Consider the following 60948-nt stretch of genomic DNA (forward strand, 5'->3'; position numbering starts at 1 on the left):
TGAGATTAGAACTTCATTAAGATTACAAATTAACAATTTGTGACTTTTCTAATCGTTATTAACCTCCTCGTGTCTGCTGACCACTTTATTTATTGTGAATGACCATGATGAAAAACCCTAAGACCTAGTGAAACTAAACTCTAAAACTGGCTTTTATAAATGAAATGAAACAGGATGACTGTGAATGACTAAAAACATGTGTAAACAGGTCAGCAAGTGAATATCATGAGGGAAATTGACTTGAAACAACCACCATCAGTTGATCCATGACCTAATGGAATGCAGCTGATTGAATGAGACACCTAACATGCGTGAAAAAGAGCAATTTGACCACTGATGGAAGTGTGAAGACACTAACACTAACAATATCTTCCATTACTCTAATTCTCTTTTTAAGTAAGACAAAAATACCTTCAGCAATTGAAAATTGAGACTTACATTTAAAAATTGAATGATAAAAAAATAATATAAGTAAAATCCTCAACAAAGCTACTTTACTGAATCTAGCAGGTCTTTCTAGATACACTGAAACTACAATTGGAACTTAGCAATCCTAATTCCCAAGATAATTTAGATTTCTACACAAAAACAAGACAAAACTAATGATAATCACAATGGGTACCTTGTGGAAGACATCATTTTTCGTATTTTCATAGAATCCAATCAACATTGCAATACATATAATTAAATTTAGAAAAACATATCTATACTTTGTTAATTTTAGTGCATTGAGGGATAAAGTCGAAAAAATCACACTGTTTTATAAAATCTTAGATGCATAAAATTAAGGTTTTGAAAGCATAAGCATAATAGGTGAAATGGGCTTGACACCTCAACATTAAGGCCTCAAGTGATCTACAAAATATAGGTCATTATTATATAGTATAATGGGAGAATTATGAGTACTCATCGATATCATTACCATAGATTTACTCCCATAAAATGCTCTTTTGGTTAATGTCAATAGTGAAAATATCATTTACAAAATACTCAACATTTTTTATATTCCCTTCTCATGGAATTTAATTTGAAGGAAATACACTTGATTCACCTTTACCTTCACTATGTTAAGCCACTTTAAATATATATAAGGTATAGCTAATGCGCTAAGTATTAATGTTGATGTGTGTTGTGACTTTTTAGGAGTTACAATGTCTTTATCATGACACTGTACTAGGGGGCATAGTTTCTAGAAATCATTGTGTTAAAGATTATAGCACAATATGGATTACCTAATTTTAGAGTTAGTATATTAGGGATTATAAAGTAATCAATATCATTTTTTGTTAATGGTAATAGTGGTTCGAGGTCGCATTGTGGAAGGGTTTGTAATTAGTACTAGTAATTATAGGAAATTAGGGGTTATATGGGTTATGGGACATCTCAGTTTTTTGGCATTCATAATGGCTTTTGGTTAAGGGAAACAATCCAGTACTAGTGGGAAATAATCAATATGTTTTGCGTCATTCTTGTCATCCCACAAGCACTGGATTGTAGCTAAACAAGCCCTCAAGGATTTAGTAACTAGAGTTTTTCAAAAGGCTAGGGTTTTGCAACTCTTAAAAATATTGAAAAAAAATAGGTTATCCAGAATTTTGAGATAAATAATTTATTTATATAATGTATCATTCAAATTTTTCTAATCTAAGAATATTTAGAGAAAAATATAAATTAATTACTTTTTAATATTTAATTAAAAAACTATTAATCCACGTGACCTTTTTATTTATTAGAAAATAAAATGATTAATCCATATAAATTTTAATAAGGAACAACCTATCTTCAAATTTTATTTTAACAATTTTACTATATAACAAAAAACACTAATTACACTTATAATTAAGCTCGTTGCTTATTCATAATTATGTGAATTCATCCTCATTATTTGAGAGGTCATTGAGAAGTTGTGTAGATAAAGTTTCAGAGAACATCCTTCACGTTTTGAATTTAGGTGTTCACTTTGTGTATATTTTGTGCACTTTCATGAAAGCAATTCAGGTTTTTCTTTTAAATTTCACCAATACCTTTTTAACTTCGTTTTTTTTAAGATTTTTGTTTTTTTTTTTTTTAATTTGATTATTTTTTAAATTTTTTGGAGCATTTGAAAATGGAAATTTCATTTTTACAGTTAGGTAATTTTGAAATAATTATATTTTTGGAATTAGGTATTTCCAAATAATTAGATTTTAAATAATTTAAAAAATTAATTTCAAATAATCAGTTTGTATATAATTTTTAGATATTGAAATATTATTTAAAAATTTGAATTTTTTTAAAAGGTAATATAGAAAATATACTTGTGGGAAAGATTGGATCGTTTGGCAGGGCCAGGAAGGATTGAATTTTAACCATTAACCGGTGATTACTCGAAAAAGTGACTTGAATTACGTAACCCGTAAATCAGATACCCAGTATGAACAATATTTATTGCTCGAAAACGATAACAATGGATGGGCAGAATGCAAGACCTATTTTCATACTTTAATATAATAAAAAATTATAATTTGAATGTAATACAAATTTATAATCAACCAAGGTTGTGACTTGTTTTATTAATTGATTTCATTGATTACAAATGCTGCGGAGTGAAATAACCTGATTACAGTCTCTCTAGATTCTTATCATCACATAGTGGTCATATAATCAAAGTATGATACGTCGATGTGAAAAGCAATACAATTCCTTAATTGTGACTATGAAATTGGTTTTTCATAATCATTGTCAAAATGGTATTTTGTCTCAACAAGCAAACGGCTTTGAACAGTAAAGTGGTCACACCGGGAGAGTCTGCTACATGCTTTAGTAGGTTTGGAAAACGAAATTGCAAGATAATTGTACTTCGCGACATGGAAACGTTACGATAAGCATTATATTGTCCGTGATTTCATCTATTAATTGACTTTAAATATCGTGTATAAGGTACTAGCAGTAGCCAGTTCTTCGGGACATGTTTGAGACTCTTAGTCAGTTAAGAAAGACCAGTCACATGTCAAATCATGTCAGAATTTGATGTGCACATGGCTTACAAGTATTTAACAGCTAGTTAAAGGATTTATATCAGCAACCCCAGTAAGAGGAAGCGGCTAACCAGCCTGTCATAGGACATTAAATGCTCGGGGAGATGCAGACTGGATAACCCGATAACATGCGAGCGGGGAGACTGGGCATTAAATAAAAAATAAGCTCGAGTGGGGAAACTGGGCATTAAATAAAAAATAAGTGCTCGCCTATTATCGATTATCCAGCCTGCATCTCCCCAGACATTTAATGCCCTATGGCAGGCTGGTTAGCCTCTGCCGCAGTAAGAAGCTATGTCAAGAATCATAGTAGAAACTTGGGAGTTAGAAACGAAATTAAACGCACGCACATGCGTAAATAGTGGGCGTTTGGAGTAGTGTGATGGGTAGAAAATGACAATGGAAATGAGAGAATGGAAAGAGCGAAACTCTAACAAACCAATAGCACTGTCAACTTGTAACATACAAGCACACCAGCGGATTCTAAGATTTTCGAGCGAAAATCGAATCAGATTTTTTCCTTTAAATGTCTCATGCAATTAGAAAGTGGGAATATGTTTGGATATTATGACAGTGCTTCTACTGGGTTTATCATTTTAAATTTCAGAACTTGTTGCTCCAGTGATAAAAGGTTGGCTGAATTGTTGATTAAGGAAAGTAAAAAGCAGCAGACGTGAACCATGTAGAAAAGAGAGAAAAAATACGAAAAGCAAATGCACGTAAGTCCATATGCAAACGATACACTGGAAAATCCCTATTCACACAAATTGCAGGTAAAAAACTATGGCATAAGATATTTCAAATCAGCCGTATTTTACGTGAGATATGCCCAAAATTTGAAAAATCCCTTTTATTGTGATTAGGGTCCATAATCCTTATATATCTTAATGGGTAAAGTATGGTTTCCATTTCCCCGAATCAAATTTTAACACTTATCAATATAAAATCAATAAAACAGAAAAGCCCAGAATGGCTGTGTTCCCATATCCATATCTCACATCTCACATCTATGTTTCTAAAAATCAATGAAGGAAACTAAAAGAAGGGTTGCCTAAGAAGGAAGCTGAGTTTGGGGATGTAAAAAAAAATTCTTGACAAACAGCAATCTAGTTGACATCAATGGTCGTCATCTAAATCATCGTAATAAATTATTGCCAATAATCCTGCCAACTTTTCACCATTCAAATTACAAACCAACCACTGTTGAATCTGAAATTCTTTAGTATATCTCTCAATTAGAAAAAACAAATAAAGCATGTGAGTAGAAAATGGGCATTTTTATCTCAAATGCTGATTCACCGAATATTTGGCAATCAGTCGTTGACCACGCCCTTTTCCCGCTGATTGCCGAATATTCAGCAAATCAGTGATTGAGATAAGCTCAGTGCAAAATTCCCCTAATGTGATCAAAACCTACAAGTAACCTTTGAAGCTATAATGCTTCTCAACTTGACAATTCAGTTGTAATGTGCATTGCCTCTGCCATATCACTTCATGCTTATCCAAGAAATTATAATGGAGCCCCAAACATAAGCAATATCATGATGACCTATTTACAGCATCATATGATCCATCATCACGAATGCTTTCAAGTCACCCTAACTGGGTGCTCCATCTCATACTGACAATCCATTATCTAGGAATCTGAGGTCAACTTTCTCTAAGGTCATAACAGGACTTTCTCACGGCTCACCCTGGACGCAAAACCGTCTCCACCGCTGCTCCCTTTGACATATGAGCTCTTCTTTCCTCAGAGACAAGTTATATCAACTAAGGCAAACATCTTGTCAATATCCTCTCCCTCTTTCTAGGAGAACCTTCTCAAATATTGCTTTCATGTTGTCATTTGTTGCATGTTAGATATTGGCTTTTCTTAGGCACAATTAATGAATACTTCAAAATGCATGCTCCCTCCAAACTTGGGTTTTATCTAGTCATTAGAGAAATTTCGAGGTAAAAAATGGGCCTCAAAACAAAAATGTACAACCAAAATCAACTTTATCAGAACCAATAAGATTCAAGATGATGATGTCAACCATGGGGGATGATTCACAATTTTTGGAGTAAAAAGGTAAAATATTTACACAAAAAATAATAATAATAATAATAATCAACTAGTATTTTCAACATATCTCCCTACTGTTTTACTCAAATTTCAAGTGGGAGCACTCCTTGGATGCGGAATTTAATTCCTTATCCAAGGAGTATCCATGTTGCATGCTTTAGATGGACCCTGTTACACGAAAAATGAGAAATAATGAAAAAATGTTATTACAATCATGTTTTTCATGTATTTCTCATTTTTCATGTAGCAAAGTCCATCTAAAGTATGCAACATGGGTACTTCTTGGATGAAGAATTAAATTATGCATCCAACGAGTGCTCTCACTCAAAATTTGAGTAAAACCGTAAGGAGATGAGTTGAAAATATGAATTGAAAAAATAGTTTTTTCTCTTTGCCCTCTAAAATTTGATGATGTAATATAATCTTATTTTATTATTTCCACTATTATTTTATAATATTCCTTAAGAGGCCCATTTTAGACCTCAAAATTTCTCTAATGGAAATATCCTTCTAGTAGCAATTTTAGAAACTCCTCATACTTTGTTTCCACTTCTTCCAACCGTTCCTGCAATTCTTACTAGGAGGTCATAGAGAATTATTACAACCAAGCAAATGATATAAAGATAAGAGACTAACTACTAGTAAATACAACAATAGTGATAATCAAGAAACATAGATATAAAATAATTATCATTTGAGAATTTGTCAGCTCCCTCTTGATCTCAGTCTTCTTGCACTGACTTAATCAGCTTCACCCACATAATCATCATGTCATTTCTTCTTTACAAGAGCCAAGGTTTCTTCTTTCAATTGAAATGTCAAATCCTAGGGTTTTTTCCATAAACCCTAGGGTTTTACTTATCCAAACCTTTTTGCTTGCTAGTGTTTACAAACCCTAAATACCCAAATGTCTAGAATCTTAGAATATTCCATAGTCACAACTTTAAGTCCTCTAAACCCTAGTGCTTTCACTTTACATCTCCTTGCAAGTCCACTAGTGTTTGACATCTTCAAGATTTTCTTTCCATATAAAAATATAGTCTTAATTCCTCACCAACAATCAAGGATGTCATATTGTGTTAATCTCAGAGATATTCTAATGAATCGCAAATCCATATCATACTACAACATTTTGTGTAGACCTTGTCTTGATTTGGGCCATAACCCAAGGTTATAATGTTGTCAATGTGATTTAAAGAATTAGAATTTGGCATATTTTTGCTCAACTCTTTATAGAGTTGTATTCATACTTGTCTTAACTCATGTGCTTTGTACGTAGATAATGCAAGAAACAAAAGTCCTTCGGATTTGTATTCTAACTGATATTAGTCATGTCATTCCTCTCCTCACTTCATGTTGGAAAATGCAATATGTTAGCTATTAATTATGATTTTCCTTATCCTTAATAATTGTTTGTGAACTTTATTTATCTTCTTATGTTTTCCTTATCAGTTCTTCTTCATCAAACAATTATCAAGAGAAATACAATAAAGAACAGAGAACACATAAATTAAGCTCCAATCCAGGGCAAATCCTCTCTAAGGGGAAAACGCAGAAAAAACTCTTCTCTTCTTATAGAATTTGCTTCAATTGAGACAACAAAGACCCAAACCCTAGACCAAGTCCTCTTCCAAGTACCAAGTCATCCCTTCTAATAGAATAAGATTACCACAGCTCAATCCTACATCAACCAGCTTCTAGTTACAACTTCGACCACAACTTCAAACCTGCAACTTCATCTTACAACATCGGCCCTGTAGCTGCTACAGAAACTCTAACTCAATTCTTCAAGAGATCCTTCTTGATCAAGATAGTTCCTTCAAAGGTCAATAAAGTTAAAACAAAATATTTCCTCTTCCAACAATTTTATACTGCAACTCGTCCTCCTGCAATTTCGATATTTCATGGAAGTTTCACAAACCCTAATTCTTCACACGTGTGAGAGAGATAGAGCCCCAAAACTAGTTTTCTTGCTTCTTCTCTCCTTCTAGACCTTCACTCATCTTTTCTTCTTACTTCCCAGCTACAAATTAAACTTCCTCTCTTGAGATCGAACTTGTGAGTGAGTGAGTAGCAAATGAGGTTGAATTTGTTCCTTTATATAGCCCTTCTAAGGAGTCAAATTCCATTTTTTTGACCGAATTAAAGCTGTCAGGGCCGACTTGTACTTTGGAGGTTTCCAAGACTTTCTAGACTCAAAATAAATTATTTTACAAGACATATTTTGCCTAATTAAAGGGTCTTATAAACATGATGTTGACTCTCTTGACTCATGACAATAAATATTATGACCTAACAAACCCTAGAAGCATGAAGAACATGCTTTTACCTAGAAGACCATCAATAAAGAGCATGAAACCCATGCTTCAAAAATAATAACTTTTAATTTTCTTCTTTTGTTTGTTACATAAGATACATATTGAAATGAGTACAACAACAATTATGAAGACCAAAACTAGTTACATTTCCAGCATGAGGTATTCATAATTGTACAATCAGTACAACATCATTCTCAAATTGAAGAGTTCTCATAAGAAGAGGCGGATTGATAAGCCAACTGCAAGCATCAACATTATGACCAACATTATCTTTTTAGGCCTAACTAGACAAGTTCATCCCCATTCAAGAGCATTACGTTGGGAGGCTTTATGTGTGATAACACACAACATCTACAAGGCACATACCCCATCTAGATGTTCATAAGGTATGTCCTTATAAGACTATTCTGATTTTGGATTCTCAATCCTCAAAGAATATCCGTCCTCTTCAACCACTCTTATCTTGGATACATGTCTCATCCTCAAAGAGTGTCAATACCTTTCCCTTCTTGGACGTTTTATCCTCGGGGAAACCACACATGTTTATCCAATCCTCTAACTTTCTCTCTTCAAGGTCTTCACTTAGACTTATAACTATTAGTCTGGGTCAAATACATGACACATGAATAAGAGAATGCACACGTGATGTCCATCCTCACTCCCTCTCAACCAAATAGAGGATATACCTATTCTCCTTTTGATTAGAGAATAGATCCTTGCTGTAGGTTTTAACCCCGTATAGAAATTACCTGCATGTGAATTCTAAAACATAGAAAATAAACAATGTGAGAGCATAACACATAAAACACATATACACATAGATTTTCCCCTAGATCCCAAAACCGGTACTACCAGCTTGATTTTTTATTATTTTCCTTTCAATGTTATAATACATATTTATACATGCCGAAGCATCCAATACCATGGAACGAAAACCATCGCGTCCAAAACCATGGAACAAAAACCATCGCATCCAAAAACATATGAAAAAATCATGCACAAAACCATAGGTGGGTCCACCAAACCTAACATAGGTTCCAAAACCAAAATTTTTGGGGGTGCTACCCTAGACTCCATAGGGAGGGGTTACCTGCACCCCTCAAACCCCCTGTCACCCCCCCACTACGTGATCAGCGCAACGAAGGGGGGGCTCTGCCCTCCCTCCCTCTAAACCCCCCATTAACTACATGGGCTAGTCATGGAAAGAATATAACACAACCCAACACTTGCTCCTATTCAAGGAGACTCCTTTGCTCCCTCTCAAACCTAGAGGAGAGCCTAGACTTCCTTTCAATTTGGGAAGTTAACACCACAAGCCTTTTAGCTTGTCTCCATAAGAGTATCAACTACATGTTCTTTATAGCTACATGGCTCCCTCTTTCCTTCACATCTCATTATATCGAGCTTTCATCCTTCTTGGGTATCATGGAGCCATCTTTCTTCTTCAATCTTGTGACATGATCTTGTCATCATCAATGAAGGCATTATATTGATCCTTTCAAATCTTCAAGTTGATCATAGCTTCCTCATGAAAGTGATCTCCTCGTTATTGTACGAACTTGACCTTCAGGTTATCTTCTCACATTTGCTACCTCTTAATACCAAGATGAAAGACATATTGACTTCATAATTGTCATATATCATATTTTGAGCTTGTCTCAACATCCTTCATATAAACCAGCAATATCTTTCCAGGTAGCAAAATAATATGTTAACCAGATAATTAATAACAAAAATATTAGGCTTACCTCATCATGATGGCCTTCACATTGAGGCACCAACATCCTCACGGTCCATCTCCACATGAGTTTTCCTTCATGCATCAGAGTGCCCAATGATCAAACTTGATTACCAAGTTAGAACTTTCTTCTAGAGAATATATTGGATGTTAATCATTATTCCACATAATCTAAAGAAAGTCTTAATTCTTTATTCATCCTTAAGTAAGCCAAATTCTTCTCTTTAAACATCACATAATCATACTAATCATATTCCAAGATTGTGTACACATGAATCTTATCCAAGATTTGCTTTCAATATGCATTCCTATGTTATTATTCCATCATCTAGCTATATGTCCTACAATGAGCCTACAACCTAACCAATTGCAAGTCTCCATCCCTTAAGAGTATTGTTTACATACTATATGTAATGTTTATTAACCTTGTCATAATGCTTCTTCCAAGAACCTTCCAAGATGTTGGTTCTAAGAGGATCATGATGATCCATTTTAGCAAAATGACTACCTCTAACATAATGTTAGATAATGCTTGGATGAATATTATGCAAAAATGGTCCCAATCTTCTCAATGGAAGATTAGATGACTCTTACAAAGCAACTCAAAGCTACTATCATATGCTTTTATCTATGATGCCATATAAAACAAAAACTCTTCTAGAGTAAGCAATAATGCATTATATCCTAAGGGAAAGACCAACTTCACAAAGAACCTATCAGAGAGGATGCCTTCCTTAATAGTAAAGATCTTTGGCACCTTCTTTCTTTGGCTTCTTCTCAAGTTTTCCCATTTCTTCGACTATGTGTGATTCGCTTCTTTCCTTTCTTTTGTTGCTTTTCTTGTTTGGACAATCCCTCTTAAAGTGTCCATATCCATTGCATCCAAAGCATTGAACCTTGGACATATCATGGTTCTTCTTAGACTTTCCAAACTTTCCCTTCTTCAGCTTCTTTATTCTAGAAATGAAGGCTTGAGATTGTTCATCTGATTCGATGTCATCATTTGCCTTGATCCTAGTATCTTCCAAAATGCATTGAGAAAGGAGTTGAGTCTTTCTTAGAGTAGATGCTCATTGCAAAACGGCTCCATTATGGTGGCAAATCATTTAGTACACATGGTCATTTCGAAGTCAGAAATTGTCTCCCCAAGCCCCTACAATTGATCTCTTATTTGAGAAATATTCATTAGAAAGAATTTCATGTCCTCATCCTTTGATTTATTAATTTTGTATAGTTTATTTCTCCAAGAGTTCTTTTTCCCCAATGTACGTATAGAGTACAAATTCACTAGCTTGTCATACATAGTCTTAGAAGTCTTCAAATTAACCACGAATGGAACAAGTTGATCCTTAATAGACTCTACAATGATCCTTTGTGCCCTTACCTACCCTTTCTTGTATTTTGCTAGTTCTTGAGTCTTGTCTTTGCTAAGTTCAATCATTTCACCAAGAACATATTTCGTTACTTCATGTTTTGTAAGTACCAGATCAATCCTTTTCTTCCATGCTAGGAAATTTGTTAAGCCAACGAGCTTATTGCTTTCCTTGCAAAGAGAACCCATACGACCTATAGATTCAGACACAAAGATACTTGTTGATCAAAAGTCTTCCCTTCTCTGATGATGTCTCAAACTATCTCAAGGTTTTCAAGATCTTTAAGAAGACTTCAATAACAACTTCTAAAAGTGATGATAACAAAATCCTTTGATGCTTCCTTCAAGGATGTCTTCAAATCAGCCTTAAAATAGATCTTTTTCCCAAGAGAGAACAACAACCTTCTTGTAGTCTACCTCTTCCTTTGATGAGAGCTTCATGTAGTCTTTTTCAACAAAGGCTTGATATAGTAACCCTTCTTCTAGATCAATGGGTCTTCTTTTTCCTTCCCTTTGATAAGCAAACCCTTCTTTGTGTCCACAAGATGATCCTTCCAATTGCCTTTCTTGTTCACCTTAGCTCTGATACCATGTTGGAAAATGCAATATGGAAGCTATTAATTCCAATTTTCCTTATCCTTAATAATTGTTTGTGAACTTTATTTATCTTCTTATGTTTCCTTTATTAGTTCTTTTTCATCAAACAATTATCGAGAGCAACACAATAAAGAGCAGAGGGCACATAAATGCTCCAAGCCAGGGAAAAACTCCTTCAAGGGGAAAACCCAAAAAAAGCTCCTCTTCTTATAGAATCTGCTTCAATTGAGACAACAAAGACCCAAACCCTCGACCAAGTCCTCTTCCAAGTACCAAGCCATCCCTTCCAATAGAATTGGATTACCACAACTCAATCCTACATCAACCAACTTCTAGCTGCAACTTCGGCCTTGTAGTTGATGCAAAAACCCTAACTCAGTTCTTCAAGAGATCCTCCTTGATCAAGACAAATACTTCCAAGGTCAACAATGTTAAAACATAATATTTCCTCTTCCAACAACTTGATACTACGACTCACCCTCCTACAACTTGGACCTGCCATTTCTACCTTTCCTAGAAGTTGCACAAACCCTAGTTCTTCAGACGTGTGAGAGAGATAGAGCCCAAAAACAAGTTTTCTTCCTTCTCTCCTTCTAGACCTTCGTTCTTCTTTTCTTCTTGCTTCCAAACTACAGATCAAACTTCCTCTCTTGAGATCGCACTTGTGAGTGAGTGAGTGCCAAATGAGGTTGAATTTGTTCCTTTATATAGCCTTTCCAAGGGGTCGAATTCCCTTCTTTAGGCCAACTTGAAGCTGCCAACACCGACTTGTACTTTGGAGGTTTCCAGAACTTTCTAAACTCAAAATAAATTGGTTTACACGATATATTTTTCCTGGAAGGGTCTTATAAACATGATGTTGACTCTCTTGACTCCTGACAATGAATCCTATGACCTTACAAACCCTAGAAGCATGAAGAACATGCTTTTACCTAGAAGACCATCAATAAAGAACATGAAACCATGCTCTTAAAAATAATAACTTTTACTTTTCTTCTTTTTTTTGTTACATAAGATACATATTGAAATGAGTACAACAACAATTATGAAGATCGAAACTAGTTACATTTCCAACACTTCAAAGATCAAAAGTAGACGAAAAGAAGACTTAGTTGGATTGTCTTTAAAGTTTAGACATATATTTTTTAGACTTCTTTAGATCTTGAATTAACTAAAGTGACTTTTGGAGAATCTACATGTACTAAGGCCATCACAGAGGCTTAGATTATACTCATGATCATGTCATGTCAAAACAAACTCATGCTTTATGACTTCCAAGTCAAGGTTGCCACTAAAATAAATTGGCTTTTCCATTGGATGATGATCTCTTGAGGTTTCTCAGACCCTTAAACTAAGGTTCGATCTATAACATTTCAATCCTAAGATTTTTGAGATTTGCAGACTTGCAATCAGCGTCTAAAATTTTCAGTCCCGAGATTGATTTAGAGGAAAAATACCTTCGTATCTTCTCACCTTATATGATTGGAACCACTCCAAGGCTTCATTCAAGGTTTCATTAGATAGTTTTTAATTCAATCCTCATGAGATTCATTCTTGAAGTCTGAGGTATTCCTCACCCTGAGACCTAATATAAATGGAGACCTTCTCAAGATAAGCTTTATGAGGTAATTTTGGATCTTCTATCACTTTATAATAATAATAATCTACTCTGTTTTGAAGAAAAAACATTCGTTGGCTTCAGGATCTTCTGAAACTTGCAACCTTCTAAACGAGACAAACTGGTCAAAATGTGACTTGAGATATAGGGCTTTGTCCTACTAGCATTTGACTTGTTTAAAAGTTTGCCTAGATTATTTGAGACATCAATCATGAGGCAAGTCTGATATTTTCATACTTCTAAGAATTTCAAATTTCAGTGTCTTCAAATTTCAAGATTAGGGCTTTCCTTTTTCCTCAAGTTCAGTGTTGCTCTCATACCTAGTTGCTCTTATACCTAGCTCTGACAGCATGTTAGAATTTGTTTGAAAACTAGATTTTCTAATCATGATAATTTGTGATTGATATATATGTTTCATTTTAGCATTTACATTATTCAGTTATGTCATCAAGCAATTTGACATTCAAAAGCATAAAGAAAGTAGAGATCATAGTGCACAAGAGACAAGAGACACCAGAGATTAGGCCAGTGGCCAAGGAAAAATCCCATCTATCCTTCCTTGTAGAATCAATTCAACAAGAAACATCAAAGTCATAGGCAAACTGACTAGTGTAACAAACCTCCAAGTGCAAGTCAACCCTCCAAGACCCAAGACAAATATACATCAATTTGGTATACAAAAGATCTGTACTGAGGTTTGTCACAAGCCACAAATCTCCTTCTACCTCAAACCATTACATCTGTCATAGGCTGGCATCACAAACAAACTTTGCATCACAGAAATCTGCCTCAGATCTCCGCCTTCCACAGAGATATATAATATATATAGCCTCAAATAGCTCACATACCATTGAAGATTGGTGCCTCAAATAGTTTGCATACCACAAAGAAGTGTGCCTCAGACATCCGAATTTCTCTTCCACAAAAGTTGCAAGTTGGTTACCAAAATGGTGGAGCGATAATGCCAATATATAGGTGTTTGTCCATGCAAAGGGACATGACCCTTGGGCAGGCCGACTTGGTCAACTTGGAGACACTAAAATATGGTTTAAAAATTCAATTTTCTTTTTCTTTTAAATGTCCAAATAGGACATGATAAAATAATTTTCTTTTGACTCAAATAAATTCTTTTTGACTCTTCTACAAAATCATAATGATAAATATTCATTATGAAGACCGAACCTAGTCACAATTTCAACACCTTGTTTGATATTATGAAGACCAAACCTAGTTACTATGCACTTTGTTTGATCCACTTATGTCAATGTCGGACTGGGCTGCAATTAAAACAGTGCCATCTAACAACCAGTTACCAACCACACTGAATTTGCTTCATCCTTCTCTAGTGACCATTGATCATCCACCCTCAAATCCTCTCTACTCTGATATTGGATATAAAACAAACCTTATATTCAAACAGCATCATCAATAGACAGAAGTAAGCAGAGAAAGACAGTCAAGACTTTTTACTCATATTCTTCTTTAATTGGGGGTGGTTTCAAACAGATAATTGAACAACATAACTAACCACCTAACCACCCATGAGACTTGGCAGATGCCAGGCTACTCCTCTCAACAAACTCTACAATTGGAATAACCTACACCCAAAATATTTTGATGTGATATAGCTGCGGAGTACTCAAGAATCTTTAAAGCAAGTTATTCTTCCAGTCAATTTTAAAGCGGAAGAACCATGCTTCCTTAGAACTATAATCCAGGTAAAGATGAGCAAGTCACCGTCAACTGATATTCACTTGGATTGAAGAAGATCAAAAAAACAGGTACATCTTCCTTACACCAAAATGGTCATTTAAACAATAGAAAATCTAACATAGCATTCCTACTGCATAGTTCTCGAAAAGCAACACAGTTAAGCTTTCTTAATTTAAACTGGAAACTCTCCAGGAACTACTGCAGAGATAATCCGGAATATTTCATTGGAAATTAGATGTCTCCCAAAAACTTTAGTCATCAGGAATTGTCATGTGATCACATTTTAGGATCCCTTCCTATCTTGCGAAAGACAATTATTGACTTGCGCCATTCACGAATATGAACCTACAACCCACCAGAATGAACAGGCTTCAGTAATCTAACAATATAAAGGCCTTTAATACAAGTCTAAGACAAGCTTCATAACACAACGGAAAAAATTGTACATAGAGTCATTAATTAGTCTTTAAAGAGAAAAAATGATGATATCAAATACTGATACAAGTCTGACAGAAGCTTTATGCATATGTAAGAGGGGAAAATCAATGTACAGATGGGAAGCCAGCATAATCACCAGGTTCATCAATATTCTTTGTCATGCAACTCTTGGCTGCCAATCGAACCTGTCACAGAAACAAAGGGCATGTCACATCACAATTTTTTTGTCAGGTCATGGGTTCTGCATTGTGAACTCAATGTCAACTTAATAATTAAATGTCCATATATTTGTAAGTTTGTATCCAAATTTCCATTGCTATAACTCTTACGTTGCATTAATCTCCCCCGGTTTCGTGAATGTTTAGATAATTCACGTATTCTCTCTTTTATCAGAAATTTACTTAAGTTTGTTTATTAGTTTCACTATCAAGAAAAATTCAATGACTTGCATGCTTAAATATTGTCAAATAAATTTTAGCTGTTTCACAGAGCTTTTATAAAAGCAAGAGAAATTTACAAGAGAACTATTGCTAAATGTGTTTAGGCCCTAGGGTAATATGGAAGTACACATAACTGTTGAAGGGGTCTTCATAATTGTAATGATGTCATGTAATCATTGGACTTGTCAAAAGATTACTAACAAAATATTTATTTTGTAAAAGGAAAATTATTTATTATAAATGGGTTTCTTGCCCATTGGTTTATTGTCCTAGGTCAAGCACCCATTGTGTGCTCTAGGGTCTTGTGGAAAGTCAAAGAGTCAAGTCATGATGTAATAGCCATTGTGTGGCAAGTATTAAAAGAAAGAAATATATTTTATGTACAAAGCTAAGTCTAGAATCCACCAAAAGATAAGTCGGCCAGCCCCTTCATGTCGGCCCAGAAGAGGCCTAATCCGCCTTCAAGAAGCTTATAAAAGAAAGAGTTTGACCTCATTAGGAACACACATAAGCAACAAGTTTTTCCGAACTGATGAAGAGCAAGAAAGAGGAGCGAAGTAGCCAGAAGGGCAGGGAAGAATAGGAGGGATAAAATTTTCTGTGTTTGACATTTCTACGGCTCAAACGTGTGAATTTCTTGGAGAACACTTGGGTTTCCTCAGTTCTGACTTTGCAGAGATTTCGTTGGGGCTTCGATGGCTTATCTTTTGGGTGGTTGGTTTTGGGTCAAGGTCCTGGAAATCTCCATTGAATTGATTCTATAAGGAAGAGCTTTTGGGTTTCCCCGTGTGGGGTTTTGCCCTAGCTTGAAGCCTATCTCTGGTGTTCTTTTTTGTGCATTATGATCTTCTTGTTGGCATTTGTCTTGATGATAATCTGAACAACATAATAATGAAAAAGCATTAATCTAATATCACAAGAAATTGTCAAGTTTAATGAGAAATCAATTAAGAAACCCTAACTGTATCTCTGCCCTAGATTCCTCAACATGGTATCAAAGCTAGGGCTTTGAAAAAAGAGCAGGAAAGGAGATCAGATTGGCACCCATTCAGCTCAAGAAGGACATCTATCTAGGACCGAGCTCCTAGAGGAGGAGGATCAAATTTCTAGGCACTCAAGCTAGCCCTAATTACAGGGACAAGGCCACAGGCATTTACAAGAAGAGTGAGGTTTGTTGAAGGGCATACAAGCCCTATTCTGGAGCACTGAAGGGATGGTCTAGTAGCCCATTCAAGGCCGAGCAGTTTGTCAAGAGGAGCAAAGTATTGTGCATAAGGAACAAGTCTGAAATTGTTACCAAGAGATTTGAAACCTCTGTGATTCCTCAGACATCCAAAATTCAGAACATAGTGCATATTGGTGGGTATCTGAATCTCATTTTTTGAGGATTAGAAGAAGCCTTGTTAAGCCAGTGAAGGGATCTATTTATTATAAGAAAAGATCAAAGTGATTGGAGGCCTAATTGACCTAGTTGGAGGGATAATAGCATAGCTACAACCTCTTTGGAAGAGGAGCTAAGTCTCCTAATAAATTATGAGCATACGTCATGAGGTAAAAATCTTTGATTTCGTTGGAGGGTATTGTTGACTTCGTTCTGAGCATAAAAAAACATTGGAAGCATAAGTATCCAAAGGAACCAAAGTTCTAAGCATAAGTATCATTGTAAACCGAGACCTATTCTTCATATATGTGCACCGAAGTTTTGAGCACATCCAAGTTGCAAGTCTAAAAGAAATTTTGAGCATCAAATTCCATATTTCAAATAGTATCAAGTAGATTCAAATTGAAGGCCTAATTGTAAGGCTAAAAGGAGTCACTTCAATAGGAGCTAAGACATCCTATTATTTTAGGACATAAGTTGGATCTTCAGTCACCAAGAAAAGGATTCGAGACTCCTATTTTGATTTTGCGCATTAGGGAGACCTAGATTGTATTATTTGAAGGCACATTAGTCCTATCATCAAGATACAGACACCTTATAATTCGCTGACCTGTGTACAAGAGAAGAGCGTGTGGTATGGGATCCACGAAGGTAGGAAGGTTCTGTGAATAACTACAGTGACGAAGATTGGCATATATATATATATATATATATATATATATATATATATATATATATATATATATATATATATATATATATATATATATATATATATATATATATATATATATATATATAGTCCGATCCTAAACAAGGAGACAGTAACCCGACCTTGTGACATCTATTCTGAGCATATAGATATGTATTATTTGAAGTCTGAACAGTATTTCTCCTCCAAGGCATACTCACTTATATTATGTTGAGGATCTATTCTCCTACAGCAAGGACTTGCAAATGACATTCAAAAAGACTGTCAAGGAAAGCTATAGATAGTGGAAGAGATCATCTTACATTGATAGTAATAAGTCCTTGTCTCAAGAAGATTAGAGAGCAAGGATAATTGTAAAGATCTCCAGACAATATCTTCTAGAAGATTCTAATGGTTGCACAACAGTAAGAGTTGCCATAAAGAAAGGGAGAAGGAGCTTCTAAAGATAAGGAGCCTAGAGACTATTGTGAAAAATCTAGAAGCTGGTAGATGCACCTTGACTTGATGTACACTTGACATCCAGAAGCAGACCTTCTATGATCATGGAGAACAGAGGTACGTAATTGTAAGGTATGTATATTCCTTTGTTAATGGTTTAACATGAAACGTTGTAGGGTTGATTGTATGGTTCCAAGGGTTTGTTGTTGAAAGTTGATATTGGTATTGATATCTAGGTTTGAAAAACCCTAGATGGTACATGTGAAACCCTAGCTATATGGAAACCCTAACCCTCATTCACTTGTTCCCTCATAGAAACCCTAACCCTTGATTTCTAGGGATTGTGAGCAATCTAGAACATGTGACAAGCAGTGATTGATAAGGATGATTAGTTGTATATGACATCTCGCCCCAAGATCTAGGGTTTGCACTTGAAAACCTTAGGATTCCATCCTCTAAGATCCCATGGAAACCCTAAATTGTCAATATTGACATCATGCTTTTGTTATCATATATTTTGCTTGGTTGTGCTTGTCAATAAGTGTTGCAGGTACAACATAAAGAAAGAAAAGGAAGATCATATGGCAAGCATGATGAGAGGAGGGAAATATGAGGACCCTATAAATGATAAACTTGGTAATCAAATTCGATCGTTGGGCACTCCCATATAAAGATTCATGTATGAGAATATGGTTGCCTAATGAAGAAGATCATCTAGAAAAATCTTTTGATAGCAGTCATCTAGAAAATGATAGTAAAGAAGCTCGTGCAACAACTAGTTAGTGAGGATCACTCGAAGATCCTCCATTGAATGACTTCATGCAAAGATTTCTTCACCTAGTGGAAAAAGGACCATGATGATATTGCAAACATTTTCTACTCTCTCAGATGTAGAGCAAGCTTCCTAGAAGTTTTCCAGTACAACTGCAACATGATGAAGCCTCATCGCCAAGATGGGGAGCATTTTGAAGAAGACAAGATGACCAACTAAAGTAAAAGGTATGTATGTGTTGAGATTCTCCCTTGATTAGTTAACTCATGTTTTCAGTTTACATGAAAAGCATGTTGTTGGTATGTCTGGTATATGTATGTGCCTTGAGAGACAATGACGATGGTGTATATAAGTCATTGTCTCCCCAACATTGTGCTCTAATCTAGAGGAGAGATATATTAGTGTTTGTAGCATCGAATGTGTTCTAGTCTCGAAACTTTGTGGAGAGGCTAGAGCACAAGAGTTCTCCACAACCCATAACTTGTTTATGGAAATTCCACATAGAAGTGTCTTAATTAGATTATTAACTTATTTTTAATGTTTCCTAAGTCTAAACTTAGTAAAACTGGTTAATTAATCAGAATTAATTAAGATAAGGTTAGAATTCTCTAGAAACTCACATGGATCGACTCTAATATGATCTTGGCCCTTGATTAAGTTTCAACCTTGGTCTTTGGTGCTCCAACGGAGGATCATAAGAAGAAGTCAATGGGTAGATGGAGAACACACTGAATACACTTGAGACACTTGGAGAGTTCGATTTTCTAGAGTAGCAGTACTTGGCTACCGAAAGAGTTCGAGCTTCAGAAGGAAGCAGAGACAGTGAGGGGCAGAGGAAGATTTCCAGATCTAGCGAGTGCATTTGTAGAGAGGTCGAGATAGCTACAGAGGAATTGCGCAGAAGCCTCTAAGAGGTAATTCAATTTGCAGATTTGGGATGTTGTTTCAGAGTTCTGATGGCAGAAGAATTTTGCAAAAGTCGGGAGAAACGTTTCCAGAATCAGTGGCAAGCTGAAGAGGCAGCTCAATGTGAGATCCAAGCCGTACGGATTTGTGCCTACACAAAGGGTGACGCAAGGCAATTCGTAGAGGGGTTTCAGAGACCAGTCTTCAGAGTCGGATTGCTTGTGGGGTGAGGAAAATTCCTCACTAGATTTTTGCCAGTATTTTTCTCTGTAGGATTGCCATTTTTCGGCATCCAAATTGTACTCAGAATTCCTCACTTCTGCATAATAATAAAAGCCTCAGTTGTTGCACCGGTTTTCCCAAGTTAGGTTTTTCCAGGGACATTTGTCCAAAAAATAACTGTGTTAATTTTAATGTGTGTGCTAGTATTTTCTCAGTTTCCAGCGCTATTTTCTTTCGCAGTTTATTTCTGAAGGTTATAGTGTGAATTATTCAATATTTGTTGTAGCAGATAAATTGTTAAATTAATTAACAATTACAAAAATAATTTCTAGTTGTTGCAACAAGATCTCATACTTGGAATTTTCACATGGTATCAGAGTGTGAGTGATCAACCGAGAAGCACAGAAGTAGAGAAGTGAATTTCGTTGCTCAGAGGGAGCAGTAGGCCAAAATTCTCAAAGGTTGTGCAGTACCTTGATAAGCAGATCGAATTGTTGGGGCAAGGATTCGATTTACAGTTGCAGGTTGGCAGAAAATTCGATTTTCCTAGAATAGTGATTCTGACAGTCAGAGGGAGGAGCAGCAGCTCAGATTTTTGCTAAGCAGATTCCTTGGTTGGATTCAGAGGGCTTTGCAGTAGCGGAAACAACGTCGGGTGGAAGAGAAAAGCACACATAGCAAAAGGAAAATTTCTCTCAGGGGACTTTGGGTTTCAGAAGTTCGTTTTTCCAGAAACAGATTGACAATAGCTAAGTGCATATTTCCTCACTCCAGAAGGGAGTGCGTGTAGTAGACCCAGCAGCCAAGCAAAGGGAAAGAGGGAGTTTTTGACATATTCAAAGATGGACACAACAAGGCTTAGAGATCAAGACAGGTTAGAGGGAGCCTCTGACTATGTCATCTGGAAGGCTAGGATGTCCTTCCTTCTAGATGAATATGGCCTGAAAGCCTATATAGATAATGTGGTAGTAGTTCCCCAAGATGCAGATCAACTGAAGGAATATAGGAAGGATATGGCGAAGCTGAAGTGTTGATCCTAGATGGAGTCTGGGACCATATAGTTTCACATATATCTAGCAAGGATACTGCCAAACAGATGTCGGATGCTCTCTCCGAGCTATATTACGGTACTTCCGAGCAACGGAAGATGTTCCCTGGAAGAAAAGTTGAGATGCACGAGGATGCAAAAGGGAGAAGGCATAGATCCCATACCTCACCAGGATTCAGGAGGTCCGAGATCAGCTTGTAGCTGTTGCGGCAGCGCCTCAACCATCATAGCAAATACAGTTGGCATTGAATTGTCTCAGAGGATTGACAAGTCTTCATCCAAAGTATATTGGGCAGAGACATGCTACCAGGATGGGACAAGATTTGGTTCGACTTGCAGTAAGAGGAGTTGAGGCGAGCTTTATTAAAGAGCTCCATCAATGGCAGTAGTAGTAGTGGATCGAAGGGTGTAAAGGAGGAGGAGAATGTGGACCTATCATCTAAGGGTCCCAGTCAGGGGCAGGAGGAGCAAAAGAAGAAGAAGAACGACCTGTTAAAGGGCAAGTGCTTCAGATGTGGTGAGCTCGGTCACTACAGTATGCAGTGTCCTCTCAAGAAGAAGGACAAGCAGGCCCAGCAGGAAACGTCAGCAAAGATAGACAAGTTTTCCTCCAGGTTGGAGGAAGACTTCACAATGATGGTAAACATACCTCCAGGAGTGAGGTGGGGAGACTTAGAGTTGCAGTCCAAAACTGCAGATGTTTGGGCAGGGTCCATTGAGGTGTCCTCCTCATGGATCATCACCTTGCTACGAGGGACCACAATATTCAGTAGCAAGATGGATCACTGTCAGTAGTTGTAGACAGATTCTCGAGTGACAGTTGCAGATACTAATAGCAGTCAGATGTTGAGGAGCGCAGTATAGAGTCAACAGCAAAGCAAGAGGCTCATTAGCAGAATTAACAACAACGTAGATTCTTCAAAGGACAGTGCAGTAGCTAGTAGTAATCAAGACTCAAGAGACAGATGCAACAGACATAGCTGATTCAATATTTTGGATGCTTCTCAGTAGCAGTAGTTGCAGTTGTAGCAGCAACAGATGAAAGGGAGTTGTAGTGCATAGGAAAAGTTGGCAGCAGTATGGCAGTGTCAGCAGCAGTATAGATGTAGCATTAGAGTTGCGCAGTGGTTGGTGCCCAGTATGGCCAAACGTCAGCAACATGACAGGAGGTGCTACAAAGACAAGGTGTTGTGCAGAGTGCAGCACTAGAACACAATCCTTGCTAAGAGGGAGTGTTAGTGTTTGTAGCATCAGATGTGTTCTAGTCTCGAAACTTTGTGGAGAGGCTAGAGCACAAGATTTCTCCATAACCCAAAAATTGTTTCTAGAAATTCCACCTAGAAGTGTCTTAATTAGATTATTAACCTATTTTTTAATGTTTCCTAAGTCTAAACTTAGGAAAATTGGTTAATTAATCATAATTAATTAAGATAAGGTGAGAATTCTCTAGAAACTCACACAGATCGACTCTGATATGATCTTGGCCCTTGATTAAGTTTTAATCTTGGTCATTGGTGCTCCAACAGAGGATTATAAGAAGAAGCCAATGGGTAAATGGAGAAGACATTGAATACACTTGAGACACTTGGAGAGTTCGATTTTCAAAAGGACTAGCAGTCAGTTGCCAGAAAAGTTCGAGCTTCAGAAGGAAGCAGAGACAGCAAGGCTGGAGGAAGATTTCCAGATCCAGCAAGTGCATTTGCAGAGAGGCAAAGATATCCACAAAGGGGTTGCGCAGAAGCCTCTAAGAGGTTGTTCGATTTGCAGATTCAGGAAGTCATTTCAAATTTCTGGTGGCAGAAGAAATTCGCAGAGGCCCAGAGAAACATTTCCAAAATCAGTGGCAAGCTGAAGAGCTAGCTCAGTCTGAGATCCAAGTCATGTATATTTGTGCCGACGTAAAGGGTGATGCAGGGAAATTCATAGAGGGGTTTCAAAGACCAGTCTTCAATGTCAAATTGCTTGTGGGGTGAAGAAAATTCCTCACTAGATTTTTGCCAGTATTTTTCTCTATAGGATTGCTAGTTTTCGGCATCCAGATTGTGCTCATAATTTCTCACTACTGCATAATAATAAAACCCTTAGTTGTTGCACCGTTTTCCCAAGTTGGGATTTTCCGAGGACATTTGTGAAAAAATAGCTATTAATTTTTATGTGTGTGTGCTAGTATTTTTTCAATTTGAGTGTTATTTTCTTTCACAATTTATTTGTGAAGGTTGCAATGTGAATTATTTGGTATTTTTTATAGCAGATCAATTGTTAAATTAATTAACAATTAGAAAAATAATTTCCAATTGCTACAATAAGATTTCAGACTTGGAATTTTCACAAGATAGAGTTGTTAGTCAAGGCCTTGCTATAAGACAATTTTGGTTAATATGATGGGATGCACTAACATAAGTTGAAAAGACAGCTTATGAGATGGCTTACCAATACAAATCTTCTTTTGAGAACTCTTCAATGGAAGCAATGTCCTTGCACCTGTGGTCAATTATGAATACCTACCTAGTTAAGAGGGAGTGTTGAAGATGTAACTAGTGTCGGTCTTCATAATTGTAATGATGTCATGTAATCATTGTACTTGTCAAAAGAAAAAGAAAAGAAAATATTTATTTTGTAAAAGAAAATTTATTTATTATAAAAAGATTTCTTGCCCATTGCTTTATAGTCCTAGGTCAAGCACCCATTGTGTGCTATAGGGTCTTGTGCAAAGTCAAAGAGTCAAGTCGTGATGTAATAGCCCTTGTGTGATCAAGTATCAAAATAAAGAAATATATTTTATGTACAAAGTTAAGACTAGAAGCCACCAAAAGATAAGTCAGCCAACCCCTTCATGTCGGCCTAGAAGAGGCCAAATCCGCCCTCAAGAAGCCTATAAAAGAAAGAGTTCGACCTCATTACGAACACACACAAGTAACAGGCCTTTTTGATCTGATGAAGAGCAAAAAAGAGGAGCGAAGTAGCCAGAAGGGTAGCGAAGAACAAGAGGGACGAAACTTTATGTGTTTGACATTTCTACAGCTCACACATGCGAATTTCTTGGGGAAGACTAGGGTTTCCTCATATCTAACTTTGCAAAGATTTCATTGGGGCTTGGCTGGCTTATCTTTTGGGTGGTGGGTCTTGGGTCAAGGCCTTGGAATTCTTCATTGAATTGATTCTATAAGGAAGAGCTTATGCATCTTCCCCATGTGGGGTGTTGGCCTGGCTTGGAGCTTATCTCTAGTGTTATTTTGTGTGCATTATGATCTTGTTGGCATTTGTCTTGATGGTAATCTAAACAAAATAATAATGAAGAAGCATTTATCTAATATCACAAGAAAGTGTCAAGTTTAATGAAAAATCAATTAAGAAACCCTAACTATTTCTCTGCCCTAGATTTCTCAACAATAACTACATCAATGATATAATTAAATTGATGAAAATTAATATGACTGCAATAATTCAAGAAGAGATTTACATATGCACAAATCTAACATAATTATGTAATTAACATGTACTTTATTATCACGGACATGAACCCAATTTACTATGTGACAATACCTAGAAATTAGCATAAATGGCAACTATAAAGGATATGTATCAGCTGCAAGCTTTGTAGTCATCCAATAATTATTAATAATTGTTGTCGTTAATTTACATTCTTAATCTAGCTCTCATTCATGGTCTGTCAATGAACTAATACTAGGTGTAAATATTGTTGAAAATGTAACTAGTATCGGTCTTCATATTTGTTGTTTGGCTCATGACATTATGTAATTCTTATGTATTTGTCAAAAGAAGAAAAATATTGTAAAGATCAAAGAAGAAAATTATTTATTAAGCATGGATTTCATGTTCAAAGATATTTGTCAATAGGTCAAAGCACCCATTGAGTGCTTCAAGGTTTTTGTCATGAGTCAAGGTCAATGTAATTGTGTAAAACACCCTTTTGGGCATTTTTATTTTGAAAAGTGAAAAATTAGTATTGTAATTATTAGTGTCTACGGGTTTCTATGACTGAGTTGGTCAACCAGCTAAAGTCAGCCTAGAGAGGGTTTGAAGAGCCACTTGGAAGGCTATATAAGGATAGACTTCGACCTCCATTGAGTGAGACACAAGCACACATATCTTCTCATTTGTTCTACAGCTAGAAGAGGGAGCAAAGGATTATAAAACCTGGTGAAGTGAAGCATACGAAGGAGGCTACCCTAGAATAAGTTCGATATATTTTTCTACCTGTGATAGCTTTGTTTTGCTAGGTACCTAGGATTACCTCATGTCCGAGTTTGTTGGAAGTATCATATTTTGCTTTTCTGAGATTCTCAAGGCTAGAAGAGCTTTCTTGTGGAAAGATCCTACATCACTACCATTGGATATCTAGCTACTTGACTTGTGTCATGATCGAAGCAACTTGTATTGGTCCTGGAAGACTCCTTTGAAGTTGATAAGAAGTGGTTTGTTCGGGTTTTCCCCAGGTTGTGGGGTTTTTCCCTAGCATGGAGCTTATATCTTGTGTTTCTCGTCTCCTGTGATATTCATGTTTATGTTGGTAATTGTTTGATGAAGAAAAATGAACAAAAAATAATTAATAAGAAGCCAACAAGTTCACAAATAATTATCAAAATAAGGAAAATCATGATATAATTGCATTGCCTTGATTTTCCAACATGGTATCAAAGCAAAGGTTAAAAAAAAGTCTAAAGATCACGTTTAGTTGGCAAAGATTCGTAATTGGGAAAGATTAGTTGACAAAATCTGGGCATATAAATGATCCCTGTAATGCACAAAGCAAACTAATGCACAGTGGCTTGTTATACTATACGCAATACCATTGAAGAATGATCAGTGGCTCATATGGTTCAATGATTTGTTCTTATGGTTCGCTTGATTGCATGTATCTGAGGCCTGTATAATTATTTTGGCTCACAATACTCAGCGGCACATAGACATGTTAGTGGCTTATAGACCTTACTTTGAAGCTCACATATTATGTTCCGTGAAACAGTGGCACAAAGGCACGTATCTATTAATCAATGGCATCATATATAAACTCGCATTGTATGGCTCATTACACAGATCTAAATGAGGTCGCTCTATCATGTGCTATATGATCACTACCTAAGACTTTTCACAAGGCTTGCTTTAAAACCTCAGGCTCATCCTCTGCGGTTTTGTGGCATTGGCTCGGAATATTTTGAGGCTCGCATACTCTGTGATGATATGGTGGCATCATATGATTCATAATGTCATATACATGGTTCGCTAGCTAATATATGACAGAACCATACATCGTATTACTTCAACGGTGATTTCATTTCTTTGTGGCACATAGAAGTCACCAGTGGTTCGGTGAAACATCGTTCATGGCTCGTTCAATTGGTATCGCATTTTTGTGGGTCATTGAATATCAAAGGCTCGCATTTCAAGCTAGCACTGAAGGATTCTCTATGGAGCACACGTTTTTCAGGAAGCTCGTAATTCCTGTGTCTCACATTCCAGAAATCCGCAAAACAAAGACACATTTTTCCGGTGATTCGATTTATATACATTTTGAATGTAGCTCGAATCATTACTTACGAATCGCAAAGCATTGTGGCTGAGATCATTATGGCTCAATCTATTTACAGGGGTTTGCAAACTTCTTTTTGGCTCGATGCTATGACTACAATCCACTGCACGTCACTATAATATTACAGTGACATCGAAATCGTCTCAAATACACTAGAAAGGTGACAAGAAAACTATCTTGTGAAAAGCACGAGTATGAGAGTTTGCAACATTATCTTCATTTCAAATACAAAAAGAAGTGACTTCTATAAACCGGACCTAAAGATAATATAAAAATGGTCAATGGACTATGAAGATCTCGACTCTAAATTGTTGAATCTCACAATGACACCGATCTGTAAAGTCGACAAAGGTTGTAGAATGGTATTATAATGTCTCAGTGAGGCCTACATCAAGTCCATGACACTATGTTCCATGTAAAAACAACGAAGACTTGAAGATATGGTGTTTCTAATGGATCTACAGGTGACAAATTGTGTAGTGTGACAAGTAGCCATGAAACTTTAGAAGGAACCGAAATACTTGAGCACATCTATGCAATAAAAAATATAATATTTGAAGGTTGGTTTAACCCTACATAAAGTCAAGGGCAGCTCAACATAGGCGAAGTTGAGGTATCAGTTTCAAAGATCAACACTGGTTGAAAAAGTGTTGAAGGACTGGATTTTTGAAGGTAACATTGCAAAGGTACGTAAAATTTGTTTTATAAGCATTTTATGTTGTAAGTAAAGATCGTGATTAAGGTTTTGTAGCATATTTTGCATAATAAAAAACTAGCGTGCGTAGATCATTAATTAATTGAAGGTTTTTAGAATCTAGGGTTCATAAACCCTAGACGGGACTTGAATTAGAAATCCCTAGTAATATGAAAACCCTAACCCTTGAAGCCCTGGCTCTTGAGCTCTAAAGTTTTTGCAGATTTAAAGTTTTGAAAGAGAATCTAGGATATGTAGGAAAACCCTTGCAAATGATTGAATGTCAAATCCCTAGGTGTAGAGGTTTCCCCTCAAAGTAAAAACCCTAATAAGTGTTCGGTCTTGGGATATCTAGGGTTTGTTACCAATGTTGAAAAGTGCAACTAGGTTCAGTCTTGATAATGACATGTGTAATTGTGATTTTATGTAATTAATGTAAAGAAGAAAAATAAAATTATTTTTGTAATGCTTGTCTCATGGGTTTCATGAGCAAGGAATTTTGTTTTTAGTTAAGGCTCCCATTGTGAGCCCTTAGGATTGGTCATAAAGTCAAATTGAGTCAATGTCATGCATGAAGTACCCTTCTTGGGCATGTTACTTTTGTATATGAGTCAATGAAAGAGTTAAATATTCTCCAAGACCAAGCTCAAGCACCTCCAACAAGTTGGCCTCAACATGGAAAGATGAACCTCCACCAAATGGCATGTCGGCCTAGGACTCCTTCAAGTCGGCCTCAAGATGGAAAGATGAACCTCCACCAAATGACATGTCGGCCTAGGACTCCTTCAAGTCGGCTTGTGTACATGGGAAAACCACTATAAATAGACAGCTCAGCCTCCATTTGAGAAAAAGGAATTCGATAAAGGTCTGAAGCAAGAAGACATGCGAAAACACATAAGAAGAGCCTCCATCCAAGCGAAGAAGAAGGGATCAAAAGCCGAGTTACTTTGGATCTGTTTTAGGGTTGTTTTTTCGTCACACGTGCAAAGGGATCTAGGGTTTTGATCTGCTACAAATATGACCAATTGCAGTCACACCAAATTATTTATGATTGGTGTCAATAAGGTCTACTTGGAAGGTAGAGCTCACTAACAAGGAAAGGAAGCTATAGCGAACGCATAGAAGGATAAATCTCTCCCTAATCTCCTCCCTCATGTAACCTAGGGTTTCTGAAGGGAAGGTCGAAAAGTTGCAGAAATTGCAGGTGAGCCGAATTGCAGTAAGGACGAGGTTGCAGTGAAAGTGTTGCTAAGGTCGAAGTTGAAGACTAGAGAGAAGCTACAAGGACAATGGTGACTTCGTCTTGGAAGAATCTTGGTCAAGGGTCTATGTCTAGGTCTTGGTATTCTGAATTCATCAATTGAAGCCTCTATAAGAATAAGAATTTGTTGTGGATTTTCCTCCCAAGTGGGAGAGGTTTTGGGCCTAGCTAATCACCTATATTATGTGTCTCGTGTCTCTTTATTGTTTATGCATTAGTAGTTGTTTGATGAAGAACATGATAATAATCTAAGTAAAAGAGAATATCCTAATCTAAAGAAGTAAAAAGCATTCATAAGCAGTTATCATTAGAAGAGAAATCACCTAAACTCGATACCCTTGGTTTCTCAACATGGTATCAGCGCTAAGGTGACAAAGTCAAGGAAGGGCATCTTATCAAGGGACACTCAAGGATCAAAATCTCGAGAAAGACATCAAATAAAATCTAAGAAGATCATCTTGGATTCGAGATCTACAAAGAAGTATCAAAACCCTAGGATCGAAGAAGAAGTCTACACCAAGAGAAGTCTTGGGATCCTCAAGTCATCAAAAGGACCACAAAGACCCTACTCAAGATGAAGGGACTTATAAATCAAGTCTTTTACTAGGGAAGCAAGATCAAGGACGTTGTCATCATCTTCAGAAGTTCTAACGCAATTTCCTCTCATTGAAGGAAGGACCTTATCATTATAGAAGGTCATCCAAGAGAAAAGTCATCATTTATAATCATCAACAAGGATATCTCCATCAAAGGATCTAAAGCAGTGTTGCACTAATCACGAAAATATCGCGATAAATTTTTTTATCGCCATTTAAAAAAAAAACGATAACATTGCGCGATAAAAATGATTTTTTTTTTTTTATCCGATTTTTTGGGAAAAAATCGCGAATATATATATATATATATATATATATATATATATATATATATATATATATATATATATATATATATATATATATATATATATATATATATATATATGAGGAGGAGGAGGTGACCCAAGCTACCCTTGTCACCAGTAGAGGACGTGGTCTACCTCCTGTAGCTCCTAGTTCTTCAGCTTCTAGAGCACAATAGAGTCTACTGCCAACTCCACCGACATCTACATCTAGAGGGGCAAAGGAAATCAGTAGTATTAGACTTTAGTTATTTGGTTCATTTCATTGTATATGACATTATGACTCATGATATGAGATACATTATTATATTTTTTGTTGATATTTTGAGGCTGAGTTGGGAGTCATGAGTCAAGACTTACTATTCAAGACATGATTCACTGTTATGTGTGATGTGGCACTAGAAATGATATTAAACATCTTATATATTAGTTCTTTTATCCTATTTATGTGTCAATGTATTTATTTTATGTTGTAGATGCTTTAGATATTAAAAAAATTGAAAAAAATGAATATTTTTGTATGTTACGTTTTTTTCCTAATTTTTTCCGATTTTTTCCCCACGCCGATTTAATCCCAATAACGATTAGTGCAACATTGATCTAAAGTGATCTCCTTCTTTGTGAAGTCAAGGATCACCCTTGAAGAGATCTATCTTCATCAAGGAGAAGTTCTCTATCATCTATATTATCATCAAATTCAAGGAGGCAGCGAAGTGGAAGGAGAATCTTCACAAGTAAGTATATTTATGTCTGAATCTGTCAAAATGTATTTTTGCAAGGAAATAAAAAAATTGGTTGGGGCTTCAAACTATCTTGCATGGAAGAAGAAGACAGATCTAAATCTCATTGAAAATAAGGTGATGGATCATGTCAAAGGATCTATCACCAAACTAGTGAAAGAAGATGCTCAAGCACTTGCAAAGTTTATGAAAGGAGAAGTGAGGTCTCAAAGGATTCTCATAGAATCCATCAAGGATCCCCTCATTCCATATGTATCTAAACTCGACACGTCAAAAATATATGACAAATTGGTAGAGTTATTTTCTATAAGCACTACATGAGAAGTTATCTATCTAAGGCAAGAACTCTACAAGCTAAGGATATCAAAAGAAGAAGGAATAGCCTCATACTTTATGAGGATATCTAAAATAAGGGATCAACTTCAAGATCTAAGAGAAATAAAGTTTGACAAGGAGATGACCATTGTAGTACTAAATATGTTACCTAAGGAGTGGGGTAACTTTACTTCAAGTATTTATGGGAAGAAAGTAGCTACTCCATTTTAGGATCTATGGTCTCTATGCAAGATTAAAGAAACCAAGCTGAAGGCTAAAACTGATGTTGGGACAAGTGAGCAAAATCAAGCATATGTTGCTATGAAAAAGAGAAGAGGAAAGCCTGGGAAATTTGGTCCTCAAAAAAGGAAGAAGAACCTAGCTAAGGTTCAATGTTATGGATGTCAAGAATATGGGCATTACAAAAGAGATTGTCCCAAGCTCAAAAAGGACAATAAAAGCGGTAGAGAAGAAGCCCATATCACCGAAGAAGTGGAGGAAGCTGAAAAGAAGTCCAAGAAAGAGGAAGTAAAATATCTCTACTACGATTGAGATAGGCTTCCTCATCTAGTTCTTTTCAAGTTCCTATTTTCAATTTCTATTGTAAGATATGGCTATCATAGGATGTAGCATGGCATCATAGAAGCATTGAAAGCAAGTGCTTGTGACATCATCATAGAGAAACATGAAAGATGGCTGAAATAGGAGTCTATGGAAGTCACCGATGGAAGGATATAGCTCTTGGTAACCTCATTACAAGCATAAGTGGCACCTATGGGAAAAAGAAGAAAAAGTCATCTAGTACCATGCTCATCCTACATCAGTCAAAAGGAAACATCTGCTGGATGAGGATACTCAAGATCCTCTATTGGAATCTTCATCGAAATGTTCACCAATCAAAAGGAACATCAAGAATTCCATCTTATGGGAATTCATGGGATGATGGTATGATTACAAACAAAGTGAAGCAAATCAAGGGATTGAAGCTCTTTCAATCAAGAAAGTCGTTGAAAGGAAGTCTAAGATGACCTGAACGAAAATGAAGTATGTATGCTTATATTCGATATTGTAGAGTCATGTCATATGGTTGTAGGTAACATGGATAGATGCTCTATCACGAGAGAATAATCAATAGAAAGGATCTCCTCCTTTGAAAGGATGCATGAAGGCGTCACACATTGTCTAGATAAAATCAACATAATATGTCATCATATGAAATATGAGGTGGTTGACAAAATTGGAGGAGCTAAGACTGGAAGTTCCAAGAAGGAAATGTGTGAAGAAAGAAAGGAAGAGATCATGAAATATGCAACTATGAAAAAGGAAATCAACATCCGAGGATTGAGAGATTTGACTAGGATATCTCCATGGAAGATATGAAGACTTTGATGAAGTCTGAAAAAGAAAGAGACCCTTGACAATATATATCTTTTGGAGATGAGTCAACATGTATGCAAGATGCTGATGAGAACTAGGAGATGTCATGATGAAAGACCATCACAAAGGTAATTTTAGTTTAATATTCTTTCCTAATTTTTGAATGATATCTAGATGGGTTGATGCAGGGCTACCAAGGGAAGAGTGATGGATATCTTCCACCACTGATGTCCATGTAGTAGGATGAAAGATCCTTAAGGAAACATGGCATGAAGAAGGCAGCATGGCATGAAGGAAGGCCAAATATTAACTGATGGATCACTTTCCGATGAAAGGAATAAAGACATAACTGACTTGTGATGAAAGTGATGGATGCTCTGTGCCCTACGAAGAAATCCCGTAAAATGTAGAATCCTTGAAAAAGAAGAAAATTCATGACATCAAAGGAAGGAGTTCTACAAGCAGCTAGTTGTCCCATGATCTACACTTAGAGAGTTGCTGGAAGCAAGTCCTTGATCAAGAGGGAGCTTGGGTACATTCCTTTATGGAATGGGTTGGTCATCCCTGGTTAAGAGGGAGTGATAGTTGTGGTTCTCTATCTCATGTGTCATGCACTAGACCAAGACTAGCAGTCGTAAGTCTTAGTGAAGGCCATGAGGAGAGAGATAGACACATCATTCGTGTCTTCACTTGGAAGACAGAATGGAGGATTGGGTAAACGTTTGGCATCCGATACTCTTTGAGGATGAGTTAGGGCATCCAAGATAAGAGTAGTTGCAGAGGACCGATATTCCTTGAGGACTAGGAATCTAAGACAAGAATAGTCCTGGTGGAACACACCCTAAGAACCCAAGTGGGTTATATTCTAAGAGAGACAATGATGAGGGTGTCTATACATCATTGGTGTTAGCATTATGATGCATGTGTTGTCCTGGATGGCAACTCACTTTCAACAGAACAAGTATATGGTAACTAGATGAATTCACAGGTCAGTTCAGAGGTGACAGAATGATGGAACAAAATACCAGAATGATGGGCAAAGGTTTACAGATCAGAATCAGAAGTTTGATATGGGGAGATTGTTGGTATTATGATTCATGTGTTGTCCTTGATGGCAACTCACCTGTAATAGAACAAGTATATGGTAACTAGCAGTGCTTTAAAAAATAGCAAAGCTAACTCCGACTCGATTGAGCTAGACCGAGCCAATGCCTGGCCAGGTCGACTCAATGGCTGAAACGAAATGGCTGCCCGAGTTGTTACCGAGCTGACCGAGCCAGTGATCGACACGACCGACTCGGTAACAACTCGGTCGAGCCAGACCGAGCCAATGTTTGGCCGGGTCGGCTCGGTGGCTGAAACAGAACAGTTGGCCAAGTTGTGACCACGCTGGCCGAGCCATTCGTCGACTCGACTGACTCGGTAACAACTCGGTCGACTCGGTAACAACTCTGTCAGCTCAATAACAACCCGGCCGACTCGGCTCTTTGAAAAAAATCTCGAAGCACATTTGTCAAAGGTTATTCGCCTCCTACATATCAATGGTTGGGTTGTTGTTTATTGCATATTTATAGCCCTAAAGTTATCTATCACTGTGAGAAAGTTTTGAAAATTACAAAGACGAAGTATGGTTATCCTAGTGGCATGAATTAGAAAATTGAAACAATGCATTGAGCCATATAATGTTTTTAAAAAGTCAAATGTTCTAGCAATGGACTAATAGATACAGATTTACCTCTGATTGTTTTGGAGCTTGACCAGAATTAAATCAAGGGTTTTGAGACTTCATAAGGGGCGGATTTCTTGAAATCATCTCTAGCAGTCTAGGTAGAAGCATGAAACAGGTCGTCCTATAACAAAGGCACAAATTTGAAGACATATGTTGATCAATTCATTGGCTTATCATTTGGGATGCTATGATTGGCTGCAAAGAATTGGTATTATTGTTGTTGTAGTCTAGTGATTGTCCTTGGGCCGAGGTAGAAAAGAATCCTAGCATTGGTGGCTAAGTATGAAGTTTGAAATTTGTATTGGACAGTGCACTAGGTGCCATTTTGATATAATGGATATATTCATGAGCCTACCATGATCATATGTTGTCCTCTCTCTATATTCTAAAGCTTTGTGTTTGGAAACATGAATGAAAATCTTTAAAATTATGTTTTTTTATAATAATAAAAATATTTAATGTATTTTTTACAACAACCGAGTCATTGAAATCAAACCAGCCAAGTCAATACCGAGTCAAAGCCGGATTCAGAGTCTACCCTCAGCAATTTCCGAACTGGAGTCGAGATTTTAAAACATTTGTAACTAGATGAATTCACAGGTCAATTCAGAGGTGACAAAATGATGGAACAGAATACCAGAATGATGGGTCAAAGGTTTACAGATCAAAATCAGAAGTTTGATACAAGGAGATTGTTGGCATTATGAATTAGGTGTTGTCCTTGATGGCAACCTACCTGATGAGTTGTCCTTGATGACAACCTATTTGATGAATGGAATCCTACTTGATAAGTTGTCTCTTGATGACAATCTACCTGTTAAAGGTATAATAGGATGATTTTACAGATGTGACAAGATACATGGCAATTCAGAGGAATCAGTGCAGAGCAATGATAAAGTTGGAAGTTTAAGAACAATACGCAGGTTCTGTTAAGCCATGTCGTGTATACACACGAGTTTAGTGACGAAAAGTAGCGTATGGATTTTGCACCATGGGGTTCTTACCATGATATTGGCGGCTGACTCATAGTAATGAGCGCGACAATGGATATTGATACCATCAAAGATTACCACCGACACTAATGTAGTTTTGACCTGTGCTATTGGATAAGGGCTAAACTATATAAAAAGGTGAAGATCAAAGTGCTAATAGTGCAAGTGCTGGAAAACTTATGAAGAGTTAGGTCAAAAGAAAATATGCATGTTATGGGTTTTTGATGCTTTGCTTGATCTAAACTAAGGATGCACTTGAGAGTTTGTTGATAGATAAGATCCAATAGATCTAAAATAATTATGCACTAATGAATACGTTAATTTTAGGCAAAAATGGTATGTTCTATGCTTTAGAGAAATTTTACTTCAATTTCTTTATTAGCCCAGTATCAATATTCAGATTAGAAATCACATCAACATGATAGTCAAATGTAGATAGAACATAAACATAAACAGTAGAAGACAAGCCAAGACAAGAGGACACAAGATGTGGCACTAGCCAGGGACAAACCCCAATGTCGGTAAATCCTTGATCAAATCTTCTTTTAGTCTTCAATAGTTCAACAGAGAGAGATAGTACAATTTACAAATCTGATAATTTATAACTGCAACAAAAGAGCCCTAACCAGAAAAGTCAACGCTGGTCAATAGGCATATTTGACCCTCAGCAAATGAAAAAGTTATTGATTTGAAAATACTGATTCACCCCCCCCCCCCCCCCCCCCCCCCCATTATCAGTATTTTTCCCAACAATTGGTCTCACCAACATTGTGCTCTAACACTGTGGAGAGATAGAGTTGTTAGTCAAGGCCTTGCTATGTGACAATGTTGGTTGATATGATGTTATACAAATAGGTTACCAATATGACTCTTCTTATGATAATTCTTCAGATTGAGAATGTCCAAGTACCTTGTATGGATTATGAATACCTCCCTAGTTAAGAGGGAGTGTTGAAAAGTGTAACTAGGTCCGGTCTCCATAATGACATTTGTAATTGTGATTTTATGTAATTAATGTAAAGAAGAAAAATAAAATTATTTCTCATGGGTTTCATGAGCAACGAATTTTATTTTTGGTTAAGGATCCCATTGTGAGCCCTTAGGATTGGTCATAAAGTCAAATTGAGTCAATGTCATGTATGAAGTACCTTTCTTGGGCATCTTACATTTGTATATGAGTCAATGAAAGAGTCAAAGATTCTCCAAGACATTTAGGGTTTCTGCATGCTCTCGAATTACATCCCAAATAGGTAACTTGGGGAAAATTGTCATAACTGTCTTTGTGAGCATCAGATTGAAATTTCGTAAGAAGTTATAGAAAGAAGATGGACTATAGTTTTCAGTGTATATTTTCAGATCCGAAGGTCAAAACCATGACACATGGAAATTCATACAATTTTGCTCTTCTAAAAAGGCATAGAATCAGGTCATCTTGGGAGATTGTGCATAACGCTTTCTTGGAGAATCCAATTTCAATCAGACTGGTGGCATTGGAAAGAGTACACAGAGGGCTACTATAGGTTGTGATTTCAGAATTGGAAGATTTGAAATTACAAATTTATAGTCGTTTCAAGATCGAGCTCCTAAAATCAAGAAAAGGCGATATGAGGAAGTTTGATGGCAAGGATCCGATAAATTGGATACTACAGATCGAGCAATATTTTGATCTACATGAGGTGAAACTATTACAAAAGGTACATATTGCATCTTCATATTTAGAACCGGATCAATTTTCATGGTATAAAGGGCTTTGTTCCAATAAACAACTTGTTACATGGTCAATTTTCACGGAGGAAATGATAGCACATTATGAGGATACAAAGAGAAACACCTTCTTTAGCCAATTGATAAATCTCAAACAAAAGGGTTCAATGGCATAGCACATTAAGGATTTCAAAAAATTGAATATAAGGGTAAATGATATTCCAGAGAAGAAAATGGTTGATATTTTCATAGGATTTTAAAGGATAACATTCAACATGAGGTGCGTCTTTGGGGAACTGATTCATTGGAGAAGGCATTCAAGTTGGCAAGAGAAATTGAAAGCTAAATTATGGAAACAAGGTATCCCACCACTCACAACTATAATTATGGAGTGTTTTTTCTCCTAGCCTTCCACAACCTACAAGTTTTACACCACAACAATCGGAAGAAAAAAGAGAAAAAGGGCTTTGTTACAATTGTGATAGCAAATACACTAAAGGTCATACCGTGTTGAGAAGAAATTATTTTACATAGATTATGAGGAGGAGGAAGAAAAGGATCAAGAAACATCAAAAAAAGAGGATATACACCAACAACCCACCCCATAGAAAGAAGAAATCGATCTGACCATATCTTGTAAAGCATTACCACTCCTTAAAATCTCAAGATAGAAGTACATATCAAGAAGAAAAAGCTTCAAGAAGTGAAATATCACATCGAGAAAGAAGAAATGAATCCGACCATATCTCATAATTCATTGGCTAGAATTACCACTCCTCAAACTATCAATATAGAAGGACATATAGAGAAGAAAAATGTTCAAGAAGTGAAAGATCACATCGAGCATCAAGAAATGAATCCGACCATATCTTGTAATGCATTGGAAGAAATTACCACTCCTCAAACTATCAAGATAGAAGGACATATCAAGAAGAAAAAAGTAATAGTGTTGGTTGATTCATGAAGTACCCATAATTTTATTCATTGTAAGATAGCCAAGGAATTGAATTTCTTCCTGTATCGAGCACCAGAGTGCCAAGTGATGGTTGCAAGTGGAGGAACCATAAATTGCTTTGAAAAGTGCCATAATATCAAGCTATCCATGGGAGAATATGTATTGAATAGCCCAATGCTTTCCATTCCAATGGGTGTTGCTAATGTTTTACTAGGAGCCTAATGGCTACAATCTTTGGGTACAATAGCTTTTAATTTTCAAGAACTTTTCTTGAATTGTTTTTTGGGAAGGAAAGGAAGTTGAATTGAGGGGTATCAAAGAGAAACCAGGAAAGATAATCAACTCTAACAGCATGAAAAATCTTCTAAATAAAGAACAACGATGTGTGATTGCACAATTATATTCACTAGGGGATCCCACATCAAAATCATGTATTTCTCTAGATCTCCAAAATGTTTTGGACAATCATTCCAAGGTATTTGATACTCCCAAAGGCCTCCCACCTATTCGTGATCATGATCATGCTATTCATTTGATTCCAGGAAGTGTTCCTCCAAACATCAGGCCTTACAGATATCCATATGCCCAAAGGAGTGGGAACTCATTCAAAAGTTGTAGAAGATCCCAGTTCAAGCAGTATTGCAAGAACTTGACAAGGAGGGAAAATCATAATGGAACCTGAAGCAGTCATACAATTGAGAAATCGACAGCTATGAAATAGATCACTTTCAGAGTATCTCATCAAGTGAAAGAACTTACCCACTGAAGATTTCACATGGGTTGACAAGAATTTATACAAAAGCATCAAGAACTACTCAAACACTGAGGACAACACTTTTTGAAGGAGAGGAGCATGTTAGGTCCCTATACTACTAGTGTAACCCCTTATTGTTATTATTACAACCCCATTATTATATTGTTGTGCCCATGTAGTCCCCATATTGTTACTATTGTGCCCCATAGAAGCCCACTATTGTTATTATTGTGCTCTTACATTATTATTGTTATGTCAGCTCTGATTATATTATGACCCCTTATACTCTTATATATAGAAAAGAGATATTGTCATTTGTATCATCCAAGAATTATACATTTGTGTAATGCAAAGGAGGTTGCCCACTCGAAGAGGCTTATTTCTAAGGTGTTGATCTATCTTCTCTATCTTTTTGTAAGCTAGTTTCATAACAATTCTTCATAACAGGAAGACCTTCAACCATTGTTTTTCTTTGAAGTAACATCAAATAATTGTGATTTAAGTGACCATACCTTTGATACCATAACTTTTCTATTGACATTGTTGTAGATGCCAATGCTCAATGCCCTGTCCTAGTCACATTTAGCTTATACAAGCCTCCAACTCTGGTACTTGTGAAAATAACCTTGTAGTGATCTTGGATATCTTTAACAACACATTTTGATTTGACAAATTCCACCTTTCGATCTTGATCAACAATAGTAGAAACATAAATTAATTTCTTTCTTATATCAGGAACATACATCACATCATGAATTTATCTCTCTTTTCCATTAGTCAACATCACACGTATTATTCCATACACTTGAATGGATCTATTATCTCCTAGATAAACACATTTCCCATCAATGTTCTCATGATATTCATCAAACCAATCCTTATTACAAGACATATGGAGTGATGCACCAACATCAATGAACCAAGCATTCACATCATCAGTCTCAATAGACAATGCAACATGAGAAACAAATAATTTGAGATTTTTAAATCCATGATTGATTGAGGTGTCTTTGTCAACAAAATTCCCATTATGCCTTCTGTTTCTCTGCTTAGACTCATTATATTTCCTTTTATAACAATATTTAGAATGATGTCCAGGTTTGCCACAATAATAACAATCATCATTTCTCTTCTCATGAACTAGAAATTTAGATTGTGCCATACCTTTTTTCTTTGCTTGAAACATTCCTCCTTTACTTTTGTCCCATGGCTGGACTTTGTATGGCTACTTACCCTTGACTACCAATGCCAAACCTAAATTGTTTGAGCCCAAATTGAAGTTCTTCATCCTATATTCCTCTTGTAGAAGAATATCTGTTAGTTCATCAAAAGTAGGAGGTTTCTCTCTAGCTGAAAGACTTGAAACAAAAATTTGATAATCTTGCACTAAGCCATTTAATATGATAGTGACCAAGTCAGCATTGGACACCCTTTCACTAATGTTTTTAAACTTATCACTTAGTTTTTAACATGGGAAATGAAATTACTTATACTTTCATTGGCCTCCATTTTAATTGACAAAATCTTGGTCTTCAAGAACAAAATCTGGTTAGTATTAGACGTTTCGTACAAGCTTTTGAGAACATCCCATGTTTCTTTGAATGTCTTACAATCCCTAATATGAGGAAAGATGTTGTCCTTAACTCACATTCGTAGCAACACATTTTATTTTGTTTCCCTTTTTTCCCAATCTAGAATAGCTGCAGCAACAATGGATTTGCGCTCCACCACATTCACTATGGGCCACAAATTATTTCCCCTCTAAAACTCTTAATACTTTGAATTTCCAATTCGCATAATTTTCTCCATTAAGCCTTGTGGACTCATTCAAATACGTTTTAGCAAAAAAAATTGGCATAATCTCAAAAATTTGTCCCCAATCGACAAAATGCACCCAAATCCACCAAATCTACACCCAAATTCACCAGATCTACATCCAAATTCACCAGATCCAAAGCCAAATGCACAAGATCTTAAAAACAACAAAACTTAATCTTGCTTCCAACAAAAAAAGAAAGCCAAAATTACTTCTTATTTCTCCTTTGTTTTACCAAACCCTGTTTCCAAAACATTAATTTCCTTTTATAAATAAAAAATGCCCAATTTTTAACTTTGACCCAAAAGAAAATGTTTAAGTCCTTATATCTTGTAAATTCTTTTTCACAATAAAAAAAGTTTTAATCCCTTATTTCTCCATTCAAAAACCTTCACGTTTACAAACAAAAATTCTTTATGAAAACTTTATACACAAAGTGACTTAAAAAATAGTGAATTGGTTTGAGGTGAAAAGGGAACTCTTCAACAGCAGGAAACACTAGGTTTTCACAAAACAACAATTAATTGCAACATGTTTCCCTTTATAAGCACAATGTTCAATGCTCCACCTTGAGTTCCTTTAATCAGTACTCAGACTGTGGAACGAGGGTTTACAGAGGCTCCCTTCGAAAACTCCTCAGAAGCTCACACTCAACTGCCACCATCCTCCACTCTGCCATGAAGCCAACAACCACAGGCCCTTTTCAGCAATCAATGATCACATCCAGATTGCACACAAATAGTACACCACAACAGATCATTGCATAAGAATTATGTAGCCACCTAAAATTTTATTGTTATTCACTGCTTAACCATAATGCAATAAACCTCCAAAATTTTTAGAAAGCAGATATTTCAGTTCACACCACCCTCACCTCTGATACCATATTAGAAAATGAGAAAGATGCACAAGAATGAAATCAAATCTCATTGATCAAACTGCTTAGACAACCAATACATTATATAAGAACACATAGACAACTTCTAGGACAATCTAGATCCAACTCCTAGGACAATCTAGATCCAAATAATTTGGATCACCAACTCACAACACAAACTACTAAGGCACAACTCATGACAGATAAACTCAAACACTAACTACCAGAACACAACTCATAAACTCTATCTGGACATATCATTTCTACATTATTCCAACATTCTCCTTCTTCCTTCTCCCTCACAGCCTCCTCCTCCTCCTCCTCCTCCTCCCCTCCCCCCTTTCCTCTTCACCCTTTGTCTCTTCCACCTCTTCCCCCTTTGCCTCTTCAGTCTCTTCCCTCCACCTCATCCCCTCCTCCTCCTCCTCCTCTTCCTAAGAAAAACATAAAAAGAAAACATAATTTCATATCATTTCATTCTCTTTATATTTCTTACAGATTTTCAGATTTCCTCCTCCACCTCATTGTCTCCTAAAAAAAATTACATATTACTTCATTCTCTTTATTTACCATACTTACAAATTTTCATATTTCTTTACCATGATAGTTCACATAACAATACATGAATGTTAATCTAGCAAAACAATCTACATAAAAAATGCAATATAAATAACTAATTATCTAGTCTCAAATGTAATGGCAAATAGCTTCCTCGTCATTCGAGCAAATCAAGTTAGGGTGGCCCAAACACAAAATTACAAAAACAACAGTATTGTCTGTGCGTATGCCCGTTGGTCATTGTCTTCAATACCTTCCATGTTAAGATGTATTTCTAATCTAATAGTCCATTAGGACAATGTAAATGTAGCAACTAATTGATCACCATCATACGCACCTGTAGCGCTCTGTTTTAACTAATTGATCACCATTATACCAGAACAAAACAATGTTTCGAAATTGTAACCATTCTGTTTTTGTACCATTATACCCAAACAAAACGATGTTTGGAAATTGTAACCATTCAGTTTTTGTAGTTATTTGTCTTTATATCTCAGAAGAAAGTTTAATTTGTCTTTATATCTCAGAAGAAAGTTTAATTGCCTAGCTATGGGTGAGGACTAACTGAGGAGAGACCAATATTGATAAGAAATGGCTCAGAATTTCAAATGTGTGAACAAAAGTATAATGACGCAGGTAAAAATAAATGCTATCCATAATTACAGAAAAATGATAAGGAATTTCTCAGAATTTCAAATGTGTGAACAAAAGTATAATAGCATATAAATAAATGCTATCCATAGTTACAGAAAAATAATTATAAACAAAGCTTCGAAGCAAGTGCTCACCATTTCAAATGTGACAACAAAATTATCCACAAATGCTATCCATAATGGAATAAGGAATTATCCGTAAAAGTTATCCATCACAGCAAGGAATTATGGGGAGAAGATGTCCTTCCAGGGTAGAGAACCATTGTTATAGGTGCTTCAACTCTCTGTGGATGAGAGATTACAGGTCCCTCTCACACATCGAATCGCGTACAACGAGATTTAGGTATATTTGTAGGCTTAGGCTGTACAACAAAATTTAACTTCAAGTATTTCAGACATATTTAATCAAAGTTAAGTGAGTTTATTTGTACAAAAAAATTAGCAAAGTCTATTACAATAATAATTCGAAATGTAGCTTAATAATATTACATATTTTGTAAATAGCTTTGAAATATATATAACTAAATTTAATAAACAGTCAAGCTGAAAATTGTAATTAAGTTGTACTGTAGAGTAAAGCTAAGTTAGGAATAAATAAGTTTTCTATTTAGACACTACTCAAGCACTTAAAACCTAATTAGACTGGTCAAGCTTATGGGAAATATGATATACAAGATTAAACTGCAAAGTAGAAACTATTATTCATAAAATATTAAATTTAGCTGATATGGCACATTCATCACAAATTCATGAAGCCATTGTGGGGAAATTATTGAATGAGAATGGAAAGTATTACATAATTGTAGCTCAAATTTTTCAAGTGAAAGATATTGAAGAGTTTTCATTGTATTGAAGCCTCATCTCTCCTCTTTTCTCCATTAAACTTATCCAAGAGATCAACATTGCCATCCTCCATCCTCATGCAACATAAAATGACATGAACACGTTACCAAGAACTGAACAAGTACTTAACCCTGCAACATTTACAACCAAATTAACAAAAATGAATGATATATAAATGGAATTCGATGTTATTGATCTCCATGAACTCAAAAATTGTAAATCCTCTCTTACTCTATCCACACCTAAGACATGACATGACTGACTCACATACTCAAACCACAGACTTCCTGACTCTGACTCAGACTCAAACCAACCATACATCCAAGCACACAGACCAAAATGCTGCAAAATGACCAGATTTGAGAGATATATATTTGTATAGCGATTTCCCCTCTTCCTTCAACGGCTATATGCCCAGCCCTACCGGATATATGTACTTCCCAGTGTTTTGGTGTTGTTCAAAGTTCAGTCATCTTCCTCGGAAGAGAAAAGGGTACTGATGTGCGCGCAGTCCTATCAAATGAAACCACCGCCCGGAGTTTGAAATTTTGGTCCGAATACCCGAACTGATTCAGACAGAACGTACGTTTATTACCAATGGCTTGAGCCAATAGTTTTAACGATACACTGTAAAACCTAATACGCTATGTGATTGATGGACAATGGAGGTTCCCCGGAGATTTCTGGGTTCTGTGAAAGCAAGAGAAAAAATCATAGCTTCCATCAGCATTGGCAGCGTTCTTGATGTACGGCGACGTTTGGTACAGCGTAATTCCTATTGCCTCTCATATATTTTAGCGTACATGTTTCAGAGGAAAAACAGAATCCATCAGAAAAAATGAAATGTCCGTGTCAGATTAATTCTTCAAAAAGAGAACAATGGTTATTATGTCCCTAACATACATCGTAATACTTTCAATTTACAAGCAAATTCACAAACACGCGAGCGGCGAAATTAAATTAATAAGATGAGACCTAGCTCAAGCAGTGCCTAATCTACAGTCAACGTAAATAACTTTGGCAATTTATGATTCCTGCATTCTGAATGGGAATTTAAATTTAAAATGTGCAGACAAGTTTATTCGTTTTCATTAGCTTCTCACTTTATTTTAGAACAGTGCAAATTAGTAATTTTACAGAGATTACCCGGTCGGAGGAGCTCTCATGGCATGGCGCTTAGGCTTCTACTGGCACTCATCGTTAGCATTCATAGTGGGGACTAATCGTTAGATTTGACAATTGGTCGAGCTGTTTGTTTACTGTATATATAAAAGACAGACAGAGAAGAAGCCTCTTCGTGCTTCTACCATCTCCACGCGAACTCTCTGTGCAAAAACCTATGTGGATTATCTCCCTGGCTATGCGAGTTACTTCGCTGGCAATGTTAAAAGGTTTTTCGAGCTCCTCGGCTGCCTTCGTAGCGATACCAAAGTGGCGCAGAGACGAAGTGATTCGAAGCTTGAAACAACAGACATTACAACGAATGAATGTTAGTAAAATGCCAGAGATAATGGTTTACATATCCTTGGCGATAACCAACGTATCTAGTGATAATCAGCATAAGGCGCGGTAATAATGCGTGTATCGTTTGATAACTCGCGGATGGTTTGATAATTCGTGTATTGTATGATATGTCGCGTATCCACTGATGATAAGTCGCATATCCTCTCTGATCCCTCGCATAAGGGCGGAGATCACCGGAATTTCCGCCGTGTCTACTCGCATATACATCTCATATTGCTCGCATAAAGAGTGGATATATCAGCGTAATGAGCCGCTTATCAACCTCTGATAATCAGCGTTTCCCATGAGAAATCGCATTTTGAAGTGGTGATAGATCGAAAATACTTAAAAACTCGCGTATCTGGCCATCACTCGCGCGTATCAAGTGATACTCCAAAGTTAGTCCATGATAATTCGCATATTGGATCGCATTTGAAGCGGTAATATCTCGCATATCCTTTGAAAATTCGCGTATCTGACGATAACTCGCGTATATGAACCGACAGTCCCATGTTCCGCGTTGATAATTCGCATGTTACGGGCCGTAAAGTCGCATACCAAGGAGAGTAAACCGCATATTGCGCCGAGAGAAGTCGCTATCCGGCACTGGTAATCTGGATAGCCGGCCGAGGCAATCTGCATAGCCTGCCGTTGTAACTCGAATAGCAGGTGTCATAAATCTTAAGTCACCGACTATCGACAGGAACAGATGCCTGTTTTATTCTCTAACTCATAATCCGCATATCTTATGAACAGATTCTTCTCTGAGGGTGAGGGCAGAATTGCGGAACCATACCCATCTTCATTCACATTACATCCATTATTTATCCATTATTTAAATTCGAGTTTACATTAAAAAAAAGAAATCCTCCCATCTACTATTTTGAGCTCTTTCGCACAATTCCATTTCAATCCTAGCGAAATAGAGGGCGGAGATCAGGGTAATGCCGTACGGTCGAAGGCGTGAGTTTTCCAATTAAAATTAAAATTCAACTATTGCGTTCTTACCAAGAACAACACCAGTATCATTAGCTTATTTCAGTTGGGTTCGTAGTGAACATACAATAGTTGCATCAAAACATGGTTAATAATATCTAAAATGCAAAATGATTGAACAGAGAAGTTGTTTGTGTGACTATCCGGTAGCCAAGGTTTTTTTTTTTTTTTTTTGGTGACTATCGGGTAGCCAAGATTTTTTGTTTTTATATTTATTTTGTTTTGTTTGTGACTATCGCGTAGCCAAAAATATTATTTTTATTTTTGAAGTTGAGATGATTCAACAAGGATACGGCTGACTAGACGGAAAGAAACCTCGTTATGATTCTGAACAGCTATGGTTTATGATGGAAACATGAAAGAAAAGATTTCATTTGAAGTGGGAATTTTGAACCCCAATGACTTATGAACACCATATAAAAGGGAATTTGGAGGGTAATGGCACAAGAAAACAGAAACTCGGAACCTCTGTCTCGAATGCGACCCCGAGAGGAAAAGTACAGAGTACCAGGGATTAATTGCTTTTCTGCTTTTGCTTCGGAACTTCTTAGCCCAACAATTCAACCATTGCGTCCTTACCACCAATTAGAGACGAAATGCATAGAGAATTTAAAGAGTTGATAAGAATTTATTGAAGGGTTGCCTTTTAAAAATTTGATTTATTACATCATTTTTGCTGTGTTTTATTATTTATGTTCATGGCTGTCGATCCCCAATATCAGTATTCGGTTCAATGATTTTTTGAGAAAAAGTTTATTATTAGTTAAAATGTGTTTCCGGTATTATATCCATATGATATAGTCGAATGTGTATCAATTTTTATTATATTATAAGTAAGGTGGTGAAGCAGTTTGGTTGTTTATATAAAATTATTATACCAGTGTGTTTTTAAGATATATATGTTAAAGGTTTATTATTTTAAGTTTTATATTTTATTATTATTATTATCATTAAATATATTTATTTATTTATATATTAAATTGAAAAAATTGTCATGTAAATTTAAGATGTTATTTTACATTTACTCATATTACTACAGATGTATTTTTAACTCGGTGTCTATTGACATTTTTCTTTAATTTTGCACATAATGAAATATTTGTATTTTTAAAAATTTAATTAATTTGAATTCCAGTTAGGTTGGAAGTTAAAGTAATTTTTTGTTAGGTTTGATATTATAAATAAATTGTAATTTTGTATTTTATTTCAAAAAATTTTAAATAGTAAAGCATTTTGATTTTATCTAACATGTCCCAAGAATTATTAATCATATTCTAGAGATTCTAGGCAGATGCATCTAAGTTTATCTCAAAAGTTTCAAACATATGACACTTTAATAATTTTATTCCAAAACCTAAAAAGTAAAAAAGTTCTAAGAACTTTTATATTTTATTTTTACCAAACAATTATAGTAAAGAAAAATTAGGGCCATAGTGTAGTTAGGCTAAATTTTTCAAATATGAATATATTTTAATCATTTTATTTGAAAATATTAAAAATAACTAGTTTTAGTATTTTTGATATTACTTTGATTAAAACTTTGCACTGACCTTTTGTTAAGGGTTAGGAATTCCCTCTAATAATTTGTATGAGGTTTAGGCTCTTCTTCAAGGCCTAATGATAGCTCATGAACAAGGTATCCCTAGTGTGCCTTTCATGAAATACCTTAACCCTTGGTTAAGAAGAAAACATAACCCTAAGGCATGATTTTAAAGGGTAACTGTGAGAACATTAAATAAATTCAAATCTTAAGAGATAAATACTATTCTAGGACAACATAGTCAATGATCTAATTATGTTTCTAACTCAAGGGCATCGTTAACACAAGGATTAATTAGGATTAATACTAATGAGAAATTATGAACCATCCAATAATCCAATGAACATTAAACTCTTCATTAAAGAAGAATTAGTAAACTAGTGGCAAATGACACATTGGAAGAATATTAGTCATTCAACCACAATTATTAAAATTTTGGGCATTTCAAGGGCTTCAAGGCTCCTCTCCTAGTAGTTACTATATATGGAAAGATGGGTCTACATGCTCCCAAGTGTGTGGAATAAGTCTTTTCCTTTTACACAACCTTGTAGGAGGAAGTGCATGTCAAATGTTTCCTCTCGTGACAACTATTAGGTATTACTTGAGTCGATTTCAATCATATGTAATAAATTAATGACATGTTGGGCTCCTTGGTAATATTGTGTGCCAGTTATGAATGGAATACAATGATTGAGGGGTTAACAGGAGATTTCTAGTATTTAAGGGAGTAATTTGTATTCTGTTAGGTATGTGGTGTTATGATAGACATTTATTTTGGGAATCTTTTTCTTCTTTGCACACATGGCTATGTATTTAGCCATCAAATCTACTTGGTATATGCCACGTCGAGGGGAATTAGGATTTTTCATAGCGATTTACTCAAACCTCACAATCTCTCATCCTTCACACAATGATCATGGGGGAAATCATACAAAATTCAGGACCACCCTTGAAACCTTGTTTAATATTGAGGTATTTCGTTCCTCTAGGAAGAAGTCCCATGATGTGTACATTTTCTGGCTCCGTCAAAAGAAAATAGTAGTTGTAAACTGGAAGGCTCTGATAATTTCTATCTCTTTTAAGCATTACCAAATTCATGAGTTTTAGATTTTGGATTCCATGGTATATGTTTTCATTTTGATTTTTTATCCCAAAAATCATGCTCAATATTGTATAATATATCCCCATACCGACATTACATTGTTTAGGGTTTAGAGAGTAGGACTAGAATTGTTAATCTTGATCGATTAACACCTTCATTAATTAGATGATCTTGTTCTAGGAATTGTAACACTCAAGAAATGATTGAAATTCATGACTGTCACCTTAGAACAAACATTGAGATCAAAGGCTCCACATGGCTAGCACAATAAAATATAGAATGAAACACTCTAATGTTGGCTAGAGTTTATTTCTACTATACAATCTCTCCTTTCCAACTCAATATAATTAGACGATATATAGTGACCAAATCAATGCTCATAACCATGTTGACATTATAGAGTGAGGAATATATGTACATAATGGTGTAAATTGAACAAATTAAAAAATAAATTGTCTCCCGAGAGTGAATTGAACTCTAGTATGAGCACAACTATCAATTTTTTAATTAGACACTAAACCTGGATGTGCATAAATAAGTATGATCTCTCTAGTCTTTGTAAGAAATTAGAAGAGCCTCATTATACTCTCAACAAGTAGTGATCAATACCCCCTTCCTCAATAAAAATCATCAATAATGGAGCACATTTTTTTTTTATATGTTAATATAACTATGTTCCTTCAAATTCGACCAATTTGAGCCTCAGGATGTCATCTCTCCTTCACATACTAAGGAGGTTAGTTTGCAAATTCCATGTAATTTCACATTTTTTTTACATACATGTTCCTACATAAGTATTATATTTGATCTTAAAGAACTGAAATCCTTTTATCTAGTAGGCATTTCTAAGAAAGATGAAATTGTAAAAGAGTTAACGGAAATAATTATATTATTTTATTTCTTGAATAATATAATGCTAATCTAATTAATTAATATTAATAATATCATTATGAGTTTATATTATTATTATAATATTTATATAATAATATATATAAATAATATGGTTGTTAATATTTATATAGTTATTAATAATTAGTTGACCTATCGGTGTATATCAACCATATTGGAAAATGTGGTTGATATATATGCTTGATATACGCCTATTGGTCTATATCAACCATATTTACCTTGGTAAATATGGCTGTGCTAGTTTATTTTCAACAAATCTAACTCTATGCACACAACCATTTCATGACCGATAAAAAGGAGTTGTCTATCGACGGTGAATTTTTGGCCGGAATCCGCTATTTTTTATTTTCAACAAATCTAATTCCAACCGTGTTTAAAGAGTTTTTTCCCGGTGGAAATAGATTCAGCGTTTTTTGTTTTTATAATATATATATTTTTTTTGTAAATTAGTATTATTGGTGAGACTACATTATGATAAGAAATTTGTATTTTCCTAAATTTCTGTCAGATTTTTTCTTTTTCTTTTTTAATATGTTTTATTTTTGTAAATTGGACATTGTTGGGATACTACATCGTAGTTATATCTAAGAATAACAACCAAATAAAGTAGGCAATTGAACTAGCCATTCAATATTTAGAAATATTTTCTCTTTTTCTTTTTTTTAATATGTTTTATTTTTGTAAATTGGACATTATTAGAGAGTCATGGTCATGTCGAAATAAGGCAAGCAATTAAACCAGTAATTTAACATTTAGAAGTGCATTAACAAGACATCAGCCAAATTTTCCCAAAATCATACCGAGATTTCTATTGTTTCCTTAACAAAATTGAGACCGAAATTCGATGGGCGAAAAAAAAGTTGTCGTGTTTAGTGCGACTTTTGGGAAGTTTTTAAGCTACCTGTGAGTGTTTAAGCTACCGGTTAACAACAAACAAGAATAGAATAATAACTTGTCAGTGTATTTTTTTGGTAGGTCACGGATTATTATTATTATTATTATGTCTGGGGTCTTGGGCTTGCACTTCTACTTTCATCGAATCTATAGAACAGGGCGCAGAGGCTAATAATAATAATAGAAGAAAAGTATTTAAAAAATATTTGGAAAAGTTGAAAAGTATTTAGCATATCATGCTTTGGAAATGTTAAGAAAAGTATTTATATTTATATTTGGAAAAAAATATAAATTAGAATTTTTTAATTTTTAATTAAGTGTATTATTAATTTATATGACTTTATATTTGTTAATGAAAAATGTTATTAAACTCTATAAATTTTAATAAGAAATTTTCTTATTATATAATTTAATGTGAAATTTTATTTTGACAATTTTAATATTTAATAAAAAATATTTATAATTACTTTTATTGAATATTGCTTGATAATAATTTTGTAAAATCATTCATCATTTGACATGTTGTGAATTTTGGATTTAAGAGTTAACTTTGTGAATTCAACACTTCGCCTTTCGAAATTTCACCATTACCTTTTCGACTTTGAAATTATGTTTTTTATATTTCACGAGCAACTGACCATTCAGTCTTTCTAACTTTGAAATTATTTCTTTTTTACTTAAAAACCAATTCACGGTTCATTTTCGAATTTAACTTTTAACCTTTTTTTTAACTCTTTATTTTTTTGGTTGGCCTTTTTTAAAATTTAAATGTTAACGTTTATATTCTGCTTTCTAAATACAGTTGTTATCTTTTTGGATTATTGGAGGGATGGGATTTTGCATTTATAAGAGCAGGCATAATTATTCGAGCGATGGGATTTTTTTGAAGCGATTTCTTCTTTGTTCAAGGCGGATAACAGAGCTACATTCCGTTGCAGTCGCAGTCGTGAAGATTTCTTGAAGTATGGAAACCATGGCCACGCCCAATTGATTCAGGGCGAGAAATAAATGGTAGCACAGTTAGCATGGAACGACCTAAAGTCTTGTAGAATTTATTGATACTTTTATGTCTGAGCATTTTCTCATCAACATTCGCTCTCCTCACCCATCGCTAGCCAATTAGATTTTCTTCTGATATATAAAGCCTTTGGGATATCGCTCTCGGGATTGGTCATGGCTGGTAGACCGGTTCTACAGCAAAATTTCTCGATGGGAAATGAGGTTCTTATCTTTGGCTGGTAGATTCATTCTGACCCAAGCGGTTCTGTCTCAATTGGCCATATATTGGGCTCATCTCTTTCAACTTCCTGCTTCTATCATTAAGAAGATGAATTCTCTGATGGCGAATTTTTTATGGGGTGGTAGCTCCTGCCATTACAAGATCCACTTAGTTAAATTGGACATGATTACTAAACCAAAGGATCATGGAGGATGGGGTCTCCTCCATCTTAAGTCTTTTGGCAAGGCGCTTCTGTGCAGATCGATTTTGAGGGGATTATATGGGAACAGCCCGTGGAGCTCCTTCATCAAACAGAAATATCTAAAAGGCCGATCCTTGGTATATTGGTACAGAAGGAACCTGCTGGGCATTTCAACAGGCTCGGCAACCTGGCGAAGTTTTAGAAAGACCCTCCCCTTCTTCATGGAAAATTACAGGTGGAGGCTCTTCTCAGGCTCCAGCATTTTCATTGGCATTGACAAAACAGTCCTCAACCTGGAATTGATGATCCCTTCGGACTTGCTATCTTTCCTCCTCGCTCGGGGCTTCTGCACTTGGGACAAACTTATTAGTTCTTGGTCCCCCCTGGGCCCGGTCTGGAAGGTTGATGCCGAGCTCTCTCTGCCCCCCCATTTCTGCCCCATCTGGCAAGCGGCTGTTAATAGTTTTTCAGGTAAAGGAATCTCTCCTACGGGCTCCAGGGACGAACTGATCTGGTCATGTGGAAAATCTTCCTCGTCCCACAGTGTAAAAGAAATCTATGCGGCAATCTCAACGGGCTTCCAACAGGCGTCCCCCTCCTTCCCTCTCAAGCTCTGGAAAGCAACCTGTCCGTTAAAGATGATCCTTTTTGCCTGGCTCCTTTTCTCAGACAAAAATCTCTCGTGGGAGGTCCTACAAAGGAAAGGCTGGCATGGGCCGAGCAGGTGCCAGATGTGCCTCTCAGAAGCTGAATCGAACCTGCACATGTTCTTCCAGTGTGCCGCCACATCGTCTATCTGGTATGAGCTTTCCTTAATTTTTGGTTTCTCTCATCAGTCTTTTTCCTTTGTACAGGCAGCTTTCTCTTGGTGAAGCTCCCAATGTCCCCCTGGCGCTCCCTTTTTGTTATCTCCTTCTGGTTCCTATGGACATGGAGGAACGACTGTATGTTCAACAACTCAAACAGGTCTCTGGCCTCTATTTTGAATTCCATAATGGGCCTCCTGCCCCCTTGAATTATGCTCAGGCGCTCTTGCTTCATATCTGTCATATGGAGAGCTTTTTCGCTGCAATATCTGTCATATCTATCTCATGGAGAGCAATTATTCGTTTTGGGCTCACAGGGTTTCTTCTTCCGGCCTACATCTGGACTTTTTCATTATATGCGGCTTCTTATGCTTATCATCCTCTCTTTTTCATATGGATCAATATTTAGATAGCCTCTTTGCTGGACTGGTTATCATACAGCATTCTGTTTGTATTTAGATCATTATATTTCCTTAATATAATCTATCTCGTTTTTTCCTCTGAAAAAAAACACAAATAAGGGTTACAATTTTGATAAACCCTTGCATTCAGTATAATGGTGAAACAGAGCGCACCAATAGATTAGAAATACATCTTAACAACGAAGGTAATGAATGCACCAATAGATTAGAAATACATCTTAACAACAAAGGTATTGAAGACAATGACCATCTGTCATACGTAAAGAGTCTTTTGTTTTTCTGCTGACCTTGTTTGGTCCAATGAGAATATGCGATTATTATTATAGAACATGCGTGGTGGTGTTACATTGTACTTACGTCTATGACCAGTGGAGATTTTTGGAAGTTTCCTTTTGTGTATCTTAAGAAGTTTCCAGAATTCATGTTTATGGTAATTGAGATTTTAGTTTGTTTTAGTTTTTAAAGATTTTATATAATTTATATATTGATTTTATATAGCTGTTGATATTAAGAATAAATATTGAGTTTGTTTGCTTCTTTGTAACAAAATTTGATATTATCTATATAAATTTTATTAGTCAAATTGTCAATTTTATATGATTAATTACGCCGTAAGGCGTTCCCTCTGGAAGGAACTCCCCTCCATGCCGCGGTGTCTCATTATGGACCCTTAGATCGATTGTTAGACGATGGAATAAACTCCAGCCATTAGATCGTCGGTGAAAAATGTTGTAGGCGGTTCAGATTATTGGAATGTTTTCAACAGTTGTCACTCAATGATGGGCCTTCCCCTCAATTTTGCCATCCCCTTCTTCATTTCCATTCCCCCTCTCCTTCCATTAATTCCCTCGCCGCTCTTTCCACTTCCTCTCTCTTCACCAATGCATCTGCGCCCTTCTACGCTTCAATGCCCACCTTCATCTCCTTCACTAGAAGGAAGGCATTCATTCTCTGTTCAGCAAAGAGAGGCCAAGCGATCATCGGCACTCCATGTAAGATGCTTTCGATCGTTGAATGCCCTTAAAGATGGATCTGATCAGAATGTATGCAATTTTTGCTCATAATATTCCTGCTTTAAACCCGCAGATCAGATAACTGGTTGCACGGTTCAGCTTTTCATATGATTTCAATGACCTAATCACTGAACTGAATACAGGTTGATTTGGTTGGAGGATATTACAATGCAGGCGACAACGTAAAATTTACGTTTCCAATGGCTTTTAGTACTACGCTGTTAGCCTGGAGCGTGCTGGAGTTCGGTCATTTAATGGGCGGTGAGATTGGTAATGCCATTAATATTGAATTTAAGTAGACCGCTACTTATTCATTCCATTCGTACGCGTATTTGTCCTCCATAGCTCTTCGACTTTGCAGACAGATACAGGGGATCTTATTGTGACAGCCTTAAGTCTGGAGTTTGCTCATTTAACTGCGGCTTTGATGGATACCAAGTAAGTTTTCTGTTTCATTTATTCTCACCCGGAAAAGTCCCGTCAAAATACCCAACCTAACTTCCAGTTAATACTAATGGGGATTTCAGGATGAATTGTTGTGGGCTGCTGCATGGTTGCACAAAGCATCGGCCAACAATTCGTATCTGCAGTACATTGATAGCAATGGCAAAACACTGGGAGACAATGAGGAGTTACATGAATTTGGATGGAACAATAAGCATGCTGGCATTCATGTACTGCTCACCAAGGTAATCACTCCATGCAGCTTCACAGTGCTCATATCAACTGTATTGAATTTCAAAGCCATCTATACTCGTGTATCTTTTTATACGCAGGAGTATTTGTCCGGGAATGGATGGTTCTTAAAACCATACAAGGGATACGCTGACAAATTCATTTGTGCCCTCTTTCCTCAAACACCTTATCGACCACATGTTCAATACACACCAGGTTCCCCTAATAGACTCTCTTTCTTTTTTTCCCGGGATTTTGTATGTTTGTTGTGTACATCGTGCTGCTGCGGGAAGATGAATAAGCTAATTGGAGAGATGCTGTGTTACAGGTGGGCTCATATACAAAAGTAATGCAAGCAATATGAAGATTGCGACGTCAGTATCGTTTTTGGCATTAACGTATGCCAAGTACCTGAGCGACGCGTCTCGAGTGTTGTGGTGTGGGGGCGTGGAGGCAACTCCGGCAAGGATTCGCGCCTTTGCAAAACGACAGGTAGGTGCACCACCTACTTCACTATAACTGGTTCTTGGTAGAAGTCAAGAATGCATTTGACATTGGTGTATCGCCATTATGGAGTTGCAGATTGATTATATATTAGGGGATAATCCTCTGAATTTATCATACATGGTGGGATATGGCTCCCGCTTCCCCCGACGGATTCATCATAGAGCCTCATCTCTGCCTTCTATTGTCGATCACCCGGAATTCATTGCATGCAAAAGTGGGTTTCGTTACGTCCATAGAAATGGTTCCAATCCTAATCTTCTGATGGGAGCAGTTATTGGAGGACCAGATGAACACGACCAGTTTCCAGACGATCGAACAAAATTTCGGCAATCGGAGCCCAAGATGTACATCAACGCTCCTCTCGTTGGCGCGCTTGCATTTTTCAGCGCACATCCATCGTGATTTCCCAGAGATGCTAAATCCTGACACGTTTCTTTACATTTTCTCAGAGGGTGGCATTTAACTTTTCATTTCTTTAAATTTTCTCAGAGGGCGGCATTTAACTTTTCATTTTCTTTAAATTTTCTCAGAGGGTGGCATTTAACTTTTCATTATGGATTCTCAAGAAATAAATCACGAATGTTTCTAGAAACAGGTTGAATGAATCCATACATTCTGGTTTGCCTCGTTGTGTCTCCTTTATAAAATGTGAAAAAAGAGTATTACAATACTTTTTCACACATGCCATCTGATCAAACAGCATATAGTTCTTTTTATTATTGGGTAAGAATTTGTAGCAGAAAACTGTCTTTCAAATCCCTTTATAAAATGAGGACATGGTTTGGGTTATTCTATTTCAAGATATTGTAGCAAAAAGCTGTATTGCAAGTTGCAAGGGATTTATAGATTTGGATTAGAATTCTTTTTCATATCTGCGATGTCACTGCTGCTTTTTGATTATATGGTGCCTTCCCTTGTTTTATAATTATCAATAATAATTGATCTGCATTTTGTTTGGTGAGATGTGAGGCATCTATGGGATTTTAATTAGAACTTGATTGCCTGATTTTACTTGGCCTTATTTTAGATGCATCTACTAATAGCTTGACATGTGTGATATGTCACATGGACAGGGAAAATCTGTTGAAGTACGATAGGCAGCAGGACTGCTTTTGAAAAATAATCTGAGGACAAGTTTTCATCTGATGATTGCTTCTTATCAACAATATATCAAATCAGAGTTGCTACCTTGTCTGGGGGCACCAGATAGACACCTCCGTTCAACGGTAGGAACTGTTGTCAGTGTTATTGTTCAGCAAGTACAGGTGCGGGGTTGGCCAGAATTAATGCAGGCACTGGTTCAATGCTTTGACAGCAATGACTTTAATCATATGGAAGGTGCTCTTGATGCACTATCAAAGGTAACTCAAGGTCTCACTTTTGGCTCTCCGTCTGTTGTAATATATTCCCAGAGTATATTTTTTGTTTATCTCAACAGATTTTATGTATTTCATAAGAATTCAAAGTTGTATGTTTAAAATTCTTTTGCCTATGTTTCAGAGAGCTGCATTTAAAACTGGATTTGTTCTTTTGGATCTTTTTTGGAAATTATCATTTTTAATAATAGATCTAAATTCTAATCAAGCCATGAGAGTGGAGTAGTTATGGAATTTTCTTGTTTGATGAGTAATAATGTCCCAGATTTCGTTTGCTGACACTTGCATTTCTGAGAATCCCAAAGGATTTAGGAAACACCCCCTTACCCCCTCCAAAAATAAAAGAAAAAACTCGTTAACCTATATTCAACCTTTTGGTCACAGCTTCTACTGTAACCAATTCCAATTCAAATGTTTGTTAGATTTTGGAGTGCGCACTTAGAAATGAACAGTTGATAATGGAGAGAATATGAAATTTTATTTTATTAATGATGCTGTAGCAATAATATAAAATCTTTCATGTATATCATGTCATTTATAGCACCCTTCAGAAGTGAGGGAAATTTCTGAATGGTCGTGACATTTTTATCCTGTTAACATGGAAGATGTAACTGTTTAAGTTGCATGAAGGTTGTGAGATTTGGATCATTGCCATGTGCAGGTGGTGACAAGAATGATCTAGTTGTGTTGTTTGTGGTTGCACAATTTCTCATACAAAAACAGATCATGAATATGCGAATTTTAAAGCAGAGTACATTGTTATGTAAGCATTTGAATTGATTTTAGGTTTTTTTTAAAGTAGATCCTGGGCTGTCTTTTTTCAAGGTTGCCATTTTAAACATATTAAGACTTGTCTACCTTTCTCTCAGATTGCCTTGTTTTAAAAGTCATATAAAGTAAGTTTCTTGTGGAAGTAATGGGCATTTGTCTATCATTTCCAATACAGAAGTAGAAAAAGTTGCAGCAAACAATATATAAGAGACGCAGCAAACAATATATAAGAGATGCTATGGGATTTAAACCTTGTTTTAATGTTTTTCGCTGTTGATTTTAAAAACTTTTGAACAAGGCAAATGGTTTTATTGTCTGCCAAAGATTTCTCTATTTTTGGTAAATGCTTTTTAAAGCTGTATGAATGGTTCTGCTCATGCAAGGGATATGTAATTCATAAGTAGATGTTTTGCATGCAATATAATTCGTTCCTTTAAGGATTTAATATTCATGGATTTGAAAGTTCCTCTTGTTTGAAGGGGAGCATGTGGGTCAAAAACAGTCTCGATACATGTACTTTAATACATTCTCTCTAAGGTTTTTATCAAGCACACTTGGCATATCCAAGAGGTCTTTCAAAAGGTGTTCTTTAATTAAGGGCAATCTTGCAATATGGGTCGGGGAATGTATAGCGAGGGTAGAAAGAAATTATCCCAGCAGGAATAGTGAATGCATTGGGATTGTGCTTGAGGTGGACGGGGAAATCGCGGGGTGGGGGGGGATGTGGTTTTGAAATGGGAATATTTTGCGGGAGTTTATGAGATCCATAATGTGCATGGCAGCTGCAATATATCTCTGCTTTCAAGAGAATGAATTGGATATGAAATCATTTGACCACAGCAATGCATGGGGATGAGCTTTCTAAGTGTTGATTCATTTTTACAACTTTGTAGTAGGTTTTGTACAACAGGGAGCCTATTTATGAACATAACAATGTGCTGCCCACGTAGATATGTGAAGATATACCAGAGGAACTAGATGCTGATGTGCCAGGTTTACCAGAGCGAGCTATCAATATATTCTTGCCCAGATTATTTCAGGTAAATACCATTGGAGAATTTGTTCTAGATTGTTGATAGCATTACATAGTTGTTTTGTCAGGATTTGATGGGAAACTAGCATAACTCATTATCAAAGGAGAATGCTTTATGTTGGTTTCAACTTCCAACTAAGCTCCAATGTATTTACAACCTTTTAATTGCTTTGCAGTTCTTCCAGTCACCTCATGTTTCTCTCAGGAAACTAGCACTTAGCTCCGTAAATCAATTTATTGTGTTTATGCCGACAGTAAGTTTCTCTGTAACCACAATGAAATGTGAAATAACAGTCAGGGTCTAACTGTCTACATATCTTTATGCTGTTAAACAAATGCAATGTATTAGATTCAATAAGAAAGTTAATTGTTTCTAAGGTTTATATTTTTGTGCATGCAGGCCTTGTTAATATCAATGGATCAATATCTTCAGGGCCTATTTACTCTTTCTCAGGATCCTGCTCCTGAAGTGAGGAAACTGGTCAGTTATCGTTATTTATCTGCCATTATCTTTGCTCTTTGTATAACGTTGGTCCTTTCATCCTAGTGCATGCAGGTGGACGGGGAAATCGCGGGGTGGGGGGGATGTGGTTTTGAAATGGGAATATTTTGCGGGAGTTTATGAGATCCATAATGTGCATGGCAGCTGCAATATATCTCTGCTTTCAAGAGAATGAATTGAGCCATACATAGCATATTTTGGGCTAGAAAAGCTACTGGACATTGCCAATGTCAAGTATAGTAGCTCTGCTATCCACCTAAGGAACCTTGAAGGTATATTTTCAGGGAGAAAACGCTCCACTGGCTCCTGCCATAGCTTGCAAACAACACCTGATTTGCTGAGCAGTCCAGGCACATCCAAGAACTTTGTATCTCCTTACCAGGCCCTAGAGGCATTGAAAAATCTCAAACCCAACCAAAAGTGGGATGTTTATTCCTTTGGGGTTATTTTTCTGGACATTCTTACTGGGAAGCCACCTTCAGATAAGGATTTTACAGCATGTGGTCAAAACTTTGTTAATGACAAGCATCGCCTTTTGCACATCATAGATCCTACTCTTCAACCAGAGGTTGAAGGAAGGGAAGAAATCTCTGTGTCTGTGGGGATTGCATTGAATTGTGCTTCTGCTTCCCCTCAAAAGAGACCATCAATGAAGGAGGCATTGTATTTTCTAGAAAAAATGCCATCATCCACAACGGATTAACCAATTCTTTCTTCCTATGTATCATCCTTGCTTTGACATAAGTTGGACAGAGATGAGGACTTACACCCACATTCCGTATTCAACAAATCTACTTAGACATTGCCATAACTGACATAGACACCTCTATGATTGGGAGTCAGACAAACTCTGTTGTCAACTCAGCTGCTTATGAAATCTCTAGAGTCTTCTTAAAAATTTCAGTATTCTACAGTTGAGGATTGTAGCAAAACTCAGGGATCAAACTTAACTCCATGCTTATGAGGCATCCGCGTTCTCACAGTTTACTTGCAGCTCATTCTCAGTTTTAATGGGAAGGTGATATATGGTGTATTATTGTTGCAGTGGCAGGGGATGGATTTTAATTGCTGGTTGGACCAAAAGAAATTGATGCAAATCAATATTGAAAATTAGATTTATTGGTTCAGCTATAGTTTGCATATACAAAGAAGAAACTGCTCCTTTTTTAGGTTAGAATATTTATATATACATGTTCATCTCAGCAACAAATGATAATCTATCAAAACCATGAGAGTGCTACACAACTTCCTTCATAAGCCTTCTTAGGAAGACCATGAAATAAGACAAGTGACCCTGTGCTTGTATTTGTATCTTATTCTACATAACATCTTCTTACTTAGCTAGAGAACAATTGGCTGCAGCATTTATATAAGTTTCTATGGAATGTTTCTGCTGTTATATATTGAACAGGTCCATTATACCGTATTATTGGATTTTGTAGAGCCTATCCCTATTTTCTCTTCTTTAGAATATATATCAACCCTTTTGTTTTGTTTCAAGGATATGTTGCAGTTTATTTCATTTCTCTTTTATCTTTAAGATGGATATTTATCTTTTTTATCACCACGTTCTCTGTGGTTCATTTAAATTGGATATTTGTCATTTTGTTCACTGGGTTCTCTGTATTTTGTTATAACTAGTTATTGATAATTTTGCCCACTGAGTTCCCTGAGGTCGAGTATAATGCTTTCCTTGCTTATCAAAGAGTATTGCTTATCAAAGAGTGTTGATTCCTTTTCAATTTCAGCGTTCTGGATAACCAAATCCAGTTCTTTGTAATCATTGCAAAAGGGAGTACATTATCATGTAGGGTTTGAATTGTTATTCTCCTCGTGTTGCATGCTAATCTTAATCGTCTTGTTCAGCTTCTAAGGTTCTTAGTGGCCTATCCTTTTCAGATCCTTTGACTAATGCTATATCTCTCTAATCTTGCAGGATGGTCATCAAACTCTCCCTTTTATCTGCCATGGTTGGCCAGGATTGAAATTGCAAAGGGAGTAGCTAGAGGCCTGGCTTATTTACATGAAAGGAAGTTTGTTCATGCAAATATTAAGCCAAGCAACATCCTTCTGGGCTTTGACATGGAGCCATACATAGCAGATTTTGGGCTAGAAAAACTACTGGATACTGCCAATGTCAAGTATAGTAGCTCTGCTATCCACCTAAGGAACCTTGAAGGTATATTTTCAGGGAGAAAACGCTCAGCTCCCGCGATAGCTTGCAAACAATGTTTTAATTTAGAATAGAATTATCATGGTAAATTGGTATAAGAATATTAGTAGAAAAAATCACCTAGTTATAAGCCTAAATATTGGCAAAGGCTAATTCTTCATGTGGCATAATCAATTAGCCATGTTATCTTGCTACATGATGCAAAAAAATGACCCATGGATCCTAATACTTTTTAGGGCTCTTTTTCAATTCAATAGGCCTTTCTTCTTCTTCTTCTTCTTCCTGAGATGGTAAAGATAATGACTCAAGAATGACTCTAAGCTTACTAGATAACCAAATTCTCAACATACCTTGCAATGCATATTTGTTACACCTCTATTATAGACCAAGACAAATGTAACAAATCAATGTACACTAGTGCATCAATATGATTGTTTTCACATAAGGCTTGATCATTAAAAGGACATTAAGGTTTGTACCTTTTGGGACAATTGCTAGTATAGTCAACATCAGAGAAAATACAAACGACCCAGAATATGAGAGAAAATACAAATGACCTAGATCCATTAAAACCTTGAAAGTTTGTTCATGAACTCTCTGAATCTGGTATAAAATGTGTGCTGTATTTGAAACTTCAATTTGCCATTAAATTAATGGGACATGAATTCCCACAAAGCAGTTCAAAAATGTGCAATTAAGTTGAGCTTTCATCTTGTCATTCAATTGATGGACACTCAATATTAAATATAAGATAAATATATAGGAGTAGCATGTGAGTGTTAGATTTATA

General features: G+C 36.1%; 2 protein-coding genes across 2 annotated transcripts; both read left to right on the forward strand.

Annotated features, from left to right (window-relative positions):
- The first annotated feature begins 52989 nt into the window (after positions 1 to 52989).
- On the forward strand, positions 52990 to 54904 carry LOC149166565 (endoglucanase 17-like). Its single transcript, XM_089430194.1, has 7 exons — positions 52990 to 53151; positions 53265 to 53391; positions 53483 to 53559; positions 53649 to 53810; positions 53898 to 54012; positions 54125 to 54288; positions 54379 to 54904. Exons 1-7 carry the CDS (start codon positions 52990 to 52992, stop codon positions 54703 to 54705), a joined length of 1134 nt encoding a protein of 377 aa, XP_089286320.1. The 3' UTR covers positions 54706 to 54904.
- Positions 54905 to 55382: 478 nt separating this feature from the next.
- On the forward strand, positions 55383 to 58030 carry LOC149166566 (transportin-1-like). Its single transcript, XM_089430195.1, has 4 exons — positions 55383 to 55664; positions 57401 to 57490; positions 57660 to 57737; positions 57884 to 58030. The coding sequence occupies exons 1-4, from the start codon at positions 55449 to 55451 to the stop codon at positions 58028 to 58030; spliced, it is 531 nt and encodes a 176-aa protein (XP_089286321.1). The 5' UTR covers positions 55383 to 55448.
- The last annotated feature ends 2918 nt before the right edge of the window (positions 58031 to 60948 follow it).

This window comes from Pinus tabuliformis, chromosome 5_1 (genome assembly GCF_031772625.1).
Source record: "Pinus tabuliformis cultivar Carrire ecotype Pingquan chromosome 5_1, CPIR1, whole genome shotgun sequence".
Taxonomy (NCBI): domain Eukaryota; kingdom Viridiplantae; phylum Streptophyta; class Pinopsida; order Pinales; family Pinaceae; genus Pinus; species Pinus tabuliformis.

Excerpts from the sequence above, each read along its gene's own strand:
- LOC149166565 (XM_089430194.1), top strand. The coding sequence starts at position 52,990 with ATGCATCTGCGCCCTTCTACGCTTCAATGCCCACCTTCATCTCCTTCA. Across the intron at positions 53,152-53,264 it reads AAGATGGATCTGATCAGAAT|GTTGATTTGGTTGGAGGATA; the intron begins GTATGCAATTTT and ends AACTGAATACAG. Across the intron at positions 54,013-54,124 it reads ACATGTTCAATACACACCAG|GTGGGCTCATATACAAAAGT; the intron begins GTTCCCCTAATA and ends GCTGTGTTACAG.
- LOC149166566 (XM_089430195.1), top strand. The coding sequence starts at position 55,449 with ATGATTGCTTCTTATCAACAATATATCAAATCAGAGTTGCTACCTTGT. Across the intron at positions 55,665-57,400 it reads CTCTTGATGCACTATCAAAG|ATATGTGAAGATATACCAGA; the intron begins GTAACTCAAGGT and ends CTGCCCACGTAG. Across the intron at positions 57,738-57,883 it reads TTATTGTGTTTATGCCGACA|GCCTTGTTAATATCAATGGA; the intron begins GTAAGTTTCTCT and ends TTGTGCATGCAG.